This window comes from Apium graveolens, chromosome 11 (genome assembly GCF_009905375.1).
Source record: "Apium graveolens cultivar Ventura chromosome 11, ASM990537v1, whole genome shotgun sequence".
In the NCBI taxonomy this organism is placed as follows: Eukaryota; Viridiplantae; Streptophyta; class Magnoliopsida; order Apiales; family Apiaceae; genus Apium; species Apium graveolens.
In genome coordinates, this window is record NC_133657.1 from 159362556 (window position 1) to 159434644 (window position 72089).

The following is a 72089-nucleotide window of genomic DNA, read 5'->3' on the forward strand; positions in this document are numbered from 1 at the left end:
GACTTGAGGAGATAATTCACTGGAAGAAGTTCAAGAAATTGACCAAGCCTCAGTGATGCAAATCAAGATTGTGGATTTAATCAAGTGACAGAGATCTCGTCAGAGTATCAATTAATTACAAGGATTTAATCTGAAGAAAATCAATTATCAAAGTCAAGACATGAAGAAACGTCACGGAAGTTAGTCACTCATAAACCAGACAGTACATCGAGTGTCAACATTGAAGTGGTGGAATTGATTCATAATTCTCAGTGATTTTCAGAAGATTTTCAGAAGAATGGTTGCTGCTCAGGATTAGTATTAATTCTCTATTAATTAATTAAGTCATATAATTTAATTAAGAAAATAAATTATATCTGCAAAAATTAATTAATTTATTAATTGAATTAATTGATTAATTAATTCAGAATTAATATTAAGAATTTTCAGAAGTTTAATTGGATTAAAAACAGTCTTATATCAGCAAGACAATTGAAAATGAACTAGCATGACAATCTGGATTGTCATACCGATTGTCATGCCAAGTCATTTCAATTGTCCTACCGAAAGTTCTACTGGAAAGGAGATTGTCTTGCTAGTTCATTTGATAGTCCTACCGAAAGTCTTGCTAGCTGTTGGGATTGTCTTGCTAGTTCAAAGGATAGTCTCACCGAAAGTCCTACCAGCTATGGGATTGTCATTCCAGTTCATTCCATTCTGTTGATTGACTAAAAAGACAGAATCATCCATTCAACAAATCATCCAAAAAAACAGAAGTCAAGAACATAACAAAGAGAAAAGAAGTAGAAGTAATATTTCATTTTCTCTGCTAATTCAAGATCATCCATTTCTAGTTTGTAAAGTTAAATCCAATCAACTAGAAATCATTCTCTTGTTCTTGTGTAACTATCTAGCGGATCAAAATCCCTAGAACTTAATCTCAAATTGCGTTTAGCATTTGAATCTTTTTATTACAAAAATAGAAAAAGTTTATGTCGAATTTATTCTAGATTTATGATAATTAATTTGAGATTATTTCCTTGTAATCGATACAGTTGTTGTAACACCTTTCAAGTTTAATAATATTCTTATTTAACTTGAATTTTGTTTCACTTTTTTATTCCGCATTTAATTCGATTATTCGGTACTGTTTGTAGTCAACCCCCCTTCTATAAACACATTGGGACCTAACAATTGGTATCAGAGCCTTCTGATTAACGAACAAATCAAGATCCTAGACTTTTGTGATTTTTCAACTCCTTGAATTTTTATTTATTCAAAAATTCATAATGACTTCACAAAAAGTTGGAACCGTTAAAATTCCACTATTTGACAAAGAAAATTACATCATGTGGAAGAAGAAGATGCTAATATTTTTACAAGTTGCAAATCCCAAATATCTGAACTTGTTAAAGAAGGGTCCAAAAACTCCGATGGTTATTGAACCAGAGGTGATAGAAGATGATGTTGTGATTACCAAAGCTAGAACCTATCCAAAAGAGCCTGAAGATTTTACTCCTGCTGAAAAGGAAGAAGCCTCCTTGGATGCCAGCCTTCAATTAATATTAATTAATTCCCTTGATCCCTTGATGAACAGACATGTGATGAACTGTAAAAATTCCAAACACATGTGGGAAACTATTGAGGTGATTAATGAAGGCACAGAGGAAGTTAGGGAGAACAAGTTGGAGATCCTAACCTCTGAGTATGAACATTTTAAATCAAATCCAGGAAAAGAAATTTCTGAAGTGTTTGAGAGGTACAATGCATTGATCAATAACCTGAACATAAATGGAAAATATTATTCAATCAGGGAGGTAAACAAAAAGTTCCTTTTAACACTGCCAACTCATCTTGAACATAGAATCACTGCCATTAGCTAGAGATCTGAGTGAGATTTCTTTGGATAGACTCTATGGTGTGTTGAAAACCTATGAGTTGGAGCAGATTCAGCAGAAGGAAGTCTACGGGAAAGATAGAATGGTCAGCACATCTACTGCTCTTGTAGCTGAAGGTCAATAATAACAACAATCTCAATAGTCGGAAAGAATGGTACAGTATTCCAAGGCTGAGGAAAATGTATTAGTAGCAGAATATGGTCCTCCTACTACAAATCAATCCAGTGATGATGTTTATTCCTTGGAAGAGCTGGAGCAATTGGAAGATGAGTCAATGGCCCAAATTGTCAAGAGATTCTCCAATGTCAGATTCAAGAGAAATCCCAAGTTCAAGTACAAGTCCAACTACAACAAATTCCAGAAAGGTGGATCTTCATCCTCTAACATCAGCAGTGGTGGATACAAAACAGGGATGGTTGATCGGAGCACCATCAGATGCTATAACTGCAATGAGTTGGGACACTTTGCCACAGAATGTAGGAAGCCAAAGCAAGTAAGGAAGAACTCTTATGATTCAAATCAGGAGAGTAACTCTGAAAGGGCTTATCTGGCAAAGGGAAGAAGCTGGGATGATACTGACAGTGAAGATGAAGAAGAAGGGAATCTTACTCTTATGGCTATTGATGGAAAAGCTTCATCGTCAAGAAAAGAGGTAAAATATATTGATGCTGAATTAGTTTATCATCTAGGAGGTAACTTAGATTGTGCTCGTCGTGATAATAAACTGTTAAGTTTACAGATCAAAGACCTTGAGAAAGAGGTCAATGAATTAAGACTTGTGCACATTAATCAAGACAAGTTAAAAGAACAAGTATCTTTTCTAGAGAATAGAGTTGACTGTTATAGAAAACTCGAAACTATTCTCAAAGACAAGATCACCGGTCTTGAGACTAAGGTTAGAGCCTACTTCAATTCTTGTTCGAAGGCTAAAGAGTTCTACAGTAAGCAAGTTGTTAATCAAACATCTGGAATAGGTTATGATTACAATGTTGCTATTGGAGAATTAGGAATAAACTCCCCTCCTCATGTCTGTGCTAAAGGGAGGGAAGTACCACATGTGCTTAAGGGTGTTGATGAACCCCTCTATAAAGCATCAATTGCTGAACCATTTGATGCGACCTCTTCTGTTATTCAAGAAGAAATACGTGCTGAAGATCTTGCTAATGAGAAGGTTGTTTCCAAGTCGAGTGTGTCGAAAGTTCCAGTCAAAGTTGTGAAAGCAACTGAGACTAACTCAGACACACATGAGTTGGATAACAAAAATGCCATGTCTACCATACATAAATTGCCTGCTGTTAATATCTCTCATAAAGCATGTGGTGTTTCTAATTGTATGTCTTGTGCTTTTAATATGATGTATGCTTATTTTAATGGTAAGCATGTTTCTAATGATAAGACTACTCCTCGTCGGCATGTGAATAACAAGAAGCATGATAGGTCTAAGACTTCTAGTCCTTCTAAGGCTAGAAAGGAGACATTTGTGCCTAAGCTTAAACAGAAATTTGTTAAGGCTGTTTATAAGGTCAAATGTTTAGTCATTGAGAAAGTTGAGACCATTAAAGTTAAAAATGTTGTTTTTCCTGATAAAGGACAATTCTACAAGTATGCCGGGCCCAACCAAGTTTGGGTTCCGAAGAAGGTCTAATCCATTTGTAGTGCAGGGCATTAAACAGGTGTAACCGGTAGTGTGGATTCTTGACAGTGGATCATCAAGACATATGACCGGAGATAGAGCCCTGCTATCAAATGTGGTTGAGAAAGCTGGCCCCCTGGTTACCTTTGGAGATAACAACAAAGGTTTATCTGAGGGATATGGATGTTTGCAAGCTGCGAATGTTATCATTAAAAATTTGTATATTGTGCTAGGTTATTATCAGGAAGCAGTATCTAACATATAGCACCAGTGACGAGACTTGAGAATATTATGACATATCAGGCACCTGCTGCACATTACACTTGGAATTGGACTCTAGTAAGATGTGTACAAGTGTACTCCTGGTTGGTGAGTCAAAAGAGGAAGTCAGTGCACTACAGTTCATGGACTTTGCAGCTGCAGATCTATTGGACTATGCAATCTCTTCTTCACAATCTCACTTCAGGTTGGTATGAACTAGTGTACTACTCAAGCAATCGTCAAGGACATGGTATGGCACTCTAACTGAAGTTAAAATTTAATATGAACTAGTAGAGTCGTCAGATTTATAACTCTCTTATCACTAGGCACAAACATATTGTTTTATATGTGCAGTGTGTTTTAGGAGAAAATCAAACTTCCTTCTACATTAGTGATTTCTTATTTCATGTAAAATCCTTTGAAATCACTATTGTACATCATCTCTCTCAAAAGATTAAATGTATAATTTTCATTCATTATAGATCTTAAGTACATTTTATCTCTCTATTGCCATATGTTCTGTGATACAGGTTCAGTCTCCAATGACTTTCTTCCATTGATAGTCATGAGGTTGAAAACCCACAACATCTATCCGAGACTGTAAAGACAAACACAGAAACAAAACCAACCAACACTCTCTTACCACTAAATGTAGTATGAATGAGCGTGAGGGAGATAGTAGCTTAGTGCACCACATAAGGAAGGTTCTGTAGTCAACCCAGTAGCTCTGTCTCCTACATAGATGAGTAGTATTTAAACCGAGACAACTGCTAGCCCCCATACATCTTCTCAAAAAGATGTAATGGCTGAAAAGGCACAAAAACAGTTACTAGATTCATTCTCTCAACAGGGTGTGTCTATTGAAATTTGCCTGTCGGCCAAGGCATTCGATGTAGTGTCACCACTTCAAACATAAACAATTCTTGATGTATAAGGAAAGGTTACACACATAAAGGATGAGTTGACGGAAATAAGAGTTTCGACCATTTTAAGGTCAGATTCGATTGTTTAAGGTTCGTTAATGGACCAATTGCCTTTACAGGTGTTAGGAGATGATACTGATCCAAAAGCCATATGTCAGTGGTCAGTGTCTACCTCCCCAGGCTTAAATCCCCTGGATGCATCTGCGGATAGTGGATCTGACCTAGGTGCAGATCGGCAACTTGTTGACAATGATTCAGATATTACGTGATGAGTCACAAGGAAATGTCTTCACAGACATTAGAAGGGAAATTTGATCTTTATGCTAAATTTGTTGGATCATTGTTTACCTTCCCAGAATTCAAATCTGGAAACCTAAAAAGGAAACTAGCAACTTGTAGATTATGACTCAGATTCATCTGACGAGTTTAACAAGGATGGGGATTTGCGAACTCCCATTGCACCACCTGTGACCTCCTTAAGGATGGCTAAGGTGATTTTCCTTGCAGGTACACCTGGATTATGGAGCTATGAGAGAAGAGTGATACACTTGTGAGAATGAGTGTAAACACGAGTGGAGAGAAGAGTGAAACACATGTGAGGTACACTAAACAGAATCACACACTCACAGTGAGGAAGAAAGAGTACTACTTGTTATTTCTTTTCCAACCAAGTGTAATATGAGAACTCCTTCAGACGACAACATACATTCCTTCTTTAAGGGGGAGATAAAAGCTTAAGTAATAGTTTGGAGGATTCCTCAACTAAGGGGGAGAAATAGCAGGGAGGAAGAAAAAGATCAAACATGTACACTACACCACACCATTATTGTTTGTAACTACGGATCCTATTGTACGGGAGAGGTGGTAAACATAAGGTGATTTTCTAGTAAGGGAAGAAGCTGTTAGGGGAGTACCATTGGTTTTTATCTGCGGATCCTATTGTACGGGAGAGGTGGTAAACGAAGGTGATCTTCTTTAATCAGTTGATTCTCATAGGGGGAGAAGCAAGAGAGATATGGGCTTCTCAACAGTAAATGTGGTTGTACAAAAGAAGATGAAACTACTTGAAGATATGTTCAGTCTAGAGGAACATCTATTTGGAATCTGGAAAAGGTTAAATGTTATCCAGAACTTTTCTGCTATTTACTTTGCATTTCTGTTTATATCTTTTTCTTATTTGTTAGTTGAGTTATCCTCTAGGTATTTGTGTGTTATTGTCTAACAAACAAATAGGAGGAGATTGTAAGGCATATGTCATAGCCTATTTGTATATTCGAGGATTTAACTCAACTCAAATAAGAATGTCATAAGTAAATAGTGGATCTACCGTCAAAGAGATCTCGCAAAGTAACATCTGTTAGAGGATTCAGAAACAAGGTTCATCTACATACTTGAGAAGATAATTCACTGGAAGAAGTTCAAGAAATTGATCAAGCCTCAATGATGCAAATCAAGATTGTGGATTTAATCAAGTGATAGAGACCTCATCAGAGTATCAATTAATTACAAGGATTTAATCTGAAGAAAATCAATTATCAAAGTCAAGACATGAAGAAACGTCACGGAAGTTAGTCACTCATAAACCAGACAGTACATCGAGTGTCAACATTGAAGTGGTGGAATTGATTCATAATTCTCAGTGATTTTCAGAAGATTTTCAGAAGAATGGTTGCTGCTCAGGATTAGTATTAATTCTCTATTAATTAATTAAGTCATATAATTTAATTAAGAAAATAAATTATATCTGTAAAGATTAATTTATTTATTAATTGAATTAATTGATTAATTAATTCAGAATTAATATTAAGAATTTTCAGAAGTTTAATTGGATTAAAAACAGTCTTATATCAGCAAGACAATTGAAAATGAACTAGCATGACAATCTGGATTGTCATACCGATTGTCATGCCAAGTCATTTCAATTGTCCTACCGAAAGTTCTACTGGGAAGGAGATTGTCTTGCTAGTTCATTTGATAGTCCTACCGAAAGTCTTGCTAGCTGTTGGGATTGTCTTGCTAGTTCAAAGGATAGTCTCACCGAAAGTCCTACCAGCTATGGGATTGTCATTCCTGTTCATTCAATTCTGTTGATTGATTAAAAAGACAGAAGCAGCCATTCAACAAATCATCCAAAAAACAGAAGTCAAGAACACAACAAAAAGAAAAGAAGCAGAAGCAATATTTCATTTTCTCTGCTAATTCAAGATCATCCATTTCTAGTTTGTAAAGTTAAATCCAATCAACTAGAAATCATTCTCTTGTTCTTGTGTAACTATCTAGCGGATCAAAATCCCTAGAACTTAATCTCAAATTGCGTTTAGCATTTGAATCTTTTTATTACAAAAATAGAAAAAGTTCATGTCGAATTTATTCTAGATTTGTAATAATTAATTTGAGATTAATTCCTTGTAATCGATACAGTTGTTGTAACACCTTTCAAGTTTAATAATATTCTTATTTAACTTAAATTTTGTTTCACTTTTTTATTCCGCATTTAATTCGATTATTCTGTACTGTTTGTAGTCAACCCCCCTTCTACAAATACATTGGGACCTAACACAATCAAAGCGTACTCGCTTAACCTTGGCTATTTCTCAAATCACACTAATATAACTCTTTTACGCCTATAGCTATCACGTATTGCTCTTAATAACTAACGATTTAATTTCCTCTTTCTTTTATTCCTTAATTCGAACCATACATACAAAACACATCCACATATATTCAATTTCAACCTCATATAATCAAACACAACTAATGCCATTCACAAAGATCATTTAGCACTTAAACTTCATCCCTTTTTAACCAAAAATCTGAATCCCACTTACTTTAAGGATCGAAATCAACACCAAATCATACATCACCTAATTCATTCAACCAACATGCATTTACTTAATCAATAATTAACCCCTTTTATCTCATTTTTCATTCGGCAAGAACATAATCTACAACTCAAGGACTAATCAATAGCATGCACACCTTGTTTTTCTTTAAAAGTAACATGCAATTACTTTTAGGCCATATGAACTTAGTGTTTACCAAGATTAACTCACAAAATCAAATTTCTCTTTTCTTATCAACAACTATTTGAACCAAAACATACATACATGCTCACATACAATTCAAATTCATCTCTTCACTATATCAAACACTCATTTTCATTGATTAAACCAACTAAATTTCTTAACACAAATCCAAGAATTCGAATTTCACCTAAATCACAACATGCATGCATCATCTCAAGTTTGTAAATCACAAATCAATTGTAATTATTCTATAGTTCCTATCATCACTATCTACCAATAATTTCATTGTCAAAAATCAACTTGATCTCTTTTAAAAGAAACAAAAACCCATTCGGCTTTTTAGATAACACCACATGCAAACACAAAAATTTGAGTGTATTTAGTCTAGAGTTCAGTTTACACATCATAACTCACCACTGGTTCACCGGAGTTCATCACCGGTGGCGGTGGCTTCACGGTGGTGCCCTCATTCGAGGGTGTCCAACCACGAAACCCCCGATTTCTTAACGAAAGAAATACAGCAACACTACATGCTATATTATTTCATCATAATAATCACAGAACACGAATTAATCAAGCAAACCCTCGGGTCTCGGCTCAAAACTGAACCCAAACACACACACACTTTGCATGCAAGCATAAACACACACATGCACATAAATTGAAGTACTTGTATGGAATAAGGTTGATGATTCATGGAGAGTTTCAAAGAATTAGAGAGGGAGAGATAATATACCGAGAGGAAAAAGAGAGAGAGAGTAGCCGAGAGAGAGAGAGAGTGAGAGAGAGTGTTCGAGAGAGAGGAGAGAAAAGAGAAGAGAGGGAAGAGTGAGTGCACGGAAAGAAAAAGAAAAATGGGGGAGGGTGAATGAATTTATACTCCACCAAAACAAGGGCAAAATGGTAATCTACTAATTCCTTTTTAGCTCACTCATTCCTTTTCTTTTTACTCAAATGCAACAAAATTCAAATATAAAATATATCTCTCTCGGGAAGTCGAGAATTATTGAAAATGACCATTTTAACACGTAGGTCTCGAAATTAGCTTTTTAACCATTACTCATAATGAATTTTTGAGTGAATGGTTGATTTTATATGAATTTCACAAACTTGATTTAATAAATACATTTTTCACATAAAAATCAATTTAAAAATACAAAGACCATCAATTAAATTCACTCATCATTTTTAAAAAGTCTCTAGGACCATTACGACGATAACAGAATATATCCCATGTTTTTATCTTACTCGGTTGATTTTATAAAAAATGCACGAAGGTTAATTAAACCTTTATTTAAATCACGTAATTCCTTTAAAATTCACAAAATTGACACAGAACACATAGTCATGCACATAGTCAAGCAATCACACATATACAGTCATATAACGACTCAGGTCTGATCATAGAATTTATCCTTCTTAAATCCTTATCCTCTTTTATGCGTACCGGGTCATGTTCAGCTTGACAGCCCGACGCTCAGCGTTTCGATTACGCTTCTCAATATCTTTACCAGTCAACACGTCACTTAGGACGAAATACTTTATTACTCATTCATTTCATTCAATCACACATAATTCACATTTTATATTCTTTAATTCCTTACTGGGATGGGTTCCGTTCTACCTGACGGCCCGACACCACAACAATACTTCTAAGCTGACTCTTTAAATTGAAACGTTTTTATCCACGCTCTTAAACTCTAGTATACAGACAAGATAAATAATCATCACTTAGTCACATAATTATAATCACATCATATTTCACATACTTTATTGACTCAATTACGTCGCAAAATTCTCAGTCGTCACAATCTACCCTCCTTAAAAGGATTCTGTCCCCAGAATCTAATCTAAGCAAATAGATGGGGATACTTTTCTTTCATTTCGCTTTCTAATTCCCAAGTCAATTCCTCGACTAGTGGATTTCTCCACAACACTCTAACTAGAGGTACAACTTTATTTCTAAGCATCCTTTCTTTTCAATCCAAAATTCGCACTGGTTGTTCCACATAGGACAAATCTGGTTAGATTTCCACTGGTTCCAACTCGAACACATGGCTCGCATCAACATTATACTTCTTCAGAAGAAAGACATGAAACACATTGTGCAGATGTTGCATTTGCGGAGGTAGCGCAAATTCATATGCCACTTTCCCAACTTGTCGCAATACTTCAAATGGTCCAATGTACCTTGGACTCAAATTTCCTTTCTTTCCAAATTGAGTTAAACCTTTCCAAGGAGATATCTTTGACATGACTTTGTCTCCAGTTTCGAACTGCACATCTTTCCGTTCTTGATTTGCGTACTTTGCCTGTCGATCTTGAGCTGCAATTAATCTCTTTTGTATCATTTCGACTTTTTCCTTCATTTGCTGAACTAGCTCTGGGCCAATTAACTTGCACTCCCCAACTTCGTCCCAATAAGTAGGGGATCTACACTTTCTTCCGTACAACGCTTCATAAGGCGGCATGCCAATACTCGCGTGATAACTGTTGTTGTAGGAAAACTCAATTAAGGGCAAATGATCGTCTCAATTTCCTTTGAAATCTATTGCACAGGTTCGCAACATATCTTCAATCGTCTGAATTGTCCTTTCACTTTGTCCATCTGTCTGCGGATGATATGCCGTACTCATTTTCAATTTTGTTCCCAAATGATCATGGAATTGTCGCCAAAATCTCGAATTAAACCTTGGATCTCTATCAGACACGATAGATACAGGAACTCCATGACGCATCATAATCTCATCCAGATACAATTTGATCAGCCTTTCCAATGAAAACCTTTCGTTTACCGGCAAGAAATGTGCTGACTTTGTCAACTGATCAATTACCACCCAAATCGCATCGTGATTTGACTTGGTTTTAGGTAATCCTACCACGAAATCCATCGCTATATGCTCCCATTTCCATTCAGGTATGTCCAGTGGCTGAAGCAATCCGCTTGGCCTTTGATGTTCCGCTTTAACTCTTTGGAATGTATACCATTTACTTATCCATTCCGTAATTTCCTTTTTCATGTTTGGCCACCAATAACTTTCTTTTAAATCCTGGTACATCTTCGTACTTCTAGGGTGAATTGAAAATCTCGAGTTATGCGCTTCTTGCAAAACCTCGTGTTTTAGTTCCACAACATTAGGTATCCAAATACGTGAGTTAACACGGTATATCCCTTTTCCATCATTTTGAGCTTTAATTTCTTCTCCCGTCAACTTATCTTTTTCGCGATTCATCACTTGCTCTTGACAACATCGAATCTTTTCCAAAATTTCAGGTTGAAACAGCATCGCATATATAGCTTCACCTCCACATTCTGGAGTCTGCACCTCTATTTTGATCTTTTCGAAATCCTTGATTAATTCTCCCGATGACGTTAACATATTCAATCTTTCTTTTTGACTTAAAGCATCAGCTACCACATTTGCCTTTCCAGGATGATAGTTTATCGCACAATCGTAATCTTTGATCAATTCCAACCACCTTCTTTGTCGCATATTCAATTCTTTCTGAGTAAAGATATACTTTAAACTTTTATGATCCGTGTAAATCTCGCACTTTTCCCCATACAAATAATGCCTCCAAATCTTAAGGGCAAACACAATTGCTGCCAATCCCAAATCGTGCGTTGGATACTTTTGCTCATGCGGCTTGAGTTGCCTCGACGCATATGCTATTACCTTCCCGTGTTGCATTAACACGCATTCAAGTCCTTTATATGAAGCATCGCTGAATATTACAAATTCCCCTTTATCATCTGGTAATACCAACACCGGGGCGGTTACCAATCTTTTCTTTAACTCTTGAAAACTTTCCTCGCACTTTTCTGTCCAAACAAACTTTTCGTTCTGTCTTGTCAATTTTGTCAATGGAACGACAATTTTAGAGAAATCTTGCACGAATCTTCTATAATATCCAGCTAATCCCAGAAAACTTCTGACTTCTGTCGGAGTCTTGGGACTTTCCCAATTCATTACAGCTTCTATCTTGGCTGGGTCCACTTTAATTCCTTCTTTATTAACTACATGACCAAGAAATTGCACTTCCTTTAGCCAGAATTCGCACTTTGGAAATTTCACATATAGTTTCTCTTTTCGCAGAATTTCCAAGGAAATTCTCAAATGCTCTTTATGATCTTCTTCCGTCTTGGAGTAAATCAGTATATCGTCGATAAACACAATAACGAACTTATCCAAATACTACTTGAATACTCTGTTCATAAGATCCATAAATGCAGCTGGCGCATTCGTCAAGCCAAATGCCATTACCAAAAACTCATAGTGTCCGTATCTCGTTCGGAACGCTGTCTTGGGTATAACTTCCGCTTTAATCTTTAACTGATGATACCCAGATCTTAAATCAATCTTTGAGAAACACGAAGCTCCTTTTAACTGGTCAAACAAGTCGTCGATCTGCGGTCAAGGGTACTTATTCTTGATCGTCGACTTATTCAGTTCGCGGTAATCAATGCATAACTGCATACTTCCATCCTTTTTCTTTACAAATAACACCGGTGCGCCCCACGAGGATACACTCGATCGGATTACTCCTTTGTCCAGCAACTCTTGCAACTGAGGTGCCAATTCCTTCATCTCGACCGGCGCCATGTGATAGGGTGCTTTCGACACTGGTTCCGTACCAGGAGCCAAGTCAATCGTAAACTCGATCTCTCTGTCTGGAGGTAGTCCAGGCAATTCATCAGGAAACACATCCGGAAAATCTCTTACTACCGGAATATTCTCGATCTTCACAGATTCTTTCTCCACGTCCACGACATGAGCCAAATAAACTTCGTATCCTTGACGTATTAATCTTCTTGCCTCAATAGCCGTTAGAAATTTCTTCTCTTGCCTCTTTCCTTTAAATATCACTTCCTCACCATCCTTGGTTCTTAACTTCACCTTCTTACTTTTACATTCTATTGGCGCTTCATGGTTTGACAACCAATCCATTCCTAGTATAACCTCAAATTCTCCTAACTTAAAAGGAATTAAGTCAGCAGAAAAGTGCCGACCTTCTATAGACACATCACAATCAGGACAAATCCTATTAACAACAACTTTCTCTTGATTTGCTACCTCTATAATCATATTAGGCTCTAGAGGGTACGCAACACAATTTAACTTATCAAGAATACTTTCAGAGATAAAAGATCTAGTTGCTCCAGAATCCATCAAAACTTTACTTCTACCGAGTTTATAGCAAGCATATCTGCTACCACGTCCACATCTTGCACCGCATCCTTCATTGACATGTTAAATATTCTAGCTCTAGGTTGAGTTGATGGTGCTGGGAGAGACGGCAGTCCATCGATTCTGAGAACATTAGCCTTCTGAACAGGCTCCTTGCAACTCCTGGCCATATGGCCCACTTTGCCACACTTGAAACAAGCCAAATCAGGCTTCCTTACTCCACTTGGACATTCTGAAGAATAATGCCCCTTCTGGTTACACTTAAAACATGTTATATCCAGCTTATTACACCTCCCCGGGTGTCTCTTTCCACAATTTCTGCATTCTTGCATCTGGGGTCTGCTATCCTTCCCCGGTTGTCCAGCTTTCTGGAAACGGTTCTTCTGAGCTCCATTCCCGGGTCTAAACTTCTGGAACTTTTGGTTTTGACTTCCACCATTCTTCCCAAACTTCCCTCTGAACTTTGAGCTTCCTTGCTCTTGCTCAGAGCTTTCAAACTTCCTCTTTCTTCCTTCATTTTCTCTTCTGGCGGCTTCCCGCTCACCTTCCACTATCATCGCGTTCTGAACCAAAGCAGCATAATTCTTAATCTCCAACATTGCTATTTGACTTCTAATCCATGGCTTGAGTCCCTGCTGGAACCTCTTAGCCTTCTTCACTTCCGTATTCACGTACTCAGGTACGAATCTTGACAATTCCGAAAACTTCACCTCATATTCTGCTACCGACATTTCCTCTGGTCTAAGATCCAGAAATTTCATCTCCAACTGATCTTTAACTTGGAAAATACTTTTCCAGAAACATCTCGGTGAACTTTTCCCAAGATAAGTCTTTGCCTTCCAACAACGCCTTAGAAGACTCCCACCAGAAACTTGCTTCATCTCTCAGGTAATAACTTGCGTACTGAGCTTTCTTGTCATCCTTAACTTCTGCTAACTCAAAGGCTTTTTCCATTTCTCTCAACCACGACTGCGCTTTAATTGGGTCTGGAAAATCTAAGAACTCTAGGGGATGAACAGATTGAAAGTGCTTGAAATTTCCAACTTTAGGGGCCACAGGTTATTGCAAAAGCTGAGCAAGTCTGCTCATCATAGTGGTTTTTGGGTTTATTTCTGGGTCTTGAGTGGGAATTTCTTCTTCTTGGTGATCTGGTGAGTTGGCCATTTCTTACAAACCTGATTGAGCAATTATTTAGTAATACGATGGCATCGCATGTATATATAACAACAGTTTATGAAATCTCTTTTGTGGGTTTTAAGTTTTACCCAATTTTGCACATGCAATCCTTATTACTACATAATTCTCATATCAGTGTTGTTTTATCATGGCACAAAATAGGGTTTTATGAGCTTTAAAACATGGTTATACAAAAACATGGTATTGAGAACAGTTTATAAGATAATCAAGGTGCAAAAGGAAAGCAAGATAATGGATTTATTTAAACAAAGGGTACATAGAGATAATTCTGGATAGCATAAGTTCTGAGATAAGGTACAATAAATAGCAGGGTTAAACAGAGGAAAAACTGGAAAACATCCCCATATCTACCCCTAACTTCCAACTACTACTACTACACTGGTCTGAAATACAACAAGATAAATGAAAAGGGATCCCGGCATCTGACCAAGTATCCTAAAGCCTACCGGCGCTGAAAAACAACAATTTACGGGCTCAACCAACAGTCTCGTTTAATCATCTAGAATCTCTCTCAACACAACCAACATCCAGCGAATGATCTTATGCAGCCTCCGGGCCTCAGCATCAGCATTACTAGTGGATGGTCCCTCATTCAATCTCCTCCTGACAACCCGCTCTACCATCTTCACCCGAACTCGCCACTCATCATCCATATCAGAAGCACTCTGCCTAGACTCTCTGGCTAGTCTATCCACCAAAGCTCCCAACTCAGGAATGCGGGAGTATACAAAGTCTCGATCCTGGGCTAACTTGCCACCAACACTGACAGGAACAGTCTTAGGCATCCCGGACTCTGGCTCAAGGGCATGGGTCTCTGAATCAGGCCTTAAGGGTGAAATCTGCATGGGGATCTCATTACTCTCAGAAGGGTCCTCCTCTGGGTCTGAACTAACATACACAGGCTCCTCTGGAGAGGGTGGAATAGGGTCCACAGGGGTACCAGTCAAACTAATCTCTGAGTCTGAGTCACTACCACTACTAGGATCCTGAGATAAAACACAAAACAACAACCAAGAAACAATGTTAGGGTTAAATAAAGCTTCCATCTAACTCACACCCTAACTCTAATTTCCGCTTTACCAATCAACACTTTCCTTAGACTATACCTAATAGTCTAACTCAACTCTATGTGAGTCAAACTCTCTCGCGATACAGATATATTCCCAAAATACCCCTTTATAATCCTAACTTGTCTCAGGGACTAGATCCTGTAGCTCTGATACCAACTTGTGACGCCCTCAATCTCGGGGTTAGGAAATGAGGACTCACACACCTCTAATTAAATAATTAAATAAGCATAAACCCCGATTAACTACTAACAGGATCAACAGGATAAAGTATGAGACAAGATCACAACTACCAATCATAAAATATAACTTACAAGCCCAAACTATTACTGAATAAATAATATCGATTCCGGCTGGGAACCGATAGATAACCCATTGTATCTTTAAACACTTCTTTCTAGGCGCGAGCTCACTCATAATTACCACTACCTGCTCTGGCAACCGGAAGCCCTCAACACGGTAGGGACCACAAGGTACGCTCTTACGAGCAGTGCGCCTAAGCCTGACCATCTTCTTGCTTAACTGCCATGGTTAGATTAAGACAAACAAATGAGTATAAAACTCAGCAAGTAACTATATAGCAGATCTACAATATCAATTCACAATATGCTTTACCAAACTCAGGGCATTCTACTTTATTTGATCTAGGTGGCAGATTTCCATCTTTTGGGTTAAGGAAAGGTTTCTGAAGAATAGAGGGGCTTTCAAGGAACAAGGCTCAAAGTAGGACGAAAGCCAACATTCATCACAAATCATTAAAGGATCAAAATAGATCTTTCGATAGAGGAAAGCAACAGTATTTCAATATATATAGAATCAATCATATGATCAACAATTTCAAGAATCAGGGTTCTCGAGCTTTAAGCTCCACAATAACATATCAACTCTTTTCAAAGCAATATAAACCATTTTCATTTTTAAAATCAATTTGCTGAACAAAAGTTTCAGTTCCCTTTTTTAAATAATCACTTAGAACCCTTGATTGGATCACTTTATCTTTCCATTTCATTATATACGGGTGATCAGCCCGTATCGACCTCCATTCCGGTCTTTAAGGTACCAATCGGCATAATTTTAGCATTAAGTTGGACTAGCCCCGCTAGCCTCTTACCATGACTGGACTAGTCCCACTAGCCTCTTACGTCCCAATCCAATCCATTAGGAATTCATTTGGAAAACCTTGAGTTGGAAAAACAAATAGGTTTTCTAAAATTCATTTTATCATTACCAAGCATTTGAAATCATTCGGACTCTTTCAAGTCGAAACTCATTCTAGTTCAGATTTTAAGGAAACAAAGTTTAGGGAGTGATTCAAAGGTAAGCAAGGAACAATTCATAAGAATTCTGTATCAAGGATAACAAAGCACTAAATTAGAAAGATCAGCATTGATTTAGGGATCAAAAGGGTGACCAAGAGAAACAGGGTATCATTAAACAGGGTTAACAAGAATAAATAAAGGGTCCAATATAATCCATGGCTTAATAGGTAACTTGAACGGAAAAGACAGATTATCAAAAGGTGAAATCAATAGGCTTATCAATAATAGATTATCAAGAATAAGGGTTTATCAAATCAATGTCAGGGTTTCATAAAACAAGGGTTTCATACTTAAACAGTTCAATACTCTACATGGTATGAACAATATTCTCTTTATAACCATTTACACAAGTAATCAGAGTTACTTGCCTGGATTTGCTTTCCTGAAGGTTGAACTACTGCCACCTAGTAAATCCTTTCCATTCTTAGCCTGAATGCCCTCACGCTCTGAATCTACAATAAAACCAAAATCTTAATCAGATTCTCAACTCTCGTTCCCGGAACGATCACTCTATACGATAACTCAATTATATCTCTAACTCGAGTATACGAATATAGCTTATACACATAAGCACATAGCACATAGCATATCCCTTTCTCGTAATTTTTATATCCTTATATACTTAACAATCAAAGCGTACTCGCTTAACCTTGGCTATTTCTCAAATCACGCTAATATAACTCTTTTACGCCCATAGCTATCACGTATAGCTCTTAATAACAAATGATTTAATTTCCTCTTTCTTTTATTCCTTAATTCGAACCATACATACAAAACACATCCACATATATTCAATTTCAACCTCATATAATCAAACACAACTAATGCCATTCACAAAGATCATTTAGCACTTAAACTTCATCCCTTTTTAACCAAAAATCTGAATCCCACTTACATTAAGGATCGAAATCAACACTTTCGTTTAATTATTAAAATTTGAACATAAAACCATCCAATCTTTATCATGCAATCAATTTCTCACTAGACATTAAGATAATTGGCAAGAACCTACTTAATCCCTCATTTTTACTCCTAAGTCCCATTCGGGTTTTTCCATAGATCAACATGCAAGAATGGATTTTTAACATGCAAGGCAATACATCATATTTCCCACTTATTTTAGTCCCAATGTAGATCATTCCATTCACTTAAACATCAAATCATACATCACCTAATTCATTCAACCAACATGCATTTACTTAATCAATAATTAACCTCTTTTATCTCATTTTTCATTCGGCAAGAACATAATCTATAACTCAAGGACTAATCAATAGCATGCACACCTTGTTTTTCTTTAAAACTAACATGCAATTACTTTTAGGCCATATGAACTTAGTGTTTACGAAGATTAACTCACAAAATCGAATTTCTCTTTTCTTATCAACAATCATTCGAACCAAAACATACATACATGCTCACATACAATTCAAATTCATCTCTTCACTATATCAAACACTCATTTTCATTGATTAAACCAACTAAATTTCTTAACACAAATCCAAGAATTCGAATTTCACCTAAATCACAACATGCATACATCATCTTAAGTTTGTAAATCACAAATCAATTGTAATTATTCTATAGTTCCTATCATCACTATCTACCAACAATTTCATTGTCAAAAATCAACCTGATCTCTTTTAAAAGAAACAAAAACCCATTCGGCTTTTTAGATAACACCACATGCAAACACAAAAATTTGAGTGTATTTAGTCTAGAGTTCAGTTTACACATCATAACTCACCACCGGTTCACCGGAGTTCATCACCGGTGGCGGTGGCTTCATGGTGGTTCCCTCATTCGAGGGTGTCCAACCACGAAACCCCCGATTTCTTAACGAAAGAAATGTAGCAACACTACATGCAATATGATTTCATCACAATAATCACAGAACACGAATTAATCAAGCAAACCCTCGGGTCTCGGCTAAAAACCGAACCCAAACACATACACACACTTTGCATGTAAGCATAAACACACACATGCACATGAATTGAAGCTATTGTATGGAATAAGGTTGATGATTCATGGAGGGTTTCAAAGAATTAGAGAGGGAGAGATAATATACCGAGAGGAAAAAGAGAGAGAGAGTAGCCGAGAGAGAGAGAGTGAGAGAGAGTGTTCGAGAGAGAGGAGAGAAAAGAGAAGAGAGGGAAGAGTGAGTGCACGAAAAGAAAAAGAAAAATGGGGGAGGGTGAATGAATTTATACACCACCAAAACAAGGGCAAAATGGTAATCTACTAATTCCTTTTTAGCTCACTCATTCATTTTCGTTTTACTCAAATGCAACAAAATTCAAATATAAAATATATCTCTCTTGGGAAGTCGAGAATTATTGAAAATGACAATTTTAACACGTAGGTCTCGAAATTAGCTTTTTAACCATTACTCATAATGAATTTTTGAGTGAACGGTTGATTTTATATGAATTTCGCAAACTTGCTTTAATAAATACATTTTTTACATAAAAATCAATTTAAAAATGCAAAGACCATCAATTAAATTCACTCATCATTTTTAAAAAGTCTCTAGGACCATTACGACGATAACAGAACAGATCCCATGTTTTTATCTTACTTGGTTGATTTTATAAAAAATGCACGAAGGTTAATTAAACCTTTATTTGTTAGGTCACACACACTGTAGAGGGGGTGAATACAGTGTAAAGTACAATCAAATCGAACTTTAATATCTCAAGTAACAGAAAACAAACTTTATTGAAACAATAAACTCTGTTACAGTATGGAACTGTTACCTCTCAGTGATGAACAAATATCACGAGAGCTGCTAGGGTTACTACGAATAATCTTCTCGAATATGATAAGACTTATAGTGTAAACCCTATGTCTGTGTTTATATACTACACAGTTACGAGATAATCACTAATTGATATGGAATATAATTTTGCTTCCTAAAATATATCAATCAGATATCTTTTCTTCCAAGTATTCTATTCTTCATAGAATTCCTTCTTCATGCATATCTCTTCTTATGCTTATCTCGATCTTCTTTCCTTTAATCAGCTATTGTCCTTATCTGAATGTACTTCAGCACTTAAGTTCTGATATCCATCTTCTGATGATTATCTCCTGATAATATAAGTACTGATATCCTTAAGTCCTGACTTCCAGTAAGTACTGATTTATCATGTTTAAGTAAGATCTGAAAACTAAACATAAATCATATTAGCCATGACATTATAAAATATATCCAACAATCTCCCCCAACTTGTAAATTAGCATAATATACAAGTTTAACAGATATTTGATGATGTCAAAAATATTAAGTACAAATGTATGAGAATTAGACTAGATAACTACAACTTACAGTCCTTAAAGCTTTACCAATATTTAACTTCTGATAACAGCTTCAGTCTGTACAAATATCAGAATTTAATCAGTTGTAGATCTTGACTTGGCTTCATCTTCTGATCTCTCTGATGTCAGGAGTTGTTCTGAGATAGTTCTTCAACAAACATCTCTCAGCATATCTAAGTTCATCAATCATTCTCCTTTTAGCATCTTTAAGCTCTGCATTATCTTCACCAATTTGAAAGATTGCAGCCCTGAGATCATTAATCTTTGCTTTTCTTATATCCTGATCCAGTTTGATCAAATAAGCTTTATCAGACTCAAGATTGAATTCCACAGCCCTGTAACCCAGAAAGGTAGTTATAATTTTAGCAGTGTTGGGCTTCATTTCAACTATATCGCCCTTGTGATCTCCGTACTTTGGAACATATGTGCTGTCGGACTTAACAGAATAAAGCCTTTTCTGTCTCTGAATCTGATCCTTCAAATAGTTTGCAGCACTTCCTGTCAATCTATCATCCACTTGAAGTAAGAATAGTACATGCTCCAATTCTTCAAAATACTTCAATGGAATGGCATTTTGCCTTATATGATAAACCCTACCATCTGTCATGAAGTACAACAAGATGTGTTCTTTCAAGTAGGTATGGTAAACCATTTGTACAGATTCCAGTTGATTCAATCTCTCAGGAGTTGTTCCAATACCTGGTTCACTCAAGGAAGTTGGATCATTGGTAGTATTCTGTATTCTTCTTTCATCAGCACTTCCCAATCCAGTTTTATCTCTTGCTTCCTTTCCAGTAACTACTCTTGCTTCAAAACCACTTGCAGCAGTCTTCAAAGGTTGAGTCTGTTTTGCTTTAGTGAATCCTGGTAGGAGTGTCTTTGGTCTAACTTCTGATATCAAGTTAACTTGAGCTATGTCAGAGGTTACTTGCTTCTTTGGAATATCAGAACTTACTGTCTCTTGACTTTGAACAACTTGAGCCATGTCATAGGTTGTTTTAAGAACTTTTCTTGAAGTCAGAGCAAGATCATCCTTTTCATCAGTAATTTCTTCATTCTCAGGAGGCACATAACCCTTGATAGGTTCACCAACCTTTTCTTTACCCTTGGATCTTGGATCTATCTGCGGTTGTGATTTAGCCAATGTTGCTTCAGTATTTGTCCTTTCTTTTATCACAATGCCTTTGATTTTTGGAAGTGTCTTTTTACCAGAAGCTTCAGATTTAGATGTGACTTTTTCTGATTTAAGTCTGGCTTCTTCTTCCATTAAACTCTCCAAGTCCATTTCTGGATTTTCCTGAAGAAATAACTGTCTTGACATTTCTTCATCAAGATCTAAAAGTTCATCAGAACTTATCCTTTTACCAGTAGCAGAACTAATTCTTTTCCCAGTATCAGAACTTGTCCTGTGACTTGTGATTTCAGCTTTTCTTGATGAGAAACCTCTACCTTGACTATGACCTCTACCCATTCCAGAGTTTCCTTGATCATCCTTTTCATCATCCTTCCCTTTCAGTGTCTTGCCAGTCTTGCATTTGGACTTAATTACTTTCTCCCCCTTTTTGGCATCAACAGGTAGTAGAAGAGAGACAAGCAATTCCACTGAGGCTTGGATTTCAGTAAGTTGAGATTGCTGAGAAGCTTGATTTTTCAGAATATCATCAATCTGAGCTTGTTGTTTCTCTTGAGTCTTCTCAATATAAGCAATCCTGTCAAAGGTAGGTTGGAAGAACTTTTTCTTGTCAATTTTCTGAATTTGGTCCTGTTTGATGAATTCTTCCTGAATCTTCTATAGCTCTGCATGAGTAGTTGAATGGAGACCTTGTAGATGTTTAGTACTCAATGCAGTGACTCTAAGCTGGGTTTTAAAATCATCAGAATTTAACATTTCATCAGCTTTTGTCAAGTGCTCAGCAAGATGCTTTGCATTTGGAACACAGGAAACTGAGTTCCATTCCTTAGTCCACTCCTGTCCTGCAGGAGTTTCACTCCAAGGCACCGGTGCTTCTCTGGTAACAAACTTCTTAACAAGTTCAGATTTAAGAATATTTTGTTGAGGAGCATGTCCTGAAGGACCTGCTTCATCAGCATCTGTATTTGGAGCAGCATCACCAGTATCTCCAGCATTTGCAGCATCAGAACTTACAGAATCAGTATCTTCTGATAAAACAACAGTGTGAGTAGCAATAGAGGCTTCAGCATCCTCTAATTGCTGATCTGGTTCTAAGTTCTGATCAGCAGCCATATCCTGATGCTCACCTATATTTTGATCATCAGCATCGAGATGCAGAGAAGGTGTTGAAGAGAAGTCTGAATTTTGAGCAGCATCAGTAACAGGTGTTGTTGATGGATTAGTTGTTGTTGGAGCTTCTAAAAGAATTACTTCAGGCACAACCAAGGTCTGGATATCAATATCAGCACTTGTGCCTGTATTAACAGGAGATACAGACTTTTGAACAGGAGACACAGATGGTGTGTTGGCCTTTTCAGGAACAGCTTCCTGAGATGGAGTTGATGAAGAAGAAGTGACTTTAGCAAATTCCTTTTCTTGTGAGATCAGAGATTCCTGATCTCCTTCCTTAGCTGCTGCTTCTTCATCATCTGAAACTGGCCTTTGTGCCCTCTGTTTCTTGTATCTCTTTGTAGATATGGATTCCTTGGGAGTTTCAGGAACAGTCATTCTTCTAAGCCTCTTGAGAAGCCTAGATCCCCCAATTTCAGAATCCTTCTGAGAAGTCACTGTCTCAGCTTCTTGGACAACAGGTTCTGATGTAGAAACCTGTTCCTCACTGTCAGACTCATCTCTCAAAGCTGATGAGTAAGCTGATGTGAAGTGGTTGATTTTATAGGCAAAAGAATGCCAGGAGTCGCAAAGAAATTTAATGCTGACAGGTAGAATTAATTCTACCTCGTCTCCCCAGACTTGGAAGAAGAAAAACAGTCATTGGAAGTGTAAGTCAGGGTTAATGCGCACAACTAACAAGTAAGAAAAATATTGTACGGGTATGTGAACCACTATCCCTAATGATATTGACTGTTAATATTCTACCCAAACATAGTCTGATTTAAACTGAAACTATTTTTAGATTTTAAGCACAAATAAGTCAAGTAAAGAATCAGAATTGAATATCAAATTTAGACTTATATCATAACTTAACAGTTACCAGAACATAATTTCTTAACTCGAAAAATGAATGCCTATTTTAGTAAGTCCTCACACAAATTCTGATTTATATTCTTCAGAACTTAATCATCAGAACATGCAATCAGAACTTGTCCTCAGAATTTGTGCAATGTGACACAATGACTATTCATCTAAAACAACATAGATCCCCACAGTGATTTTCATCATTCATATGGAGTGGTTAGTGTGTGCATTAAGCTAAATATCAGACAAAGAGAAAAGTCTGATTCACTTCAGTACATCTTAGAAATAAGGCATAACTAAAACTTTACTAAAGAGCTGTCATTATTCTGAAACCTACTGTTGAATGAGTTCATGCTTGAGTCCACCTCAACTATTTTGTGCTAATTTTGTGCATCTTTTTAAATTCTATTTTACAGTGGTTTCTCAGTGTAAGTGAGTCACGACTGCTTATCAAAATTTATGCTATTATCAGAGTATTTCTCCAGTAATCATAGAGTGTGAAAAGTCACCAAGAAAATATTTTATTTGCTTTTCTGATGCATATTACTTAATACCAGCAATGCACTTGGGTCTTCCCTTCCACATTTTTACTCTAGATCTCAAAGGAGTACCTGATTTTTAATCCTTGTTTCTCTTTCTTTTTCTTTTGATAAGTGAGGTTTATCAGCACTTAGTACATCCAACAGATTTACTAGCATCAGAACTTAACAGATGAGTAGCATTATTCTAGTTTGTGACTTAGTAATAAGATAGACAAAGTAAACTCAACTAAGCTCAATTATCAGAATTTGCTTGTGTTAATAGATTTCCACAGAAATAATTACTTCTTACACGAGATTCCTTGTTTATTGAAGACTACTAGGTCAGCATCTAGCACAGTTGTCCTCATAGGATTGAATAGTTACCTAAACAGATATATCACTATCAGAGTTTAGAAACATTGATCAGACAACAGTCAGTACATAAACATATTTTTCAATTAAGCACAGAATACACAAAGAGATTAAATTCTGTAAATACTAATCATAAAGTCTGATGCATCTAAACAAAACTAAGCAGATTTAGAGAAAGAACCTGAAACCATTCCAAGTTCATTTACCAATCTTGTAAAAGTAGCTTCACACAATGGTTTTGTGAAGATATCTGCTAGTTGTTGATCTGTTGGAACAAAGTGCAATTCCACTGTACCTTCATCCACATGTTCCCTGATGAAGTGGTACCTGATGTTGATGTGCTTTGTCATAGAGTGCTGAACTGGATTACCTGTCATAGCAATAGCACTTTAATTATCACAGTAAATAGGGATTTTGAAATATGTTAACCCATAATCCAGTAACTGATTCTTCATCCAAAGAATCTGTGCACAACAGCTTCCTGCAACAATATATTCTGCTTCTGCAGTTGATGTGGAAATTGACTTTTATTTCTTACTAAACCAAGAAACCAATCTGCCTCCAAGAAATTGGCAGCTTCCACTTGTGCTTTTCCTGTCAATTTTGCAACCTGCAAAATCTGCATCTGAGTAACCTATTAGTGTAAAATCTGATTCTCTGGGATACCACAATCCCAGATCAGCTGTGCCTTTAAGATACTTGAAAATTCTTTTCACAGCTGTTAAGTGAGGTTCTCTTGGATCTGCTTGAAATCTTGCACAAAGACAGGTAGCAAACATGATATCAGGTCTACTAGCAGTTAGATAGAGTAGAGAGCCAATCATACCTCTGTAATCAGTAATATCTACTGATTTACCAGTATCCTTATCCAGTTTTGTTGCAGTGGCCATGTGAGTGGATGCACTTGAACAATCTTGCATTCCAAATTTTTTCAGCAAGTTTCTGGTGTACTTAGTTTGACAAATAAAAGTGCCTTCTTCATTCTGCTTGACTTGAAGGCCCAGAAAATAGCTAAGTTCCCCCATCATACTCATCTGATACCTTGACTACATCAGTTTGGCAAACTTCTTGCAAAGTCTGTCATTTGTAGACCCAAAAATGATATCATCAATATAAATCTGGACCAGAAGTAAGTCATTTCCATGGTTGAGGTAGAACAGTGTTTTGTCTATTGTTCCTCTGTTGAATCCACTTTCCAGAAGAAACTGAGCTAAAGTCTCATACCATGCTGTGGGAGCTTGCTTAAGTCCATAAAGTGCTTTATCAAGCCTGTAGACATAATCTGGATGTTTGGAATCTACAAAGCCTGGAGGTTGTTCAACATATACTTCCTCCTCCAATTCTCCATTGAGAAAAGCACTTTTCACATCCATTTGAAAGACAGTAAACTTTTTATGAGCAGCATAAGCCAAAAATATCCTTATGGCTTCTAACCTAGCAACTGGTGCAAATGTTTCATCATAATCAATTCCCTCCTGTTGAGAATATCCTTTTGCAATCAGCCTTGCCTTATTCCTTGTAATTATACCATCACTGTCAGTTTTGTTTCTGAATACCCACTTTGTACCAACAACAGATCTATTCTTTGGTCTTGGCACTAGGGTCCAGACTTTGTTTCTTTCAAATTCATTTAACTCTTCCTGCATTGCTTGTACCCAATCAGCATCTTGAAGAGCTTCTTCCACTTTCTTTGGCTCAGTCTGAGAGAGAAAAGAATTGTAAAGACATTCGTTTGAAGTACCTGTTCTAGTTCTGACACCTGCATCAGGATTTCCAATTATCAAATCAGGTGTATGTGATTTAGTCCACTTCCTTGCAGATGGAAGGTTTTCTCTAGAACTGGATGCTCCCCCATGATCCATGCTGTCTTCATTTTCATTTTCTGATGCTCCCCCTAAAACTATGCTCTCTGAGTTGGATTCTTCAGAATTTAGATTTTCAGAACTATCAGAACTTGGCTTATTAGAACTTGACGAGCCAGATGTATGTTCTGATGCTTCTTGAGATGTGGTAAGATCTTGAGTATGCTCCCCCTGCATAGGTGCATCTTCCTTTAGCGTACTCATCACAATTTCAATAACATCAGAGTTTAATCCATCAGAGTTTACAGTATCAGGATTTAGACAGTCAGGATTTTCAGGATCGGAATTTGAGTCTTCATTTTCAAATCTCAGCTGATCATGATCAATAAAATCTTCAAGACCAGTAATCTTCTTATCATCAAAAGAGACATTGATAGATTCCATGACCACTCTTGTTCTCAAATTATAGACTCTGAAGGCTTTTGTGGAAAATGGATATCCAACAAAGATTCCTTCATCAGCTTTTAGATCAAATTTGGATAGCTGTTCAGGATGAGTCTTGAGAACAAAACACTTGCATCCAAATACATGAAAGTACTTCAAATTTGGCTTCTTTTTCTTCACCATCTCATATGGTGTTTTTCCTTGCTTGTTAATGAGTGTTGTATTTTGAGTAAAACAAGCAGTCTGCACAGCTTCAGCCCAGAAATAGGTTGGAAGCTTTGCTTCTTCAAGTATTGTACGTGCAGCTTCAATGAGAGTTCTATTCTTCCTTTCAACAACTCCATTTTGTTGTGGAGTTCCAGGAGCAGAAAATTCCTGCTTAATTCCATGGTTTTTGCAGAACTCTTCCATTATCAAATTCTTGAACTTAGTGCCATTATCACTTCTTATGGTTTTCACAGAATCTTTGACCAATTTATCCAGATGTTTAACATGATCAATCAAGATAGATGCAGTTTCACTTTTTGTGTGCAAGAAATACACCCATGTGTATCTGGTGAACTCATCCACTATGACCAACGCATATTTCTTATTTGTAATAGACATGACATTCACTGGACCAAATAGATCAACATGTAGTAGATGATAAGGCTCAAGAATTGATGATTCAGTCTTGCTCTTGAATGAAGACTTTCTTTGTTTGGCCTTCTGACAAGAATCACAAAGGCCATCAGGAGCAAATACTGACTTTGGCAGTCCTCTCACAAGATCTTTCTTGACTAGTTCATTTATATTGTTGAAATTTAAATGAGAGAGTTTCTTGTGCCAATTCCATCTTTCTTCAATTGATGCTCTACTCATCAGACAGATTGCAGAACCATCAGTATTTATTGAAATCTTAGCTTCATAAATGTTACCACGCCTGTATCCTTTCAGAACAACTTTGCCTTTAGATTTACTCACAACTTCACAGTGTTCTTCAAAGAAATCAACATGATAACCTCTGTCACAGATTTGACTTATACTCAGCAGATTGTGTTTATGTCCTGAGACCAGAGCTACTTCTTTAATGATGACATTCCCAAGATTGATATTGCCATATCCCAATATTTTTCCAATGTTGCCATCTCCATAAGAAACACTTGGGCCAGCTTTCTCCACAAAGTCTGATAGCAGGGCTTTATTTCCAGTCATATGTCCTGAACATCCACTGTCCAGAACTAGGATATTTTTCCTGTTGCCCTGCAATCACAAAGACCACTAATGATTAGTTTTAAGGACCCAGACTTGCTTGGATCCTTTGGCCTTATCAAGTTTGTTAACATTTGCAGCGGATTTAGCATCAGAGTTTATGTTTACATTTTTCTTATCAGAACTTACACTATCAGACTTTGAATCAGAATTTACACTAGAAGGAACAATGAAAACTTTCTTCAAAGAAGGTTTTATTTGATAATAATCATAGTACAAACAATGATCTTCCTTACAAGTATAAATGGAATGCCATAAACTACCACAATGAAAACAAGGATTTTATGGTTTATATCTAACAGACTGACTCTTAAGTCCTGATTTTGAAGGTAAGGAGTTTATGTTCTTATTCTTCCTGCAAAAAGAAGCCAGATGGTTAGAACTTCCACAGTTATGACACGTTTTCCTAGGAGCATCAGGAACAGGCTTATTATCATTGCTTTTATTCACACCTTCCTTTCCATTCCTATTTTTCCTAGGTGATTTTACCTTGTTTGCATTCTTAACATCTTTCAGCTTATGCTTAAGCTGCTTCTTAGTCATTAAGCCTATGTTTACTTCTGCTGTCTTTTCCTGTTTTAGTTTGTCAGAAGTTAATTCCTCTTTAACTTCTAATTTCTCATTATCAGACTTTACAGTTATAAACTTAACAGGTTTTAATTTTGGCTTTTGCTTAACAACAGGCTTAATTTCTACAGTTCCTTTATCATTCTTATCATCTCCATAACCTAAGCCCTCTTTCCAATTTTCACTACTTAGCAAATTTTGAGTTGTTCAGCCAGAGTTAGTCCAAGTCCTGATAATCTCTCTTTCCTTTTCTAACTCAGTTTTTAGATATTCATTCATTTTTAGCACTTCATCCCTAACATAAAAAGCATCATCTCTATCCTTCTGAGTTTGATGGAACATAACTAACTCTTTTTCTAAGAAATTATTTCTTTTCTTAAAAGCAAGATTTTCAGAAGTTAATCTTTCACATGTTAAAAGTTTGATCTCTATAACTAACAAACATGGTTTTAAGATATCTTCTCAACTCATTAATATCATCAGTATGAAAAGCATAAGTAGTCTGAGGTACCTTTGTTTCAGCAGCTTCAGAACTGCTCTCAGCACTTTCTTTATCAGCATTTGCCATCAAAGCATAGTTCTCCTCACTTTCAGAGTCTGAGGTGTCTGTCCAGCTTTTCTTCTTTGTGACCAGAGCCTTGCCTTTGTCACCCTTCACTTTCTTGCAATCAGGAGATATGTGGCCTTTCTCACCACAGTTATAACATTTGACATTGGTATTGTCTCCTCTATCAGACTTTCCTCCTCTGCCCTCAGATCTTCTGAAATTCTTCTTATCAGAACTTGTGCCTTTCCTGGAAAACTTCTTTCCCTTCCTAAACTTCCTATATGCAATCTTTGTGATCCCTTTCACCATAAGAGCACACAGCTTCATCATCTCCTCATCAGCATCAGTCTCAGGCAAGCTTTCAGAATCTGAGTCATCATCACTTTCAGAACTTGATGACTCAGTATCAGACTTTGTGAAAAGAGCTTTACCCTTGTCTTTCCTTGAGGTAGCTGCCTTGGGGGATTCTTCAGTTTTGGTAGGCTTAGTTGGAGTTTCTGTGTCAGACATGATTGTGTTTGGATCTTAAACTGTATGCGCGTTAACAGATAGGCTCTGATACCACTTGTTAGGTCACACACACTGTAGAGGGGGTGAATACAGTGTAAAGTACAATCAAATCGAACTTTAATATCTCAAGTAACAGAAAACAAACTTTATTTAAACAATAAACTCTGTTACAGTATGGAACTGTTACCTCTCAGTGATGAACAAATATCACGAGAGCTGCTAGGGTTACTACGAATAATCTTCTCGAATATGATAACACTTGTAGTATAAACCCTATGTCTGTGTTTATATACTACACAGTTACAAGATAATCACTAATTGATATGGAATATAATTCTGCTTCCTAAAATATATCAATCAGATATCTTTTCTTCCAAGTATTCTATTTTTCATAGAATTCCTTCTTCATGCATATCTCTTCTTATGCTTATCTCGATCTTCTTTCCTTTAATCAGCTATTGTCCTTATCTGAATGTACTTCAGCACTTAAGTTCTGATATCCATCTTCTGATGATTATCTCCTGATAATATAAGTACTGATATCCTTAAGTTCTGACTTCCAGTAAGTACGGATTTATCCTGTTTAAGTAAGATCTAAAAACTAAACATAAATCATATTAGCCATGACATTATCAAATATATCCAACATTATTTAAATCACGTAATTCCTTTAAAATTCACAAAATTGACACAGAACACATAGTCATGCACATAGTCAAGCAATCACACATATACAGTCACATAACGACTCAGGTCTGATCATAGAATTTATCCTTCTTAAATCCTTATCCTCTTTTACGCGTACCGGGTCATGTTCAGCCCGACGCTCAGCGTTTCGATTACGCTTCTCAAATATCTTTACCAGTCAACACGTCACTTAGGACGAAATACTTTATTACTCATTCATTTCATTCAATCACACATAATTCACATTTTATATTCTTTAATTCCTTACTGGAACGGGTTCCGTTCTACCTGACGGCCCGACACCACGGCAATACTTCTAAGCTTACTCTTTAAATTGGAACGTTTTTATCCACGCTCCTAAACTCTAGTATACAGAAAAGACAAATAATCATCACTTAGTCACATAATTATAATCACATCATATTTCACATACTTTATTGACTCAATTACGTTACAAAGTTCTCAGTCGTCACACAGAATACAGGAAACGGAGGCCAAGGTAACCGCCCAGCCATTGGGAACCAACCAACCCAGCAGAGGCCAGTTATACCAGACTGTCAAGTCTGTGGAAAGAAACATGGTGGAGTTTGCAACAAGTTGAGTGTGGTCTGCTACAGATGCAACCAGAAGGGGCACTATTCAAGGGAGTGCCGTAATCATCCAACCAGAGAGCCAGTCAACAAGGACTAGCCTACCAAGAATCAGGCAGGCAAGGTTCTAGCTATTGGATTTACTTGTTTCAAGTGCGGGAAGCCAGGACATATCGCAAGGGATTGCAAGGCACCAATTCCAGTCAACAACACATTGCGTATCATGGGAGCTACTCCAACTGTGAATGAACCTCCCAGAGCTAGAATTTATGATATGTCTGTGAAGGATGCTATCATGGATACTGATGTTGTGGCAGGTACGCTTACTGTGAACTCCTTATGTGCTAAAGTGCTAGTAGATTCGGGGACAACTCGATCATTTATTTCTCAAGGTTTTGTTGATAAGTTGAATTGTCCGGTTGAATTGTTAAGTGAGATTATGACGGTAGAATTAGTGAACCAGGAGCATGTATCTATTAACCAAGTGTGTAAGAGCTGTGAGATTGAGATTACTGGCCATAAGTTTGATGTTGACTTGATACCATTTAAGTTAGGAGAGTTTTACGTTATTTTAGGAATGGATTGGAAATCTAAGCACGATGCTCGGATAGACTGTCATAATAAGAAAGTAATATTGAAGACGCCAGACAAGAAAGTGGTGACGTTTAGAGGCCAGAGGCAAGCAAAGAAATTTTTGACGATGATCCAAGCTAGGAAGTTACTACGACAAGGATGCGAGCATTTCATTGCTTATGTGATAGATAAAAGTCAGGAGCCAACAAAACTGGAAGACATTCCAGTGGTAAATAAATTTCCAGACGTATTTCCAGATGAATTACCAGGACTCCCTCCAGATAGAGAAATTGAATTTGCAATCGACTTGGTGAAAGAGATATGTCCTAAGTCCAATCACGTATGAGGATTTAGGAATAACTTTTATGTAATCTGTTTTGATTTCATTGATATTAATAAAAGATTTGTTTTGTTTTTATTACGGGCTCTATCTATTTAAGTGTTTAAATAAGATATACCATAGTTTAGAGTAAAGCTTTTTATGGATTATGATGAGATCATAATAGTGAGACCTAAAAGATGATAACTCTAAACTTAAATAGTTCCTGGTCATAGGATTACTAACTGGTAATTAATAATCCGCAAAGATTGGTACATACTATGTTTGCTCCCTTCAGGAGGATGTCTGTTCTCATAGGCATTTGTGTGGTGACACTATAGCTAGTATGTAGGTGCTTATTAGGGAATAAGTTCACTGAACATGACTCGATAAGTTGAACAACTAATGGAGATTACTCACGTGTCAATAGTTATTCACTGAGTGATAGTTGTACAAGTGTCCTTAGACTTGAGATCGTTAAAGGTATCTTATATATAATGAACTGTGCTTTGGTTTAGTCCTTAGTCTCAAGGACATCCATTAGGTCTATTCTGGGCATAGGGATTTGTGTATAGAGATAGTTAACGTCAATAGAGGATCTACCCCTTCCAGTATAGGAAGAGAATATCCTATGTTATTCTTAGTATGCGAGTTCTGGAATCTCTGGCCAGAGTGTATGAAATTAGAAAGGAGTTTCTAATTTGCATTAATATGAACTTTGCATTATGAATAAGAAATCATATGATTAAATTTGATAGGCTTGACACGAGATCCATACCTTGTATTTATTCGGGATATTATAAGGGTAGAAGGAATTCATTGTACGGTAACTAGTCACTGACAGGTTCTTGATATTCTAAGCAGTAAATTCATATTATCCGGATAGTCGCGATATGTTGAGAAGCATCACTCACGATGTAGAATAAATATAATTAATCAGTTAATTATATTTAGTGAATTTTAGTATTCATGTAAATAATTAATAAAAGTTTATTATTATTTATTTCTACTACCGGCATAATATTGAACCTACAGGGTCACACCATAAAAGAATATTTTCTTTGATGAAATAATGAGAGAGAGAGAGAATTATTTTCTAAATAGTTAAGAAAAAGAAATAATGATTAAAATAGTTTTAATTATTATTAAAGCATTTTATGAAGTTAAAATATGGGGGTTAATATATACAAAGATATATTATAAAACCCTAGGAGAGCCCTATAAATAGAATGAGATGGATGGCTCATTCATGTTTACACATAATTTTGGTTTTGTGAAAACCCTAGCCTCCATCTTCTTCCTCTCTCTCTCTCCCAAAAACTCCATTTTATAAAAGCTCGGTTTTATAAAAGGTTCATCGAAGAGGATCGTTCTTGGTGGATACCAGTACAGTGCTTCACACATTGAGGAGCAACTGCTAGCACTCCAATTTTATAAAGCTTCGATTCATGAGGTATGATTTCGATTCCTCGGTTTTTCCCTTTTATACGTTTTTCTATATGTGCGGTATATGGTTTTTACGGAATAAATGTTATTTCACGCTTCCGCTCATCCATAAATTCCTTCATTGGCATCAGAGCTAGGTTCTGCATATAGAGATTCATATAAAAAATTTCAGATTTTTTTATGCATGTATGGATTTATTATGATTTTTGCAAGTTTATTTGGATTTAATTATGAATTAATTCGAAATAATTTTTGCATGAGATTTTGACTACTGATCTGGGTTCTACAAGTATTGTAGATTGTCTAGGTATTTTTTTCATAATTTTGTGATGTGTAGATTATTTGTTATGAATTTTTTAAAAAAATTGTTTTAATTAAAATTCATGAAATAATTATGCATGTGAATAAATATGATTAAAATTTGCACAAGGACCCATGGCTGATCTGGTATTTTTCTGCTATTCCCTGATTTAAGAAATCATATTATTTTAATTTTTATTAATTTATTAATTAAATGTTAATTAATTTATTAATAATAAAATTAAAATAATAAATTAATAAAGAGTTATTAAGGAAGGGAGTAAAAGAAAAAAGGGGTTACCTTTTTTGTTTGTAACGGCTGGAAATGGCAGGAGAAGAAGAAACAATCAAAACAAAAAAAAAAACCTGCTGTCGGCTGCTGCAGGTGCGTGCAGCGCACGCGGGGTTGGGGGTGTGTTGCGCATTCCGTGAATGCGTTACACACTGTTGCGCATTTACGGAATGCATTACACACGTAAATGGCTCAACAGTGTTGTAACGCATTACGTGAAAGCGTTATAGACCTTGTAACGCATTACTGTAATGCGTTAAAGCCCATCTGTCTTTTTAAAATTTGATTTTTGGGAGTTTCGGAACTCCGTTTTGGGCGTGCAATATATCGTTGGATTCGTTTTTCCGAGACAGATCTAATGGAGTGGTCAAATATTTTTTTTATATAAAAGTTTTGAACTGTTTATATTCCGGAAAGTGTTTTAAAGCATGTTTTAATTGCTTTTAAATGCTATAATAAATCCATACATCATTATATCAATGTGTGACATGATATTACTTGCATGCTTACTTGTTTATTTATTTTTATATATGAGATATATGCCTGTGTTTACCATGCGATGATAGATTTAGGTAAACTTAAATCAATATAAGGCGTGCTCTAGAAAATCTAGAATAGGAATCGTTTCTTGCCTTGACAATAATATTATGAATACAATCATGAGATTCTTGTGTTTATGAAACACGTAATTAAATATGAATTTTTAATTTTGAGAGAAAGGATGATTCTGTCAACAACAGATTTCTATCTGTAAGAAAGGGTTATTAAGTGACGCCTCTTGACAATGCTCCACCCGATCTGGGAATCATCTGATTATCGATTATTGATTTGAAATATTTAATTTAAAAGGAAGAATCTCTTTATAATATGATTATGATTGTAACGTAATATAATCCCTCTAAAATTAAATAATATCAAGTAGTAATTGGCCAATGACACAACGGGCTTGTGTCGGTCATAGCCTTCCAACATGATAGAAAGTGGTTCTTATTTTTAAATCATTGTCATTTCGTGCTACAGCCGAGGGCTTTGATTTCGAAATAAGAAATACTTGTCTATTACATAGAGATGTGTACATTGAATTAGAATCTAAAGGTCGTTACGTGCTATAGCCGTGGGCCGTTGGAGACTGATTCAATTGTACGAAATGTTGGGTTAGACTTGACTTAGAATATTGAGTTTGTCGTGCTACAGCCGTGACTCAATTATTCAAGAGGCTAAAATTATATTAGGGAATAACATAAGATGTAATTGACAAGAGTTGTCTGCCTATTGAACATCACATGACGTTTCGTGCTACAACCGAGGTTGTGTAATGGAATGTAGGATCCCTATTCCCACTAGCATTATGAATGCCTAATTTTCACTTAGGGGTTGTATAAATTAGATAAACTAGTGGGAGCCACTTATGAATAAAGACCCGATTCATTTAGTGTTTTGGAATAAAATTGAATATTTGCTAAGTGTTGTTATGTGTTTATCATTTACAGATTTACTATATTCGTTATGTCTTCTGCACTATCACTCCGGAGTATACTAGATGCTCACAAGTTGACTGGTCCTAATTTTGCTGACTGGCTTCGAAACTTGAGAATTGTTCTCAGGGTGGAGAAGCTAGAATATGTGCTTGACTCACCTAAGCCTACTGAACCTGCTAACGATGCACATAATGATGAACATGTTGTGTATCGTAAGTGGATAGATGATGCAAATGTTGCTCAATGCATCATGCTAGCTTCCATGAACATTGAGCTACAGAAGCAGCATGAGCATATGGATGCTCACACTATCCTTATGCATCTACAAGAGTTGTATGATGTGGCAGGGAGGACAGCTCGATATGAGATATCGAAGGAGCTGTTCAGTTGTAGGATGTCTGAGGGATCATCCGTGAATGACCATGTACTTAAGATGATCAATTTGATTGAACGTCTTGGATAACTTGGTTTTACCATGGATGGGGAGCTGAGCCAAGACTTGGTCTTGCAATCACTTCCGGGTTCGTTTTCGCAGTTTGTTGTGAACTTTCACATGAATAAGCTGGATGTCAGCTTGGCTGAACTCCACAACATGTTGAAGACTACGGAATCGAATTTCCCCCCTAAGAAGAGCTCTGTTCTTCTAATTAGTGAAGGTTCCAATCCTAAGAAAAGGAAGAGGAACCCTTCCAAGAAGAAGAAAGTAGGTGAAGAAAAGCCGGTTCCACCAAAAGCTGAAGACCCCAAGAGCAAAGTTGTTTGCTTTCACTGTAATAAGGTGGGGCACTGGAAGAGGAACTGCAAGGTTTACCTTACAGAGTTGAAGAAGAAGAAGGGGAGTGAGACTACCGCTTCTGATTCAGGTATATTCATGATAGAAATGAATATGTCATTAAGTCAAATTTCTACTTGGGTATTAGATACCGCCTGTGGTTCTTACATCTGTAATTCGTTGCAGGGACTAAGGAGAAGTAGGACTCTTGAGGAAGAGGAGGTGATTCTACTGATGGGAAATGGAGCAAGAGTTGTTGCTGAAGATGTAGGATCATTTCATTTACATATGCCTACGGGCAAGACTATTGTTTGAAATAATTATTATTTTATTTCCTCGATTGTAAGGAATATTGTTTCTATTCCTATGTTGGATTTGGATGGTTTTTCATTTTATTATTAAGAATAATGAATGTTCTATCCTTAGAGATAATATTCTTTATTAACGTGGTATTTTAAATAATGGTCTGTATGTATGTGACATAATTTACTTCAGATTGAACAAACTAATAAAAGAAAAGGGATGATGAAAATCTCACTTTCTTTTGGCACTGCAGACTTGGTCATATTAGTGAAAATAGACTGCGGACATTGCATAAGGAAGGGTACTTGACCCCTTTTGATTTTGAATCATATCCTACATGCGAGTCTTGTCTATTGGGTAAAATGACCAAATCTCCATTTAGTGGACATGGAGAGAGGGCTGCAGATTTGCTAGGATTGGTACACACAGATGTATGAGGACCAGTGTCTACGCAAGCCATGGGTGGATTTTCATACTTCATTTCTTTCATAGATGATAGATCTAGATTCGGATATGTGTTTGATGAAACACAAGTCTGATGCCTTTGAAAAGTTCAAAGAGTCTAAGTATGAAGTAGAGAAACAAACCAAAAATGGTATTATAACTCTTCGATCAGATCAAGGTGGTGAATACTTGAATGGAGAGTTTCTGGATTATCTCAAAGAAAAGGGTATAGTCTCCCAGTGGACTCCTCCAGATTGGTATCTGAAAGGAGAAATCGAACTTTGTTAGACATGGTTCGGTCCATGATGAGCTATGCGAATCTTCCAGTATTCTTATGGGGTTATGCATTGGAAACCTCAGCATATTTACTGAATAAGGTGCCTTCCAAATCTGTCCCTAAAACTCCATATGAGATATGAAAAGAAAGGAAACCGAGTCTTAAACACGTTAAGATTTGGGGATGTCCGGCTTATGTCAAGAAAGTTGACCCAGATAAGCTGGAATCTCGATCCGTAAAATGTAGTTTTGTGGGATATCCTAAAGAGACTTTAGGGTATTACTTTTACACCGATCATAGGGTGTTTGTCTCCAGACATGCTACTTTCTTGGAAAAGCAGTTTATCCTTGAAGGAAACAGTGGGAGCAAAATTGAACTTGATGAAGTTCAAGAAGCACAAACTACTACGAATCAAGTGGAAACACCTGTTCAGACTGAACAACCTTCTATGGAACAGCCCATTCGTAGGTCAGGGAGAGTGTCTCGCCAACCTGAGAGGTATTATGGCCTTGTCATTGAGAATGACACTGAGTTGTCAATCATTGATGATGACGACCCTATGACCTATAATGAGGCTATGAGTAGTGTTGACTCAGAGAAATGGCAAAGTGCCATGAAATCCGAAATGGAATCTATGTATACGGTATAACAAAGAAAGACTAGAGCATATGGCCAGGTGGAGACCTTTAAAGCCAAGCTTGTGGCAAAAGGATTCAAACAAAGGCAATGGATTGACTTTGATGAAACCTTTTACATGTAGCCCTGTTAAAATCAGTTCGGATTTTGCTTGCGATTGCTGCTTACTACGACTATGAGATCTGGCAATTGGCCAGATGGTTTTCTTTCCAAGGGAAATGAAAACCTAGTGTGTAAGCTGCTGTGAACCATATGTGGTTTAAAGCAAGCTTCACGTAGATGGAACATCCGTTTTGATGATACAATCAAAGAGTTTGGTTTTATCAAAAATGTAGATGAACCATGTGTCTACAAAAGGGTTAGTGGGAGCGCGGTAACATTTCTTGTATTGTATTGAAAGAGAGTTGACACACATAACAACATAGCAGCCCCACTCACAAAGCCACTTTCTGAAAGTCACTTTGATCGTCATAAAGACAAGATGGGTATTAGATACCAGAGTGATTGGCTTTAGTACAAGTGGGAGATTGAAAGAGATATGTCCTAAGTCCAATCACGTATGAGGATTTAGGAATAACTTTTATGTAATCTGTGTTGATTTCATTGATATTAATAAAAGACTTGTTTTGTTTTTATTACGGGCTCTATCTATTTAAGTGTTTAAATAAGATATACCATAGTTTAGAGTAAAGCTTTTTATGGATTATGATGAGATCATAATAGTGAGACCTAAAAGATGATAACTCTAAACTTAAATAGTTCCTGGTCATAGGATTACTAACTGGTAATTAATAATCCGCAAAGATTGGTACATACTATGCTTGCTCCCTTCAGGAGGATGTCTGTTCTCATAGGCATTTGTGTGGTGACACTATAGCTAGTATGTAGGTGCTTATTAGGGAATAAGTTCACTGAACATGACTCGATAAGTTGAACAACTAATGGAGATTACTCACGTGTCAATAGTTATTCACTGAGTGATAGTTGTACAAGTGTCCTTAGACTTGAGATCGTTAAAGGTATCTTATATATAATGAACTGTGCTTTGGTTTAGTCCTTAGTATCAAGGACATCCATTAGGTCTATTCTGGGCATAGGGATTTGTGTATAGAGATAGTTAACGTCAATAGAGGATCTACCCCTTCCAGTATAGGAAGAGAATATCCTATGTTATTCTTAGTATGCGAGTACTGGAATCTCTGGCCAGAGTGTATGAAATTAGAAAGGAGTTTCTAATTTGCATTAATATGAACTTTGCATTATGAATAAGAAATCATATGATTAAATTTGATAGGCTTGACACGAGATCCATGCCTTGTATTTATTCGGGATATTATAAGGGTAGAAGGAATTCATTGTACGGTAACTAGTCACTGACAGGTTCTTGATATTCTAAGCAGTGAATTCATATTATCCGGATAGTCGCGATATGTTGAGAAGCATCACTCACGATGTAGAATAAATATAATTAATCAGTTAATTATATTTAGTGAATTTTAGTATTCATGTAAATAATTAATAAAAGTTTATTATTATTTATTTCTACTACCGGCATAATATTGAACCTACAGGGTCACACCATAAAAGAATATTTTCTTTGATGAAATAATGAGAGAGAGAATTATTTTCTAAATAGTTAAGAAAAAAAATAATGATTAAAATAGTTTTAATTATTATTAAAGCATTTTATGAAGATAAAATGTGGGGGTTAATATATATAAAGATATATTATAAAACCCTAGGAGAGCCCTATAAATAGAATGAGATGGATGGCTCATTCATTTTTTACACATAATTTTGGTTTTGTGAAAACCCTAGCCTCCATCTTCTTCCTCTCTCTCTCTCTCCCAAAAACTCCATTTTATAAAAGCTCGGTTTTATAAAAGATTCATCGAAGAGGATCGTTCTTGGTGGATACCGGTAGAGTGCTTCACACACTGAGGAGCAACTGCTAGCACTCCAATTTTATAAAGCTTCGATTCACGAGGTATGATTTCGATTCCTCAGTTTTTCCCTTTTATACGTTTTTCTATATGTGCGGTATATGGTTTTTACGGAATAAATGTTATTTCACGCTTCCGCTCATTCGTAAATTCCTTCACTTGGCACCTGGAACGGAACCAGTATCTAGGGCCCCATACAGAATGGCGCTTGTGGAAATGAATGAATTGGCAAAGCAATTGCAAGAATTGTTGGAAAAGGAGTGATTGGACCCAGTGTATCCCCATGGGGTGCACCGGTACTATTTGTTAAGAAGAAAGATGGAAGCATGAGGTTATGTATCGATTATCGGGAACTCAATAAGCTTACGATCAAAAATAAGTACCCATTACCTCGATTTGACGATTTGTTTGATCAGCGGAAAGGAGCCAAGTACTTCTCTAAGATTGATTTAAGATCCAGATATCACCAATTGAAGATCAAACCTGAAGATATTCCAAAGACAGCTTTCTGAACAAGGTATGATCAATATGAATTCTTAGTGATGTCTTTTGGATTGACCAATGTCCCAGCTGCATTTATGGACTTGATGAACAGAATTTTCAAGGAATATCTGGACAAGTTTGTCATTGTGTTTATTGATGATATTTTGATTTACTCAAAGTCAACGAAAGATCACGCGGAGCATCTAAGGATAGCTTTGGAAATTTTGAGAAGGAAGAAGTTATATGCAAAGTTTTCGAAGTGTGAATTTTGGTTACAAGAATTTCAATTCTTAGGACATGTGGTAACTCATGAAGGGATCAAAGTGGATCCAACGAAGATTGAAGCTGTTATGAATTGGGAAAGGCCAAAAACACCAACAGAGGTGAGAAGTTTCTTAGGACTGGCAGGATATTATCGACGATTTGTTCAAGATTTCTCGAAGATTGTGACACCTTTGATGAAGCTTACCAGGAAAAATGAGAAGTTTATATGGAATGAGAAGTGCGAAGAAAGTTTTCAGGAATTAAAAAAGAGGCTAATCACGGTACCTGTTTTGTCACTTCCAGATGATCAAGGGAATTTCGTAATCTATAGTGATGCTTCTCATAAGGGATTAGGTTATGTTTTGATGCAGCATGATAAAGTCATTACGTATGCATCTAGACAACTGAATCCTCATGAACAGAAGTATCCTACTTATGACTTGGAGCTAGCAGCGATAGTATTCGCCTTGAATATTTGGAGACATTATTTATACGGAGAAAGATGTGAGATTTATACGGATCATAAGAGTTTAAAGTACATATTCACGCAAAATGAGCTTAATATGAGACAGAGGAGATGGTTGGAGTTGATCAAAGACTATGATTGCACGATTAACTATCATCCAGGAAAAGCGAATGTGGTGGCAGATGCATTAAGCAGAAAAGAAAGACTGAACATGTTGACGATACCTGAAGAATTATATAAGGAATTTCAGAAATTGGACTTGGAAGTCAGAATTTGCAAACCTGATGAAGCAAAGATGTACAGTATGACTTTTCAACCAGAATTGTTAGAGAAGATAAGAAAGTGCCAAGAGGAAATAATGGATCAGGATATCAATCGGTTGATTGGAAAAGAGTTATGCACTCAGAAGGACGATCAAGGTATTCTCAGATTTTCATCCAGAATTTGGATACCACCAGTGGCAGAATTGAAGAATGAAATTCTACAAGAAGCTCACAACTCAAGGTATTCCATTCATCCGGGAAGTACCAAAATGTACAGAGATTTAAAAGAGAATTATTGGTGGCCAGACATGAAGAGAGAAATTGCGGAATGGGTTAACAAATGTTACAAGTGTTAGAGTGTTAAGGCGGAGCACCAGAGACCAAGTGGATTATTTCGTTTCATTAAATGGTAATGTGCTAATTGGTAGTTGGTCTCAATCCATGTTATTATCGTGAAAGTATTTATTTACTTTTACAATTTAAATTATTTTATCTGAAAGCCGATTGTTTTATTGATTTCGGTAAAAACTGAGTGTATTTTCAAGTCTTAGGGATCGAGTGGATATTTTACTTGCCTCAGTATTTTATTAGTGTCAGAAAAATTATTTGGTATTTTAAACAGTGTTCACCCGGGTATAGGGTGAGGTTTAAAAATATTTAAAAATAATATTTTACAGCTATTTTGTTACGTGTTAAATGAATGATAATATGGTTAATATTATTTAAAATTTGTTTGGCCATGATTTAATATTCGATGGATTTGTATGTAGGCATGTAAGGACCAGAGTATTTTTCGGATACTCATTATGTGTTTAAAATGCATTTGTATGAAATTAGCCGCAATCAAAACGCGTGTTAAAGTGCGTTTTTATCGAGGTACTTGTTTTATCTCGTTTTGCGGGCTCTTGCATATATTATATGTGTTTTCGGGGTTTACTATTAATTTAGAAAATATTTTGGTTTTATAAAAATTATCGGACCGGGCCCCTATCGGGACGTAAAACCCCACAACAATTAGATTTTTATTTTTTATAAAATCATGGGACTTCCAAATATTTTATATTTTTACATTTTTGAAATATTCATAATTTTTGGAGAATTTTGATATAAATTTTAAAATTATTTAATTAAATATTATTCCCCTCTAAATATTAATTTTGGAGTAATTGTTTAAATATTATATAGATTTTAGTTAAAAGAAAAAAAACAAAATAAAAACAAAAAACGTGTCAAACAGCCCAGCCCCCACCCCACCCCCGCCACCTACCCCCGTTTCCCTGAGTTTCCTTTCTTCCCTGTCTTATGTCCCTCTCTTTCTTATATATTCGTATATTTTTAATTTTCAAAAATCTATATCTCTCAAACCGTATATCCAAATTTCAATTGTTATATATATAAACGATCAGCGCTTCGATACCTACGCATTGGTATATATATTGCAAGGGTTTGAGAAGATAATTTACGTAGCATATTTCCGTATTAATTTATTTTCGGGCATAAAAAAGAAGTTTGACGGCGTTGATTACTCCACATGGCATTTCAGCGTGTATATGTTTATGGCTATGAATTTCGTATTTTTCTAGAGATATTTTCCGAACATCAAATATTCACTTCGGGGTGATCAGAAGTTATTTTGGGTAACGATTTCGAAATTCTGCCTTCGTATTTGTGTATATTATAGCCTGTTAGTGTTTATATATTTATTTCGTAATTTTTAGAAGTTGTTGTAGAAGTCGCTTTTGGTCGTGTTTTTCGTTTCTAGTGTGTTTATATGTGCAGATATAGATTATTGTGTGTTTTAAATTTATTGATTTTATTAGAGTACAATTGATTGTGTTGTTTGGAATTGATATTGAGGGGTTCTGACCCCGGAAAAAATCCATTTTACAAAGACGTTATTTCGATTTTTTTTTAAATATTTATTTTAATTTCAAATTATTATCTTCTATTATTTTTGAAAATAATAATTTGATTTAATTATTTATAATTTATTTTTATTAATTATTTATTAATTTAATTAATTGATTAATTCATTTAATCGATTAATTTTATTTATAAATAGTTTAATGAAGTGTAATTATTTATAACTGAGCCAAATAATATTTTAAAATTATTTTGAGCTTTTAAAATTATATTGGTATTGAATATTCAATTAATATTATTATTAATTAAATTAATCTTATTTTATTCATAATAAATAGATCATTCATCGGTTCAATACGAAACAAACGTGTCTAGACTCAGAAAAATATTATGCTTCTATTAAAAATACTTTAGAGACATGAATTCTTTTATTTCGAAAGGTCGCTTATTTTGCAAGTCAATTCTGAGTCGCGTATTTATCGAAATGTCGTATTTTGACTCAGTTTCAGTTTTAAACCTACCGAGTCAAATATTTTGACGAACCGAGTCATGTATTATATGAATTATATGATATGTGAATTATATGTTTACTATAAGTCAAGGCAGATTTTCTTATGTGTTTACAGCAAGTCAAGGCTGATTTTTTTTCTTACTATATATTTGATTATTGATTGAGATTGGAAACAGATGGATAGTCTAATAAATAGAGGAAATGCTGCCGAATTTTCGATAGATTTCATATCCATTTATTTGATATAAATGAGTTTATTATATAAATAAATTATCAGTCTACATATCATTGAAACATGTCTACGTGCGTATATGGGTCAAGAGTCTTGTGTCTGACTGTTTTCTTTGTATGTGGGTTATCGTTTGGGTAGAAGATAGAGTTTTGACGTGCAGTTTGTCGAGTAATTATCGTGTAGACAATTAAGAGTGTATCTTTTAATTATAGATACGAGTTGTTCAAGACGATCAAGACGAGACTTTGGGATCCAGAGTAAAGTTGAAAAATAATGCATATCGGCTTCTAGCAATCGCAGGAGCAGCATATCAGTGAATTGTTGAAATAGAAGACAGCAATGTCATGAGATGTCAGAACGAGTCAATTATGTTATTGTGAATGTGCTTAAATTCTAAAAACTAAAGGCAAGTATTCCTATACTATTCCAATTCCAGAATAGTTTAATGTTTTATTTATCAAACTGCTTAGATTTTTAAATATTTACATACTCGAAAATTTAAAGTATTTTATAAAGATTTTTGGAGACATTCCATGCATATAATCATTGGATTATTGAAATCATGCTATTCTAGCAATTGTTCTGCTAGAATATAATTCATTTCCAGATAGATAGTGAATAACTATTCTATCAAGATTTACTCTATACAGTGGAACTTGATATTGATATTTAGCGAATAACTAATCATTCTAGTTATTTCGTCATCAGTTGTTGAGATTACTCCGGACCATGTGAAATGGGGAGTAGATTATGAAAGGATATCGATTGATTCGATTCCTTTATAACGGAAAATGATTTTGATTGGAAGATGCGTAAGTGGCCCGGGCGGACGGTCCAGCATTTAGTGCGTTGTGCTAACTGAAATATGTTAATACAATTTTGTCCTTTGGCCACAGTGTGCCTTTTTATTAAAGTATATATCGGTTATGGCCGGTATGTAGCTTTTATGGAGTACTCATTTTTGGGATCTAAATTCTACGAATTATGATCCAGCTCTATCACAGTGGCTGATCAGCATGTGATAAGGCATCCGCCGGAGTATTGTGATTCCCAATCTAAAACTTATCGCTTACTATTTTATAAGATTACCGTTAGCTTCAGTTATTATTCAGATATCATTGATTATCTGTTATTCTTTCTTTATCAGCATAATACTGTTGCTGATAATCATGCATACATGATTTATCTCGTGTTTCTATTTTGAATAAAAGGTGAAAATGCAATTTTGATTCAGTTTCTGGTTGATATTGATATTTAGTTTGTTATTAAATGTCAAAGGTGGTATTAATATAGATAATTGATGTTGACTTCAGTATGGGATGTTGTAAGCATCAAAGTTCATATTGATATCTAATTTGATATGACATCAAAATGAGTATTAATATCAAGAGTTTGGTTGTGAATGAGTTTATGATTCAGTCTATAATCACTGTTTCATATTGTTGTTTATGATATTTTTGTAAACACTGTTTTGCGAGTTTTATTCTTGTCGAGATTTAAAATATTGCTGAAGCATTTTCGCTCGAAAATATCAAAAGGATTTTAAATACATTTAAGGAATGGGAGCACATTGCTATGGATTTTATAGTTGGCTTACCAAGGACGAAAGCGAACCATGATGCTATTTGGGTTATAGTGGACAGACTAACCAAATCAGCGCATTTCTTGCCTATTAATGAAAGATTTTCACTAGATAAGTTGGTTCACATGTATTTGAAGGAAATAGTAATACGTCATGGAGTCCTTGTGTCTATCGTGTCTGATCGTGATACACGATTCAATTCAAGATTTTGGAGAAGTTTCCAAGAATGTTTGGGAACTAAGTTAAATATGAGCACGGCTTATCATCCGCAGACAGACGACCAAAGCGAGAGAACAATCCAAACAATTTTGGAGAAGTTTCCAAGAATGTTTGGGAACTAAGTTAAATATGAGCACGGCTTATCATCCGCAGACAGACGACCAAAGCGAGAGAACAATCCAAACAATTGAAGACATGTTACGTGTGTGTGCCATTGATTTCAAAGGAAATTGGGATGAGCATTTACCCTTAGTGGAGTTCGCTTACAATAACAGTTATCATGTCAGTATCGGAATGCCTCCCTATGAAGCTCTTTATGGATGCAAATGTCGATCACCAGTATATTGGGACGAAGTCGGAGAACGTAAGATACTTGGACCCGAGTTGGTACAACAGACCAAGGAAGTTGTTGAGGTTATTCAAATAAGGCTAATTGCAGCACAAGATCGTCAAAGGAAATATACAGACCAATCCAGAAAGGATATTGTTAGGTCCACTAGGTTAATACAGAGGGGGGTGAATGTATTATCATTCATTTTTCAAATAAATTCACAGCGGATAAAGATACTATGAAAAACAAACACAAACACAAGAGCTTCGGGGGATTGATCTTATATTATTAAGAAAAATCTCCGAGTGGGTTGCTTACAAACTTTGTTACAAACGTAAACAATGCAACAATAACTCTACACACTACAAAAGATAACTTATCAAATGTGTGTATCGCTATCACTCTAAAAAGCAATATAACCTATCGGATACAAGCTATCAATACAAGGCTTTAATGCTTTTGAGTGTTCCTATATAAGACTAGAATTCTGTATAAAATTCAGCAGCACTTCACTTCGCAAATTGATGATTTGATAGAACGATTCTCCAAAGAGCGAGAGCAACGTTACTGTTTCTGATTGTGATTGATTGTTAGTTATTTTTCAATTCAATGTTGAACTGATATATATAGGTAGGTGAATAGACTTGAAGACGTGGCAATCTCTCATCCAAGTCAATAGATCTGAACATGTGCAGTAGTCAAAATCCACAAGTCGAATTAAAGTTGCCTTGATTTTCAGTAGTCGAATTGGAGTTCAAGAGAGGAAATGACCTTGATTTATAATCCAACACCTCAGAAGTTGACTTGTACCTCAAGGAATTCGTCTAGTGACTTTCTAGGCTTTCCACAAGTCGATTTTCATGCCAAAGGGAATTTTGACTTAGATTAAAACACCAAGTAGCTACTAGTCGATTTTTAGGATGCTAAAATCGACTAGTAGAATATGGTAGTCGATTTTGGAACTTCACGTGCCTTAGTAACTTTTCTGCTTTGCACAATTCGACTAGTAGCTATAGAAATCGACTAGTAAACTTGGTTAAACTCCTAGAAGTCGATTTTGGCTTGTTGAAATGCCAGAAGTCGATTTCTTCCTTTTAGTAGTCGATTTATGTAAGTTCTTTGCCTAAGAAACTTTTCCATCTTTAGACAAATCAACCTCCTTGTTATGCACTTCCATTTGGTTGACTTGCAACTCATGGAAGTTGACATGCAATCACTTTGAACTTGAACTTGAACTCTTTTACTTCCTTAAACTTGATCTATTTAATCCCTGAGTCATACCACTTCATGTCTTCCTGTCTTCTGAGCTTCGTCTTCAATCTTCGAACAGTTTTCTCGAATACTAATCTCACTTGACAGTCTTTCGAATGATAGTACTTAGTTTCCTTTCACGGATCACTGACGCCTAGTGTAATGGTCTGGTTCACAGACGACTAGTTCCGCTCTCAGGCCTTCGTACTATAGACTCTACAATTCACTGTCAAGTCTTCTACCATATCAAATCAGCTTCACTGAAACCCTTATGACCTTCACACCAATCCAGATTGATACTTCGAATATCTTCAACCTTATTCCTTCGATGAATGAACATATTAATGAACTTCCTTCCAACTTATGTTGACGACTTCTTCACTGTAGCTTTCCAGATTATTGTGTATATGTCAAGTCTTCTATCTTCGTACTGGTTTCAATGGATATAGGATTATTTGCAAGTCTTGTCTATGTTGAGTTATCATCCTCTGCATTGTTGCCATAGATGAATCTATCTTTAATCTTCAACTCCTTCTATATCCAACAATCTCCCCCTATTTGGTTGTTAAACATGATAGTGAAATTTATACTAGAGAAGTATCAATTTGGAGGATAACTCAACTAACCATAACCAAAAATCTTCAATCAGCTTTCAACATTGATGTCCTGGACTTGGAAATAATTCTATCTTATATCTTCTACACTCATACTCATTCAGCTTCAGGAGAGAACAACATCTTCTCTCCCTTTAGTAGAAATGCAAAAGATACGTCTTCAAAATCTCCATATTTCTCCCCCTAGATAATCAACATGAGTAGGCAGGAAAAATATCTTAGGTGACCTATGCAGTCTTCTTCTAAGTTGAAGAAGGTTGCTCCCCCTTAGTTGAATAAGGATATCCACCAGTTTTTGTTCCACATTTCTCCCCCTTTGTCCAATACTGGGAAAAATGTTTTTGTGTTATGCCATATTTATTCTCCCCCTTAGTTGAGTAATCCTTCAAATGTAGACTACAGAAACTAAATCTCCCACCGAGTACAATTCAGAAAGAAAAGAAGTTCCAGGATTCTCAACTCAAGAAAAGAACTACCCTTATATCACCAAAAATTCCCTTCCAGCTTCCTTATATCTCCCAAGAAACAGAATTCTATAACCAGAACCAGGAGAGAACCTCATACAGAAAAAGTCCTCAACCCTAGATCATCACAGTATTCTTGAGAATATTACAAACAAAACCAAGCTAGAATAAGAACAGGTGCTACAAATTTCCTCACAGTGCAAGTGTGTGATTTCTGTTTAGTGTCCTCACAGTGTGTTTCACTCCACTCTACACTCAAGTGTTTGAACTCATCCTCACAAGTGTTTCACTCCACTCAGAGCTCCAGAAGTCCAACAATGAATGTACCTGCAAGAAAATCCTTTTCATAGAAAAGTTGCCTTCCATCTTCAAGGATGAAAACTCACAGTCAAGAGATTCAGAATTATTCCTTCTGAGAGGGGAAATTAGGATTCTATAAAGTGGCAGAATTTCTGATATCCCTCAACTTCTATGAAGAAGCATACCTTATAAACTCGTCAGTTGATATCTGAGTCCTCATTTACAAGTTGATATTTTGACGTAGTTAAAATCATATCCAGATTTGAATTCTGGGAAGATAACCAGTGATCAATGATATGCCATTAGGGATCAAAGGTTTCTTCTTATGTCACTTAGACATGAATCAGAGATAATAGTCTTAGGATACACCATAGTACCAGAATCTCATCAGAGTTAGAATCCATATGGATCTCAGATTTAATCAAAATTAAATCTCAAGTTCTATCAGTGACCTTGAGATGGTTTGATAAACTTGCTCCGTCAAAACCTTCCTTGTGTGTGAAACTCACACGTGCATTGAAATATTTGAAGTAAGGTAGTGACTCTCATTCAGATGCCCTGGCTGACAGGAGAATTTTCAATAGAAATATAACCTGTTGAGAGAATGTTTCTAGTAACAGTTTCAGTGCCTTTTTCAGCTTTACATTCTTTTGAGAGAATATAAATGGGCTTTACAGTTGTCTTAGGATTTGAATACTCCACTACTTTGTGAGAGACAGAGCTGTAGGGTTGACCTTTCCTTCCTTATGTGGTGCTGTTTGGCACTATCTCCCTCACTCAACTCAACTCCAGTTATTAAGGTTCAGAATGCAACTGATCATGTGGTTTTCATGTATCAGAGCAAAAGCTTTGGATAAATTCTGTTTGAGGAGTGTTTGGTTCTATGACTTTGGTCAGAACCTATTGGTTTGATAGGCTCATAGTCAGCTTCCTAAGCCACTGGGGGCAGTTATAAGTTTCAGAATACTAGGACTGGGCCTTAGGAATAATCCACAAAGTTTCAGAATGCTTAAGGATCAAGGAATGATACCTTAGAAGTAACCACAGAGAACACAGGACAAGATCTACTACCAGAGATCATTCAGTGTATGATTGTGTGGTGTTTCAACTTGAAGTATATTCTGAAAGATTGGTCATACCTGAACTTTACCTTAGCTGCTTTCTGTGCTTGGATATTCAGCGCAAGACTTAAATAGCAACAGAGTTAGTAGCAATGGTAAATAGCATCATGTATTGATTTAGAATTGAGTAAGTAGAATAATTCTTTCTAGAGAATGTATCAGAGCCACATGGATGAAACATGCGATAAAGATGGAAGAAATACTCTACTCATTTTAGTTCTAAACCAATATAAAGGGTTATCTAGCATATAACAATTATATTTTGTCAAGTATTTTGTCAAGAGCGAGAGCGTGCATACATACAGGACAAATAGACATTATGATTTAAGACAATTAACCACAATTCATGCTAGGAATAAATTTATCTGAGATAGAGTGTTAGGTCCAATACAGAGAAGGGGTGCTAACCTATCTCAAATACATACAAAGCTCCAGATAAACTGACTGAATTACCACATAACATGTAACATATAAGATCATGGTAATCAATTAGCATCAAAATCTCAAATCCAATTATCACTAAGCATACAAGCATACAAGCATACAAAACATGTGATAATCAATTTGCTTCAATCCATGGATAATGAATATAGGTAAATAAACTTTACAAGGCCTCAAAGCATCATCATAGGATTTGTAAAATTTATCCCAATCAAATTACATAATATGTTAACTTCCATTTTTAAGTGGACAAGTTTAACATGCCAAGTTCACTAACCAACTTGCTAAAAGTAGCTTCATCAAGTGGCTTAGTGAAAATGTCTGCAATTTGATCAGCTGTGGGAACAAAAATTAGTTCCACAGTACCAATCACTATGTGCTCTCTTATGAAATGATACCTTATATCAATATGTTTGGTCCTCGAGTGCTGAACAGGATTGTTTGAGATTGCTATGGCACTTGTGTTGTCACAGTAGATAGGAATATGACTTAACTCAAGTCCATAGTCTCAGAGTTGGCTTCTCATCCATAGAATTTGAGAACAGTAACTTCTAGCAGCAATATACTCAGCCTCAGCAGTAGATGTAGAAACTGAATGCTGCTTCTTGCTAAACCAAAAAACCAATCTTCTTCCAAGAAACTGACAGCTTCCTGAAGTACTCTTCCGATCAATCTTACAACCAGCATAGTCAGAATCTGTATAGCCAATAAGATCAAAGCCCGTGTCTTTAGGATACCAGATACCCAGATTCGGTGTACCCTTTAAATACCTAAAGATCCTCTTGACAGCTATCAGATGTGACTCTTTCGGATCGTCTTGGAACCTCGTATACAAGTATGTTGTAAACATTATATCTGGACGACTTGCAGTCAAGTAGAGAAGAGATCCAATCATGCCTCTATAGTGAGTGATGTCCACCTTTTTACCAGACTCATCTTGATCAAGTTTTGTGGCAGTTGCCATAGGAGTCTTGGCAGGTGTTGAATCTTCCAACTGATATTTCTTCAGAAGATCCCTGATGTACTTCGTTTGACAAATGAAGATACCATCTGGCTTCTGGCTTACTTGAAGTCCAAGAAAGAAATTCAACTCACCCATCATGCTCATCTCATACCTACTCTGCATAAGCTTAGCAAACCTTGTACAAAGTGCATCATTCGTAGACCCAAATATAATATCATCAACATAAACTTGCACAAGTATGGTATCATTTTTATGTGTTTTATTAAATAGAGTCTTATCTATGACACCTCTAGTGAAACCATTCTCAAGTAGAAATTCAGAGAAAGTGTCATACCATGTTCTAGGCGCTTGCTTTAGACCATAAAGAGCCTTGAAGAGAAGATACACAAAATCTTCAAACTCAGGGTCTGTGAAACCAGGAGGTTGCTCCACATAGACCTCTTCTTCAAGATCACCATTCAGAAAAGCATTTTTCACATTCATCTGATAAACCTTGAAGTTTGAATGAGCAACAAATGCTAAGAACATTCTGATGGCTTCAAGTCTAGCCACTGGTGCAAAGGTCTCATCATTGTCAATGCCTTCTTCTTGAGAATAACCCTTAGCAACCAGTCTCACCTTGTTCCTTGTTACAATTCCATCTTCATCCAGCTTGTTCCTGAATACCCACTTAGTGCCAATAACAGATTTATCTTTTGGTCTGGATACAAGCTTCCACACTTTCTGTCTTTCAAATTGATTGAGCTCATCTTGCATAGCAATCACCCAGTCAGGATCTCCAAGAGCTTCATCTACTTTCTTTGGTTCCATTTGAGAAAGAAACCCAGAAAATAGACATTCATTAGCAGTAGCTCTTATCGTCTGAACTCTTGCTCCAGCATCACCAATAATGAGATCTTCAGGATGAGATCTACTCCACTTTACAGCTCTAGGCAGATTTGCCCTTGATGATTCAGCTTGATTGACATTCTGTTGAGTTCGACTAGCAGATCCTCTTTCTTGTTCTGCTCCTCCTGAGTTGCTGTCATCTTGATCTGTAGAATCTGACACTTGAGGACTAGTTCCAGAAACTATCTCACTATGCACAATTGTGTTACCACTATTGCCATTCATATATGAACCATCTCCACCATTTCCATCAGAATCTGAATCACCATTATGATCATTGTGATGATCATCTCCATTGTTATCTCTATTTGGAACAAACTCAGGTTCGTCTTCATCATCAGAAAGATCTTCCACACTTAAGTGATCATTACTATCTTCCTTCTGAATACTTGGGAGCTTGGTGTCATCAAAAGTTACATTAAGGCTTTCCACACTTTGCTGTCATCAATCACAAACACCCTGTATGCCTTAGACTCCAATGAATAGCCTAGGAAAATACCTTCTTCAGCTTTAGCATCAAATTTACCAAGATGTTCATCGTCCTTTAGCACATAGCATTTTCCTCCAAACACATGAAAGTAACTCACTGATGGTTTCTTGTTGGCCATTAACTCATATGGTGTTTTTTCAAACATCTTGTTGATAAGGGTTCGATTCTGAGTATAACATGCTGTGCTAACAGCTTCAGCCCAGAAATACGTAGGAAGATTGGCTTCATTCAGCATTGTCCTTGCAGCCTCAACCAACATACGATTCTTTCTTTCTACCACTCCATTCTGTTGAGGAGTCCTTGGTGCTGAATACTGTCTCGAGATGCCTTTCTCCACACAGAAATCATTCAACTTTGCATTTCTAAATTCTGTGCCATTATCTGATCTTATGCATCTTACAGGCACGCCAGCTTCTAACTCAATCTTGTTGATGTGATCAATGATCATTTCAGCTGCTTCATCCTTTGAATGTAAGAATAACACCCACGTGTATCTGGAATAGTCATCAACAATCACTAAGCAATATTTCTTTCTCGACATAGACATTACATTGACTGGTCCGAACAAATCCATATGCAGAAGTTGTAAGGGCTCAGCAATGTCAGAAACTGTCTTCTTCTTATGTGATGCTCTCTTTGAATTTCCCTTCTCACATGCTTCACAAATTCCTTCAGGACAAAATTCCATCTCTGTAAGATCTCTCACCAATTCCCTCCTAACCAAAGAATTCATGGTCTTGAAGTTTAAGTGGGAGAGCTTCTTATGCCATAACCAACTGTCGTTTGGAGAAGCTTTACTATAGAAGCACAAAACTTGACCATCTCCAACAGAATTCCAGTCAGCTACAAACAAATCACCCTTTCTCACTCCATTGAGAGTAAGCTTCTCATTCTTCTGATTAGAGATCAAACACCTCTCCTTCTTGAACAAAACTTCATAGCCTTTATCACAGAATTGGCTTATGCTGAGGAGATTATGCATCAGACCTTCAACCAGAGAAATATCTTCAATGATGACATTTTCAATTTCCAAACATCCATATCCCGTTGTATAACCTTTGCTTTCATCTCCAAAGGTAACTGTCGGGCCAGCTTTCTCGACCACCTTTGATAGCAGGGCTCTATCTCCAGTCATATGCCTCGAACATCCACTGTCCAGAATCCAAATGACCTTCTTCTGCTTAATGCCCTGTCTGGAAGAGTGTGGAGTGTCAGCCATGAGTGCCAGATTTCCAAACTGCTCTTCCTCATCATCAGTATCATCCCAGCTTCTACCCTCAGCTATGTAAGACTTCACTGGATACTTCTTTGAACCTCCAGAATCTTTCCTTTGATAAGCCTTTCTTTTATCTCTTTCCTGTTGACTCCTTCTACATTCAGTGGCAAAGTGTCCAATTTCTCCACAGTTGAAACACTTGACATTCTTTCTATCCACCATCCCTGTCTTGTAGCCTGAGTCTGAATATGATGGAGATTTCTTGTAACACCCCCAAATCCGGGGTCGGGGATCCGGGTTGTCACGAGTTCCATTTCCCTTAATAACACCCAATCTTAATACATAATCAAGTACTCTGTACTGTGACCCCACAATAAACACACACACCATAAGTTATAGTCTCAGAGATGAATATCCAAAAATAATCACAAGTCATGTTATTCCACAATTATAAGTCATTATACCTCAAAAGGGTTTCTGAACATTTACTTATTATTTGCCATTATTACAATTCATAATATACATAAGTTTGGTACATCAAAAGTTGAAGCCTAGCCTATTGGTAGTTCCTACCTCAGCTACAGCGACATCAATGCCTATAGGAAGCTATGGAACGTTTCCTATCCGCTCGCGAATTGGGAGCTTGGTCCTGTTCATCTTGTCTATCTGATGTTGTGTGATGAAAGAAGAAAGCAAGGGTGAGCAGCAAGCCCACCAAAATAATATGTATAATGATTAACAATATATGAGCCTTCTCATAGTACTCATGAAAGTCTTGGTCAAAAGAAATGAACCAAGTTTGATATCTTAATGCGATGAAGTCACAAAATATTCAGTATATATACATATATACTTTTCAAAATCTTGGAAGTCCTCTTCCATGCATAATATACACAGAGTTCCAGTTTATAACTGTATAAAAAATATCGTTGCAAGGTGATCTCATATATCTAACCTTGTCTTAACGTTTTTCTGAAAGTCTTTGTCATTCATAAGACAACCATTAACTAGATATAAGTTTAAAAGATGAAGTTACAAGATACTCCAATATACTTATATCTTTTCCAAATACTACTTGAACTACCACCGTTCAAGTTATAATTAGTTCAAAAGTTCATCACATAGATGAGACTACAAGATAATACTTGAATAGATTCAATCTTTAAAATATCATCAAAATAAAATGAAGTTATGAGATACTTCATTTGATGCAAACATCATTTTGAAAACTTGACCCTGCCAACACTCAACAATCACCCAACCGTAGCCTTTCTATCGAAGTGCTCTGGGTAGTGTTGCAGAAATATCCAATTGGATGATGAACTCATTACGGGAGTTTACCGCGCCAGGAAGACCACTTACGATGATCAGTCGTAGTAGTGCAACCCCACCATTTTTTACATGTAGAGGAGAACCTGTCGGATTTACTTGTCAACTGAACACTTAACTCCTAAGGAATGGACTGCCTTAACGGAACTTCCAGGCCATTTGGGCCAATATAATAAGGCTGGGCCGGCGCTACTCGACCACTTACGCCACTCCTAGTTCAGATGAAATCCATGACTCTGAAATGTAAAGCTCGTCCCCACTTTCCCCAAGTAGAAACTTGTTGATACGAATCCACCAAGAAGTCGTATCTAGTTGGAAAGGAAAACTCACCGATATTTCCCAGGCGATGCCTGTTAATGGATTAACTTGTTCCAAGAATTTTACTTCCCCAGTGTTGGGTAAGTAATCAAAAACTCTTTTATCAAGACAACAACCTTGTTGCGAATATAAAATACACCACAGAGCCGGATCCCTCCGGTTTTGAGCGAGTATTTAAATCCCCTTTTTAAAAGGAAGATCTTAAACATAAAAATGAGTTTTGGGATCCGCTCTAACTTTTGAAAATCATTTTAAAGACTTGAAAACACTTTAAAGAGTGTTTGGAATAATGCTGATTTAATAAAGTAAATCAGTCTCAATATAAAGAGATATCTGAATATTATTATTTAAATAATATTCCCATAAAGAATACTTGAGGTAGAAGTTGGAAAACTTACTTGAAATGAATAGTAAATAATCAAAGATATACTTATACAAAAGTAATATCTTTATTTGAATATCAAAAGTAAGTTTGATTATCGAACATTATTTTTTAATAAAATAAAGAATATTAATAAATAATAAGCGGAGTCATAATACCTCGAATGAATATTATAAATAATATTCATTAAATAAAATAAAGGAGTCATACATCCTCAAATGAATATCCAAGTAATATTCAATAAATAATATAAAGGAGTCATAAGTCCTCGAATGAATATTCAAGATAATATTCATTAATAAAATAAAGTTATCGAATAAACCTTATTCGATTAATAGTTTTGAAAACTATAACCATATATCCTCGACTCCCGGTTTTAGAAAATATTTTCACCTTTGGGTCCCTATACTAAGGGTATATGCAAATTACCGCTATTCTCTAGTATAGGTATTATCAACTTAACCAACAGATATATATGGCAAGAATACGAAACAGGCATGCATATGTACCATATCACATGCTACAATATATCGCAAGAATTTGCTAATATAACCATCATGCATCTATTACAAGATAATGCATATACAAGTGTATACATCACAACAACAGTATAACGGGTAGAAAACTTGCCTGAGCGACTGGGGGTTACAAATGGCTCGGGACGAGTCTGGTATCCTATAAACAACAAGTAAGTTGGAATTAAACCAAAGTCACTTGTAAATCTATACTTTAACCAACTTAGACTCTAACGCTTGCTTTGCGCTTACTGATTCTCTTAAGTCACTCGAGTACCCTCGGCTCCACCATTTTTAATAATTTAACCATTACGAGTTTTAAGGCGATTCCTTCGCGAGTGTCTTACCAACTTCCTAACACACTTAAAATAATTATTTCATACACTAATTAACCCTTTAAGGTCCTTAACCAAGATTTCAAAGTAAGGCGAGGGGTAATGGTTCGGTCGTGAAACGCCGTTACTTAAAACGGTCGTTTCTCCCAAACCGTACATCGGAATCAAACGAACTACATATCAAAATGAAGCTCGTAACATGAACTATCTAAAAATGGCAATGGTCAAAATCTAGCAGGGAGTTCTCGGGTCCTAATGTTATGAACAAAAGCAGTCTAAAGTAAATCGGACATTACGACGGCTATGTTTACGCGATTTCCCAAATTTTTACCATTCCAAATCATACCAATCCAACTACCAATCAACAACAACTCAAGATACACATCAATGCTACTGATTTCAGTCATAATAAGCTCAAGGATCTCAATCCAATCATATATTATAACATCTCCAAATTCAACTAACTACTTAACAATTAAGCTCGAATCATGCTTATCATTCAAATTACTACTCATCCATCCAAACCATCTCCAAACTTCAACATTCAAACTTATTACTAAAGGGTGTGAAGATTTATACCTTCCTTTGGAGGTGTTAAGTTTCTAGGAAGCCTTAGGGAGCCTCCTACAAGCTTGATCTTTCCAAAGAAATCAAGAACACAAAGTTAGGCTTTGAAGTTTCTAAAAGTCCGATTTAAAGAACTGTAAACATGAGGGTCTTACCTCGCTTATTTGGAAGAGACTTGTGAACATGAGTTGTAGGACATCTCAATACCTTTCCAACGAGCTATAGAACACAACATTTGAGTGAGTATTGAAGGAGATATGGCAGTTTGAAGTTGCTGAGTTTGTTTTAGCCGAGAGCTTTCTTCTTGAAATGGGAAAGTCAACTTCTAATTTTTGTGTTTTATGATATTTGCTTGGTTGCTTCTCCTCTTTGGCCTTGGAAAATGTTTTAGCTTTTTACCATGGTAAATTTTACATGGCCCAAAATCAACCAACAAAACAAAACCCCTTGTCATGCTTATGTCACATTGCCATGTCATCATCCCTTTCTTGCCCTCTTCTCATTGGTTGGATGACATCATCCCCTCTAATCTCTTTGATTAGCTTCTAATTGTTTGTCTAATGACCGCTGATCTGTTATACGGTTCGCTTAACTTTCGTTTTCATTTATCGTTTGAGGGATCATACCCGGGATCTTATTACTTAGGTTTTCTTAACCTTTCTCAATACATTGTATTCCTTTTATGATCCTCTCTTATAATCCTTTAATTTAAATCCTTTTTATCCTGTTACCTTATACTCAATTCTTTCCGTATCTAGTGGATTTCCGGGAAAAATCAAAGTGTTCAGAATTGGATTCTGACGATCTTTACATACACTTATATACCACATAGAGTACTAATAATATCCCAGAAGATCAATAACAGAACCCCTACATAGTGTGGCATGAAAAGTTTTCTCATTCAGCATAATCTGCAAAATCACTATTCATAAGGGTTTCAAAAAAATTCCAAAAATTGGGGTTATTACAGTCTCTCCTCCTTAAAAGGATTCCGTCCCGGAATCAGATAGAAAATGAATATGGATACTTTCTTAACATTGCACTTTCTAACTCTCGAGTAAATTTTCCCACATTGTGGTTCTTCCATCAAACTCTGAATAGTTTGATAACCCTTCTCTTAAGCACTTGTTGCTTTTTACTCTATAACCCTTCCTGGTTGCTCCATATAGGTTACGTCGGGTTGCATGTCTATGTGCTCATATGCCCCCATTTGTCTGGCATCCGAATTATACTTCCTTAACATTGTTACGTGGAACACGTTATGACTTGCTACATGTTCGGGGGTAGGGCTAGCTCATATGCTAACTTCCCAAAACGTCTTTATATATCCAATGGTCCAACAATTGGTGGACTTAGCTTTCCTTTCTTTCCGAATCTCATTAATCCTTTCCAAGGGATACCTATAACATTACTAGGTCCCCTATTTCATACTCTTTGTCCTTTTGAGTCAAATCAGCATACCTCTTATGTCCATCTTGGGTTACTACCAGCCGTCCTCTGATTAGATCTATTATATCCCTGGTCCTTTGGACTACTGCGGGTCCGAGCATCTTGCGCTCTACGACTTCATCCTAACATAAGGGAGATCGACATTGTCTTCCCTCAAAGATCTCATAAGGCGATACCTCAATACTGACATATGATCTATTATCGTAAGAAAACTCAATCCGTGTTAAGTGATCATTCCAATTTCTTTCAAGTCTATTGCACAGACTCTCATTATAGCTTTTAGCATTAGAGCTTTTGCTTTTTAATACCCATTCTTTTCGAGTTCATAATCGCTACTACCTTCCATTCCTACTATTATACTGGTTATACTTTTGCTCGTTAGCGTTCTATAACCTTTTAATAACCACGTCAACCTTAGTATCATGAACGCGTTAGAATCGGAATACCACCGTACTGATACTACTTCCTTTAGCTGCTTCCATCTTCGAAAGCTTGATCCTTTATATAGAAGTAAAAGAATTTATTGAGAGATCACTATGATCATGAACACTTGTTATATCGCATAGTTAGTACAGAAGGTGGCCAGCCTTTAGTACTTGACAAGCAATTAAACAATAGCTGGTATCCTACTCGGCTTCTATCACACAGATAGATAGTCATTCGGCAATACCTCCCCTTCTGGAAGGGTTGTTCTTCTCAGCTTATATGAAATGAAAAGAAGAGAAAAGAACGAATTGAAGAGAATTGTATATATGAAAAAAAATATACTGCCACAAAATATCTGGCTTGGAACCTACCTCTGAATTATAGAGGTTTGTCATAGGAGAACAAAACATATATGTATTTATATCAACATCAAGTATTGTAGCATCGTATTTCACATGCCTAAATATTTTTGCTATTCCGTCCATCATTCTATGGACCCATGCTCTTCCTCGAGCTTATACACAATCACCTTTGAAACTCCCTTGATATCGAAAATCGAACCTGGGATCTCATTATAGACATCATCGTTACTAGAATTCTATGCTTGCACCGCAACCTTCCTCATATAGTAATACGACTCTCTATTGATAGGAAGGAATAAATATTCAATAGGTAGATACTCTACTTAATTAGTCTATCAATGATAACTTATACACTACCACGACCCGATTAGCGGTACTCAATCTCAACATCCATTCCAATACAACTCTCATGGTTGTAATCGACTCATTACTCGCAGAATTATTGCTGCATTACTATGGTCCACCACTGACCTACTGTCGTAATTCACTTTCCATGAAATCTTAATATCTAACCATACGGAGTCCATACATGTCGTATAGAATTCTCCTAAGTAGGTAACATAATTACCATTCATGATTCATGAAGAACACTCTAGATCCTGATGTACATACATGACATGAAGCAGATAAAATTGCAGAAGAGTTTCAATCAAAGCAACGATAGCAGGTTAATCCCATTCTTAATCATATACCTTCAATAGAAGACTTAACTCGAAGGTTCGTCTAGTCCTTTTTGAAACATGGTCCTGGCTTATCTCAAGATAGTACCTTCTGAGATAGATAGCCCACTCATGGCGATTACACGAATTAAACCTTTACCAACTACTATTACGGTTGGGTATTGCACAGTCTTCAGAAGGAATGTCAATCTTCCAAACCATAATACAATCTGCATAGCTTTAACCATCATCACTGTATTCCTTTGGCACAAGCGCCTATAATTATCCTCTTACCTTTAAATTGTCGGCCACCTCTTTGGCCTTTCCTGATAGTAAAATTTCCTTACAGTCAATGTCATTTTAACCACCTCCAAATAAATTTTCTACCTCATTTCAATCACTGCTTATGTGAAGATGTTTTCCTTAAAATCTGGTGAGTAAAAAAAAATATCACCATTTTTCCATAAGTTATTGCCTCAGTCTTTAGAGGTTAATCAATGTCATGACTGACTCTCAATCATACTTAGAACATCTTTTATCTTAAGTCCTAATTACCCTGAACAATTTCGACCATTACTGGTTCGATCCATACTTTCTCGTGGTTTAACACGTGCCCCACTTGGCATCATTATAATTACGTCATATTTCCTTTATCATAATTTCTATTCTTGAGAATTTTGAATATTACCTTTCTCCTTGTAAAACCCCTAAGGTTTTCCTTGAATCGTTCCTCCTGTATTCCCTAGATACAGGGCACATCAAGATACCATTTATTAATACCAAAATCATTGTCTATATACTTCTGGAAAAAAAATTCCACTGATTCTTAAAGTTTGTTATTACCTTAATCCTTTCCAATTCATACTGTCAAAACTCATACTATCCCTATTAAGGGTGAAATGCCAACCTTTATGCATTCCCCTAGGATTCATTTTAAGTTACTGAAGTTATATCCTTAATTCCACCTTTAAAAAGGTACATGCATCCTTCCATGGATAAATAAAGTCATATATCCCTGATAAGGGTGTGTTATTCAATCATTCCCACCTCGATAATATATGCCTAATTTCACAATAACATCTGTATTCAAAATGAGGTCAATCAAAATGGCCTCCAAAAGATAACAACGGTTATCCGCTTTTCTTTCCTAATTTGGTAATGATAACATGGATGTTCTGGAAGATATTGGTCGTGTTCAACGTGAACATCTTTTTAATAAATCCTCATTTTCTTTTGTTTTTTTTTCTCAACAGTCATCTCAACGTTGGGATGTCTTTCATACCTGGCGTCTCCCTTTCTGGGTATCAAGCCACCAGTCTTACACTTCACATTCTTGAAGGTCACTTCCTTCCTCCAATTCTCCTAATTTTCTTACTTCCTTGTCTCCTCAGTCTATCCGCGTCTCATTATTTATCCTTCGAACTATCTCAAGGTTTCCTCGAATCCTCCCAACTTACAGGGGATAAAATATATGTATCTCTTATGCCCTCAACCATCAATTTTAACTCATGGTGAATCATCCTCATCCTGACGAATGCATACTTTCTATTTCTATTGCTACGAGTCTTTAGGACTTCCTCATACCTAACTCCCTTATCGTACCTCAAACTCTATTGCCTTTATATTCCTTCCCACTTCAGTTTCTTTCTATTTTCCTTTCTCTTATCATTATTTGATGAACCAACACAACATAAGCATTGATTTCAAACATCCCGTCATTCTGGATTCGTGTCCTCAGAACGAATCTTGACAACTTTTACAACTTAGATTCATAATTCATCATACTCATCCGCCTTTGTTCTGGCTCTAAAGCTTTTACACTATCTCCATAACCTTGGGAAGTACTTTCCTGAAATAATTGACTGAACTTTAATCAGTTTATTATAATCTCTTGCTTCGTGCCTTCCTTGGTCTTTCACCAGCGGGTGGTCTCTCTCTTAGGAGGGTAAGTGACAAAAACAGTCTGTTGGGGTTCGTCAATCATTTAGAATCTCAAATGATTCCTCTATTTCCTTTAGCCAGGCCCTTGCCTCGGCTGGGCCAGCTTGTTCCTTGGAACTCTGAGAGCTTAGCGACTTAGAGGTCCTGAAAGAATTTCTCACTACATTATTTCCTCAAGGTGGTGGTTAGGGGTAAAAGTATAAGTTCTGTTTAGACAGGTCCATGAATTGCCGTATAGGAGTACCGTCTCGGGTCTCCTTTCCTTACTCGACTTTCAGTTTCCTTAGTATGAAATGTTTCATCCTTCTCCCACAATAAGGGTTATCTTATACGTTAAAATCCTTGTTTTCCACTTCATTATATTATGGGCTCCTTCTTTCTTAATGGCGTTCTCCATGACTATCACATTCAGGGTTTGCCCTAACTCTTATTCCTCGAACTATGACTTTCATCTAAGATCTCATCTTTAAGCTCTTGAACATTTGGAACCCAAATTCTGTAGGAATACCTCATTATTCTCTTATCATCTTTCTCGGTATTAAACTTTTATCTAATTGTTGGCTCTCTGCCTTCATTCATCACTTTTTCTGGCACAATATGTTCTTTTCCGATAATTCGGACTGTATTGCAATCTCAAACATCTTTTCGGTACCGGCTCCGGTTACCTTCACTTCTATTTCCATTTTCTCAAAATCTCTCATAAACTCTCCCAAAGACATTATTATCTTGAGTCTCTCCTTTTTACTAAGGGCATCGGCCACCACATTGGCTTTCCCTGAATGATAAAGAATCTCCCAATCATAATTCTTGATTAGCTCTAACCACCTCATTTGGCGCATGTTGAGCTCTTTCTGCGTGAAAATGTACTAGAGCACTTATGGCTTGTGTAAATCTCGCACTTCTATCCATACCAGTAGTGCCTCCAATATTTAGGGCAAAACTATTGCCATGAGCCCAAGCTCATGGGTGGGGATATCGAATTTCATATTACCTCAATTGTCTTGACGCGTACGCGATTACCTTGTTGTGCTGTATAAGAAGCACCCTAATTCCTTATGCGAAGCGTCACTACACTTCACAAAATCTCATTTTCCATCCGGCAACACCAACATAGGGAACGTCACCAACCTTTGCTTCGGTTCTTAAAAGTTGTTCTCGCATTTCTCTGTCCATTCGAACTTCTCAGTCTTACGAGTAAGCCGCGTTAAAGGGGCTACTATCTTTACAAACTTGAACGAACCTCCGGTAGTGACCGGCCAATCCTACCTCTGGTAGTTTCCCTAACCATGGTTATCAATTCCTCAATGGTCCTTTATTCATTCTTGTCAGGATCCTCCATGGGATCCTCCTCAGCAACTGTCCCTTCTAGGACAACATCCTCAACCGTTACATCCTCAATATCAACATCATCCGGTCTTGCGTTAGGACGCTCTATCGGATCCATAATCTGATCTCCAATAAGTAATAAAATATCATTGCGTTGTTGCTCCTCAACCTCAGGGTTCGGAGTCCCGCTACCATATACGATCACGAACTACGCTTCTATCACGATATTTATAAGGGTTCCCATAAGGGTTTTAACTGTCAGTACTACGTTAGGTAGCCCGACTATGAACTTGGCAAGAGTTCTTATTATCTTAGTGAACTTATTATCTTAACGTCACATCATCTCTGAGGTTTATAACGCTTAGCTCTGATACCATTTCTGTAACACCCCCAAATCCGGGGTCGGGGATCCGGGTTGTCACGAGTTCCATTTCCCTTAATAACACCCAATCTTAATACATAATCAACTACTCTGTACTGTGACCCCACAATAAACACACACACCACAAGTTATAGTCTCAGAGATGAATATCCAAAAATAATCACAAGTCATGTTATTCCACAATTATAAGTCATTATACCTCAAAAGGGTTTCTGAACATTTACTTATTATTTGCCATTATTACAATTCATAATATACATAAGTTTGGTACATCAAAAGTTGAAGCCTAGCCTATTGGTAGTTCCTACCTCAACTACAGCGACATCAATGCCTATAGGAAGCTGCGGAACGTTTCCTATCCGCTCGCGAATTGGGAGCTTGGTCCTGTTCATCTTGTCTATCTGATGTTGTGTGATGAAAGAAGAAAGCAAGGGTGAGCAGCAAGCCCACCAAAATAAGATGTATAATGATTAACAATATATGAGCCTTCTCATAGTACTCATGAAAGTCTTGGTCAAAAGAAATGAACCAAGTTTGATATCTTAATGCGATGAAGTCACAAAATATTCAGTATATATACATATATACTTTTCAAAATCTTGGAAGTCCTCTTCCATGCATAATATACACAGAGTTCCAGTTTATAACTGTATAAAAAATATCGTTGCAAGGTGATCTCATATATCTAACCTTGTCTCAACGTTTTTCTGAAAGTCTTTGTCATTCATAAGACAACCATTAACTAGATATAAGTTTAAAAGATGAAGTTACAAGATACTCCAATATACTTATATCTTTTCCAAATACTACTTGAACTACCACCGTTCAAGTTATAATTAGTTCAAAAGTTCATCACATAGATGAGACTACAAGATAATACTTGAATAGATTCAATCTTTAAAATATCATCAAAATAAAATAAAGTTATGAGATACTTCATTTGATGCAAACATCATTTTGAAAACTTGACCCTGCCAACACTCAACAATCGCCCAACCGTAGCCTTTCTATCGAAGTGCTCTGGGTAGTGTTGCAGAAATATCCAATTGGATGATGAACTCATTACGGGAGTTTACCGCGCCAGGAAGACCACTTACGATGATCAGTCGTAGTAGTGCAACCCCACCATTTTCTACATGTAGAGGAGAACCTGTCGGATTTACTTATCAACCGAACACTGAACTCCTAAGGAATGGACCGCCTTAGCGGAACTTCCAGGCCATTTGGGCCAATATAATAAGGCTGGGCCGGCGCTACTCGACCACTTACGCCACTCCTAGTTCAGATGAAATCCATGACTCTGAAACGTAAAGCTCGTCCCCACTTTCCCCAAGTAGAAACTTGTTGATACGGCTCCACCAAGAAGTCGTATCTAGTTGGAAAGGAAAACTCACCGATATTTCCCAGGCGATGCCTGTTAATGGATTAACTTGTTCCAAGAATTTTACTTCCCGGGCGTTGGGTAAAAAATCAAAAACTCTTTTATCAAGACAACAGCCTTGTTGCGAATATAAAATACACCACAGAGCCGGATCCCTCCGGTTTTGAGCGAGTATTTAAATCCCCTTTTTAAAAGGAAGATCTTAAACATAAAAATGAGGTTTGGGATCCGCTCTAACTTTTGAAAATCATTTTAAAGAGATAATGCTGATTTAATAAAGTAAATCAGTCTCAATATAAAGAGATATCTGAATATTATTATTTAAATAATATTCCCATAAAGAATACTTGAGGTAGAAGTTGGAAAACTTACTTGAAATGAATAGTAAATAATCAAAGATATACTTATACAAAAGTAATATCTTTATTTGAATATCAAAAGTAAGTTTGATTATCGAACATTATTCTTTAATAAAATAAAGAATATTAATAAATAATAAGCGGAGTCATAATACCTCGAATGAATATTATAAATAATATTCATTAAATAAAATAAAGGAGTCATACATCCTCAAATGAATATCCAAGTAATATTCAATAAATAATATAAAGGAGTCATAAGTCCTCGAATGAATATTCAAGATAATATTCATTAATAAAATAAAGTTATCGAATAAACCTTATTCGATTAATAATTTTGAAAACTATAACCATATATATATAAATATATATATATATATATAAAATCTACTCGGGATCCTCGACTCCCGGTTTTAGAAAATATTTTCACCTTTGGGTCCCTATACTAAGGGTATATGCAAATTACCGCTATTCTCTAGTATAGGTATTATCAACTTAACCAACAGATATATATGGCAAGAATACGAAACAGGCATGCATATGTATCATATCACATGCTACAATATATCGCAAGAATTTGCTAATATAACCATCATGCATCTATTACATAATATTGCATATACAAGTGTATACATCACAACAACAGTATAACGGGTAGAAAACTTGCCTGAGCGACTGGGGGTTACAAATGGCTCGGGACGAGTCTGGTAACCTATAAACAACAATTAAGTTGGAATTAAACCAAAGTCACTTGTAAATCTATACTTTAACCAACTTAGACTCTAACGCTTGCTTTGCGCTTACTGATTCTCTTAAGTCACTCGAGTACCCTCGGCTCCACCATTTTTAATAATTTAACCATTACGAGTTTTAAGGCGATTCCTTTGCGAGTGTCTTACCAACTGTCTAACACACTTAACATAATTGTTTCATACACTAATTAACCCTTTAAGGTCCTTAACCAAGGTTTCAAAGTAAGGCGAGGGGTAATGGTCCGGTCGTGAAATGCCGTTACTTAAAATGGTCGTTTCTCCTAAACCGTACATCGGAATCAAACAAACTATATATCAAAACGAAGCTCGTAACATGAACTATCTAAACATGGAAATGGTTAAAATCTAGCAGGGAGTTCTCGGGTCCTAATGTTATGAACAAAAGCAGTCTAAAGTAAATCGGACATTACGACGGCTATGTTTACGCGATTTCCCAAATTTTTACCATTCGAAATCATATCAATCCAACTACCAATCAACAACAACTCAAGATTCACATCAATGCTACTGATTTCAGTCATAATAAGCTCAAGGATCTCAATCCAATCATATATTATAACATCTCCAAATTCAACTAAACTACTTAACAATTAAGCTCGAATCACGCTTATCATTCAAATTACTACTCATCCATCCAAACCATCTCCAAACTTCAACATTCAAACTTATTACTAAAGGGTGTGAAGATTTATACCTTCCTTGGGAGGTGTTAAGTTGCTAGGAAGCCTTAGGGAGCCTCCTACAAGCTTGATCTTTCCAAAGAAATCAAGAACACAAAGTTAGGCTTTGAAGTTTCTAAAAGTCCGATTTAAAGAACTGTAAAAATGAGGGTCTTACCTTGCTTATTTGGAAGATACTTGTGAACATGAGTTGTAGGACATCTCAATACCTTTCCAACGAGCTATATAACACAACATTTGAGTGAGTATTGAAGGAGATATGGCAGTTTGAAGTTGCTGGATTTGTTTTAGCCGAGAGCTTTCTTCTTGAAATGGGAAAGTCAACTTCTAATTTTTGTGTTTTATGATATTTGCTTGGTTGCTTCTCCTTTTTGGCCTTGGAAAATGTTTTAGCTTTTTACTATGGTAAATTTTACATGGCCCAAAATCAACCAACAAAACAAAACCCCTTGTCATGCTTATGTCACATTGCTATGTCATCATCCCTTTCTTGCCCTCTTCTCATTGGTTGGATGACATCATCCCCTCTAATCTCTTTGATTAGCTTCTAATTATTTACCTAATGACCGATGATCTGTTATACGGTTCGCTTAACTTTCGTTTTCGTTTATCGTTTGAGGGATCATACCCGGGATCTTATTACTTAGGTTTCCTTAACCTTTCTCAATATATTGTATTCCTTTTATGATCCTCTCTTATAATCCTTTAATTTAAATCATTTTTATCATGTTACCTTTATACTCAATTATTTCCGTATCTAGTGGATTTCCGGGAAAAATCAAAGTGTTCGGAATTGGATTCTGACGATCTTTACATACACTTATATACCACATAGAGTACTAATAATATCCCAGAAGATCAATAACAGAACCCCTACATAGTGTGGCATGAAAAGTTTTCTCATTCAGCATAATCTGCAAAATCACTATTCATAAGGGTTTCAAAAAATTTCCAAAAATTGGGGTTATTACATTTTTGACCCCTGTTGCTGCTACCAGATCCCCTGAAGGCTTGTTTCCTCCTGAATCTCAGGTTTCCAAACATAGCTGCCATGTTGGCCATGGTGGAATCCTTCATATCTTGCAACTCTTCCATTGTATAATAATCCCTTGGGTCTCCAGAGAGATTTCCATCATCAACTTCAGCATCACAAAGCACTTGATCATTTGTCTTTGGCTTTTCAGCAGTTATGTCCAAATCCTTGTGTTTACTAGCTACAGGAGCAGTTATCTTCAGTAACTCAGCATTCTTCACGTCCACTGCACCACTTCCATATATAATCTTTTTCTGTTCCAGTTCAATTTCATGAGTCTTCATATTCCCATATAACTTGTCCAGAGACATAGTCTTGAAGTCCAAGCGCTCACGAACTGAATCTCCTTTACTTATGAGATGAGTGGGCAATGTCAACATAAACTTCCTGTTTATCTCTTTCTGTTCATATCTCTTCCCATAGATGCTCAGTTCATTTATCAACTTGTTCAATCTTTCAAAGACTGAAGTTATATTTTCGCCTGGGAGAGATTTGAATGCCTCGTACTGGGTAATCAGAATATCAAGTCTGTTTTCTCTGACATCTTCTGTTCTTTCCATTAATAACTCTATGGTTTGCCACATACGCTTAGCGTTTTCACACACAACAATTTGATGGCTCATGTCATCATCCATGGATTCCATCAATAAGTGCTGCACCTTGGCATCCAGACTATCCAATTCAATATCCTTCTCAGTGTAGTCATCTGGATTCTTAGGAATTCTCTTCTCATCATCATTTGGATCCTCTATCTCAAATACAAATGGTCCTTTCTCGATGACCTTAATGTATCTGTGATATGCAGCTCTGAGATAAAGAAGCATCCTCTTCTTCCATAGATTGTAGTTTGCCTTATCGAATTTTGGAACCTTAAGACCGCCAATCTTTTGAGAACTCATTTTTACAGATCTGTAAAATTTTCGTAATATGAGGTCTCAAACTGTAACTATCCAATCAGTCACACAACACAACCAATCAACAGAAACCCAATCTACACAACCAGAAGCTATCCCAGTCTCCGTTTAACCAAAATCCAACACAAAACTTGCTAACATAAAGGATCTGATCTGTATTTCGATCAACAAGCTCTGATACCAATTGTTAGGTCCACTAGGTTAATACAGGGGGGTGAATGTATTATCGTTCGTTTTTCAAATAAATTCACAGCGGATAAAGATACTATGAAAAACAAACACAAACACAAGAGCTTCGGGGGATTGATCTTATATTATTAAGAAAAATCTCCGAGTGGGTTGCTTACAAACTTTGTTACAAACGTAAACAAAGCAATAATAACTCTACACACTACAAAAGATAACTTATCAAATATGTATATCGCTATCACTCTAAAAAGAAATATAACCTATCAGATACAAGCTATCAATACAAGGCTTTAATGCTTTTAAGTGTTCCTATGTAAGACTAGAATTCTGTATCAAATTCAGCAGCACTTCACTTCGCAAATTGATGATTTGATAGAACGAATCTCCAAAGAGCGAGAGCAACGCTACTGTTTCTGATTGTGATTGATTGTTAGTTATTTTTCAATTCACTGTTGAACTGATACATATAGGTAGGTGAATAGACTTGGAGACTTGGCAAGCTCTTATCCAAGTAAATAGATCTGAACATGTGCAGTAGCCGAAATCCACAAGTCGAATTAAAGTTTCCTTGATTTTCAGTAGTCGAATTGGAGTTCAAGAGAGGAAATGACCTTGATTTATAATCCAACACCTCAGAAGTTTATTTGTACCTCAAGGAATTTGACTAGTGACTTTCTAGGCTTTCCACAAGTCCATTTTCATGCCAAGGGGAATTTTGACTTAGATTAAAACACCAAATAGCTACTAGTCAATTTTTAGGATGCTAAAATCGACTAGTAGAATATGGTAGTCAATTTTTGCACTTCCCATGCCTTAGTAACTTTTCTGCTTTGCACAATTCGACTAGTAGCTATAGAAATCGACTAGTAGACTTGGTTAAACTCCTAGAAGTCGATTTTGGCTTATTGAAATGCCAGAAGTCGATTTCTTCCTTTTAGTAGTCGATTTATGTAAGTTCTTTACCTTAGAAACTTTTCCATCTTTAGACAAATCTTCTTCCTTGCTATGCACTTCCATTTGGTTGACTTGCAACTCATGGAAGTTGACCTGCAATCACTTTGAACTTGAACTTGAACTCTTTTACTTCCTTAAACTTGATCTATGCAATCCATGAGTCATACCACTTCATGTCTTCCTGTCTTCTGAGCTTCGCCTTCAATTTTCGAACAGTTTTCTTGAATACGAATCTCACTTGACAGTCTTTCGAATGACAGTACTTAGTTTCCTTTCACGGATCACTGACGCCTAGTGCAATGGTCTGGTTCACAGACAACTAGTTCCGCTCCCAGGCCTTCGTACTATAGACTATACAATTCACTGTCAAGTCTTCTACCATATCAAATCAGCTTCACTGAAACCCTTATGACCTTCTCACCAATCCAGATTGCTACTTCGAATATCTTCAACCTTATTCCTTCGATGAATGAACATATTAGTGAACTTCCTTCGAACTTCTGTTGATGACTTCTTCACTGTAGCTTTCCAGATCATTGTGTATATATCAAGCCTTCTATCTTGTACTGGTTTCAATGTATATAGGATTATTTGCAAGTCCTGTCTATGTTGAGTTATCATCCTCTGCATTGTTGTCATAGATGAATCCATCTTTAATCTTCAACTCCTTCTATATCCAACAAATATGGAATTCGAAGAAGGAAATTTAGTGTTATTGAAAGTGTCACCATGTAAAGGATTATAGAGATTTGGAAAGAAAGGGAAGTTGAGTCCTAGATACGTTGGACCTTTTGAAATTTTGAAACGTGTCGGCAAGGTAGCAAACGAATTGGCGTTACCCCCGCACATGGAGCATATTCATAATATTTTTCACGTATCGATGCTTAAGAAGTATAATCCAGACTCTAGGCATGTAATTGAGTATGAGCCGATAGAACTTCAGGCAGATTTATTGTATGTAGAGAATCCAATAGAGATTCTAGAAAAGAGAGAAAAGGTATTGAGAAACAAAGTGGTGAATCTAGTGTGAGTATTGTGGAGAAACCCTAAGGTTGAAGAATCAACCTGGGAGTTAGAAAGTGATATGCGAGAAAAGTACCCTCAATTGTTTACTTAGGAGATTCTGAGGACAGAATCCTTTTAAGGGGGGAGGATGTAATATCCAGGACATGATGTGCAATTATTTTTATCAATAAATAATTTGTATGTGATTTTATGTGATTTTTTGTGAATTATTTGATGATTGGTGTGGCTATGTGGATGTTTATAAGTGGTAAAGTCTAGGTATGTTAATTTTATTATGTCCAGAATAAAATATAAATAATTAAGGTATTTTTCTGGTAATTTCTGGAGTATTATATGATTTTATATTGATTTATGAATTTATTAATTTTTTATAAAATAATTACAAAATTATTTTATAAAGCCGGGAATCTTCCAACCTCAACCGTTTTTACATTTTTATAACCCGAAACTCTTCCGAAAACTCTTTTCTAACCTAATCTGGTAATTCCGGACATTTTCCATGTTTTGACTTTTTCGATCCGGATTACGGTTTGACCCGTGCGCGACCCGGTGCAATACTTTCGATACACTAACCCTTTTTGATAACATTATCTTCGTACAAATCGTTTTATAAAAGCCCGATTTTGATAATTATCCGAAATAGGATAATGCTTATCCAAAACAGGATAGTTTATCCAAAACAGGATAGTGCTTATCCAAAACAGGATAGTGCTTATCCAAAACAGGATAATGTTTATCCAAAACGATCGTATACATAGTTACTTAGCGGCAAAGCAACGTATTTATCGATCCAACACGATCCAGAACGTACTAATATTTCGTAAATATAAATAGCCCTTTCTTATTTCATTTTTACGCATAAAACCATAATCAGACAGTACAAACCCCTGAAAATCAGAGAAAACTTTATAAAAACACCGTGTTCTTGAAAATCAATCGCACAAACGAAGGCGTTATCGAACTCCGATTTGGGCGTGCAATATATCAAAACGAAGGTCTCGAAGACCTCTTTGAGAATCAACCATCTGTTTTTTCCCAGAAATCAAGGTATTTTTCTGATTTAATTGTTTCAATTCGAATTAATTATGGATTAAATTATGAATTTTTGTTCTTGATGTTTTTGATATGATTTGAAGACATAATCATATAGATCTTTTCTTCCTGGTCATTTTGGTATATTATATATCAAAAACTGAGTTCAATAACATGTAGAAAAGTTGATTTGATCTTTGAGTTTGAATGTTCTTCGTATTCTTGAATAATTTCACCGGAGAATTCATCTTTTTGGACGGATTTTTGACCTGTTAAACCTTAGAATGTATAACTTACATAATTAAACAGATCATGAAAAGAGGAGTTGAATGATACTAGTTTCAAGACCAAAGGATCCTGGAAAAGCCTCGCCGAAAAACTCGAGTTCGTTCGGTTCCGGCAGATTTTCTAGGCGATTCGGGTTAAAACGATTGCTTAACTGTGTTTTTAACATGCTATTCTTGAGTTCTGTAAATTTTGGTTGAATTCTGGGCGAGTTGGTTGTGGTCGGCGGCTTTTTCCGGCGAAGCAGGGCGGCGGCTGCAAAATTGCAGTTTGGCCTCCTCACTTTTGAAGGTGGTGATGTTTAATCACCCTATTTTCAGTTTTGTTAAATCAGTCCCTATAGTTTCTAAAGCTTACAGATTTCATATTTCAATTTTAAAATCTTATAAAAAATTAGATTGCTGTTTTAAAAATTTATAAAAAATATATTTCTGTTTATATTTATTTTTAGAAAATTATTTTAATTATTTAAAA